This window comes from Trachurus japonicus, chromosome 6, assembly GCF_045865225.1.
Source record: "Trachurus japonicus isolate A0001 chromosome 6, Traja_1.0".
Taxonomy (NCBI): Eukaryota; Metazoa; Chordata; class Actinopteri; order Carangiformes; family Carangidae; genus Trachurus; species Trachurus japonicus.
Genome location: NC_140912.1, coordinates 28268754 through 28340842, shown reverse-complemented (window position 1 = coordinate 28340842; position 72089 = coordinate 28268754). Strand labels below are relative to the sequence as shown.

The 72089-nt window shown below is 41.3% G+C and overlaps 2 protein-coding genes across 2 annotated transcripts; one reads left to right on the top strand and one right to left on the bottom strand.

Moving 5' to 3' along the window:
* Nucleotides 1-14097: 14097 nt before the first annotated feature.
* On the bottom strand, nucleotides 14098-20219 carry nts (neurotensin). Its single transcript, XM_085780620.1, has 4 exons — nucleotides 19874-20219; nucleotides 18911-18972; nucleotides 16088-16288; nucleotides 14098-14498 (listed from the first exon to the last, which is right to left on the bottom strand). The coding sequence occupies exons 1-4, from the start codon at nucleotides 19932-19934 to the stop codon at nucleotides 14355-14357; spliced, it is 468 nt and encodes a 155-aa protein (XP_085636746.1). The 5' UTR covers nucleotides 19935-20219; the 3' UTR covers nucleotides 14098-14354.
* Nucleotides 20220-23048: 2829 nt separating this feature from the next.
* On the top strand, nucleotides 23049-32837 carry rassf9 (Ras association domain family member 9). The gene is made up of 2 exons (XM_085780126.1): nucleotides 23049-23250; nucleotides 31533-32837. The coding sequence occupies exons 1-2, from the start codon at nucleotides 23204-23206 to the stop codon at nucleotides 32809-32811; spliced, it is 1326 nt and encodes a 441-aa protein (XP_085636252.1). The 5' UTR covers nucleotides 23049-23203; the 3' UTR covers nucleotides 32812-32837.
* Nucleotides 32838-72089: the final 39252 nt, after the last annotated feature.

The window sequence follows — 72089 nt, the reverse complement described above, 5'->3', positions numbered from 1 at the left end:
TGATAATGGAGCTCAGGTTCATACTCGGCGTTACACCTCCAGGCTTTCACCGCACCGACACCATTTCAGAGACCTTAAGTGTTTTGTCACAGCTGTGCCCACCACCACTCTCCATATCCTGTCCTTCAAAGTCATCCAGAACCAAATGGAGGGTAAGTGTACACGACGGCGGCCGGGTTATACCTGAGAAACCACGGCTAATGCGCACTATGACGGACGCCACAGCAACAAGTAAAGAAAAAAAAGAAAACCAATATCCCACTTAACAAGGCCTGCAGAGGCTGCACAGCAGGGGGACGCCGGCCAATCAATTACTCTTGTTGCCATGGCGCCTGCCAGCACGTTACCTACACAGGAGGGCAAACCCCCACATGATACCGCAGGCTGATATGGATTGTGTGGATTTCCTCATTTACCTTTTGATCTGTCCTGCATGCTTTCCTGGCTCTGAGGAGGAGATTTTAATTCCACCGCACATTCGACATCCATCCATTAAGAAGCAGTGTGTGTGTGTCAGTGTGTGTAGGTAGCAAATCAAAGGAACAATGGACACTGCTCATTTTATTTTTATTTTTTTTCCCCTGACATATTTTCCTCTCTCAAGGTGCAGGCGCAATATGTTTTCAAGCACACGCTGGAGCAACATCAAAGCTTGTCAATATTGTTTCTGCAGCTCATTTTGTGCTGTGTGTGTTTGCAGCAGCGCGGACCCTCATGAGCCAGGTGCACATCACGTGAAGGTGGAGCTATAGCTAGGCTGGGGGGGTGGGGGGGGGGGGAGTGGAGGGGTTGGGGGATAAAAGACATATTGGTGGAGCTGAAGAGAAGAGCAGTGAGCAGACGAATGGGTGAGTACACGGGGATTTAAAAGTATTGAAGCTAAGCTGAAGGCAGGGAAACACGCAGCAGGCACAGGTGATGAATGACTCGTAATAACCTGGTTAGGAACCTGTAATTGTGTTTTGGAGGTGGAGGGGTAGAGGTAGAGGTAGGGGAGGGGTGGAGGTGGTGGTGGTGGTGGGCCTCAGGGTTCAGGGGCTCTTGGGCTGATGAGCAGCCAGTTATGGTTGATGTAACCATGGCGCCTGAGCCGGGCGGAGCTGCTGGGTATTGAACCGGTTTTCACGATTGGAAAGAAACAGGAAATATTTGTTTGGAGGTGATGAATCAAAGTGAGGAGAGTTTCTCTAAAGCAGTGTTTCTCAAACCTTTTCAGACCAAGGATCACTTAAAGAGGAACTATGCAAGATTTGTACTTTGATTATACATCTTTGGAGTAATTTGTGATTATTAAATTACTTGTTACAGGGAGAATGGAGGCTCTCTGCCTTCCACCTATTTCTTGGCCGAAAACCTTGCAAGATCAGAGCCTCCGACCCGGTGTCACAAGAAACATGGACTGCTCTTGTTAACGTTACCCACCTCAATAGACAAAGCTTCATGAATTGTCTTCTTGCCGGCTTCGTTAAAGGGATAGTTCAACATTTTGGAAAATTGGTCCATTGCCATAATCCCTATAGTCATAGCAGTAGGTTCGTTACCTTTAATTGTCGGTGCAAGCTATTTTTAGAACGGCGGAGCAGAGCTGCGAGGAGCTCAGAGCTACGCTACGAAGGCTCATGGGATTTCTTGGTTTCCCTCATCAAACTCATCAAATACACAATCCAACAACTCCAAAACGCTCTGGTGGACAAGTTGTGACCTGCACATTCACCACCCGAATAACAGAACATTACCAGATGGTGTTGTTTTAGAGGTAAATTCAGTTTTGCATGAATTTACCTGTCAGGGGCAATTTTTCAGCAAGCAGTCTCAGCAGCATTTACCTCGGGAGGAGGGTTAGCTGTGAGTTTGTAGGACACTGAAAATATGCACTCGGAAACTGTAGGGGAGCTACAGAACCTTTTACTCATTAAAAAAACACTCAGAGACCGCCTTACTCTAAATTGCTCCAGAAACAAGGGTTATGTTGACGTAAAACGGTTGCGGTATTGCAAACCTCTCCCCTGCACTGCTAAAGTCCGACAATGCCACAAAACAGCAATTTCAATTTTTCATTTTACATACTAGTTAATTTAATATTGAAAACAAAACTCTCAGTTTGTGAAAGACTGTAAATTTCAACATGTGATATCTTACCATGTCACCTTGCGGACCACTAGGGAGACACTTGCGGCCTCTCTTTGAGAAAGGTTGCTCTAAAAGTGGACAAGGTGTAACTGCACTGGTCACAAGTTTAAATCACACGGGGTGAAGCCGCGGCCTTATTGCGTTGATGATCCGCGGCAGACGACCCCTTAAGAAATTCTCTCCTCATTTGCCGTCTCAGTGTTGAGCATTAGCGGTGGAGCAGCCCAGCAGAACACCGTGTGCTTCACTTTAACTACTCCCATGGCATTTACAGGGTCTTCATGAGAAGTGGAGATAAAAGGGAGCGGCGCTGCAGGCGCTGCTGGAGCCAGCTCCTTCCTCAAAGTGGGTAGTCCCTACGGCGACTGAGGCTTTAATCGCTCCCAATTGCTTTGCCTCACAAAAGGTGTGACCCCCCCCCACTTCCCCCTTCCCCATCACCACCACCACCGTCACCACTACCACCCTCCCATCTGTCTCTCATTGTTGCCAGTGAACAAATCTCGCCGCGGGGACGTATGTGCTGTTACTTCTCCCTCAGTCCCTTCTTCCCCGAGCCTCCAGTTTCAGCTTTTTTTTTTTCTTTTTTTTTGTTTCAACGCCTTCACCCAAGAAGAAGTAGGAGGAGGGGGTTGGCAGGGGGGGGGTAATCAAAACAATTACCCAAGTCGCATTTTGTCTCATAGAAGACTTGTCTTTTTTCATGTGGATCTTCAGCCAGAATGAAACAGGTTGTGTCTTGGGGGCTTTTTGTGGAACATCACACAGGCAGCAGCTGTCACAACACAGGAGGAGCTTCAGCGGCAGACTGGCTGCACCGGCAGGTTCATCACTTGGCTCTTTCAACAAGACAACCACAACAAATTACCAAAAAAAAAAAAGAAAGAAAGAAAAGTGAGGAAAAACGTGAGGAAGTGTGAAAAGCAGTCACCTTGATACGTTCACACAAACAGAAAACATCCTCTCATCAGCGAGAGTGGAACAAATAGCAATCTGGATCATTGTGTAGAAAACAAAGCAGACACACGTTTCACTACCATCCCCTCAGGGGACTGTTATCTATTTTCTCAAAAGACAAAAAAGAAAAAAAAACCTCTTTAAAAATAAACCTCTGAATGCCGAGCTTATACCTCACAGAGCGTCTTGTGATCAGTCAAACAGCTAGAAAGAAAAGCCAGGCACAACGTCGTGGCAGATCAAGGGAGGCTTGACTTTGATGAGACAAAATGAGCTCACCACAAGATACAATATGTTGCCTAGCGCCCCCCTCCTCCTCCCCGCCACCCTGCTCCTTCATATCTATCCTCTACAGTAGCTCTCAGACTCCCGGGCATGTCGTCCGAAAATTGTAAAGGCCTTAATTAAAGATTAATGTCGGGGTTTCTTCATGCAGCTGCTGAGATAACTCATTTCCCAGGGCGAATTGGTAAAAAAATAAATAAATAAAAAAATACTGGACACCAGATTTTCAGGATTTTCACAACAAAAGCCCTCGATCAGCTCTCAGGCCAACAGGCTCCTTTCCTGCTGAAGGACGAGCAATAACACGCTGTCACCGCCTCCTTCGCAATGCATGCTACCACTGCGAGCGGGGATCAGGTGGAGACGGGAGTCATTTTAATTATCACTGGCATGCAAAGAGACATAATCAGCCAGTTGAAGGCCCCCGCTACACCGGATGCTTGCCCCCTTCCACCCTGCACAACAATTACTGAGGCATCATCTTCTGCAGGAAGCCTGTTTATAATGTCAGTGCTCGACATGGAGCGTCTGAGTGAATCCGCCTCCAGCTATAGGCCTCTTACATACAACCAAGGTGTGAATGCACAGCGTATACAGAGGCGTTCAATCATATGCATGCACACGTGTGTGTTTTTTCCTGTAAAAACCTCTTCCGTCAGCAGTTTCAAACAGACGTATACTGTATAGATAAGATCTGACCAACTCCGTCGCATAATACCGGATCCTCTGTGTGTGTTTTTTTTTGCAGCATCTCAAGGTTGTTTCTCATTTCTCCTTTGAAAAGAAAAAAAAAGCAGATAAGATCAACAGCAGGCAGAGATACATCAACCACAGACACATCAGCTTCCATGTTTACAATCAATATAATAAGGCTTGGTGGTGATGGAGGCTCACATGGCTGTGGAAGAGGACATGCAATCCAGCCCCTTCCTGTAAATCTCTGGGTTTTCTCTCAGATGAATATCCAGCAGGTCATCCTGGACACCAGATAACAGATGCTGGGCTTGTTACATGTGCAGTATCTTCACCCCTGATCGAAGCTTTTATTTGCTTAACATTCAGAGAGCCAGAACGGACTGTATCATCATCACAGAGGCTGCTACCATGTAAGCAAATATCTACGCTGATACGGCGAGTGAATGGCAGCTGCAGTCATTGATTCTGTCTGGTATTGCCTTCTTGTTAGCTCTGTTCTGAGGCTTGGGGGGGATTGATTTTGCCTTCTTCAATAGTGATCAACATGTCAGGCAGAAGTGATGGTATTTTTAGTCAATAATGAAGCCGTGGCAGCCGGTGAACCGTTTTCAACTTCTGAGGCCGGATGTTTTTTTTTACTTGTTTAATGGACAATGAGCACATGACAAGTTGTCACGATGTGGAGGAAAATAAGAGATGACGGTGATGCTTTTCAACGATGCCAAGACGGGTTTCCACGCACCAGTTAATTGTTTTTTCTGTATTGGGATGCCTCAGAGGACCTTATCACTGTTTCAACACTGATAATTAGCAAAGAAACAAAGGGAGAGGCTGTGTTTAATTAACTCAAGACAAATAATCAACAGGATTTATTGGAGACAGCACCTGCTTGACCCAGGTAGTGTGTTATCCTTAGAGCCAACGGCCAAAGCTGGACAAATCAACAGCCCACAACACTTAAAGGCCCCATTGTACATTGTGAAAGTTTTTATTTATATTTTACACATATAATTATGAAGCAGCGCTAGATTCTATGTGTAAAAGTCTCCAATCAGAGAATTGCACACAGCCTGTATTCAGAAACTAAACCTTATAGCTGTCAAGAAATCCTGTAACTTAGTGATGTCACAACAAAGCAGCCACCAAGCCACGCCCACCTGCACCCACCATCCAGGATTTCAGGATTTGGCTTGAGTGTTTATCGGTTGTTAATTGAGCTCCAGTGAAAAGATGGATTTATATTTCAGGGAGTGGGACGTAAAAACTCACAAAACAATTTTAACAAAGTGCAAAAGTAGGAACACCAGCGAGTGCTGGATGAGTCATCAAATGTCTGGATTCATTTTACAAAAGATATGATTTTGATGTAAATTTGCTCAGATAATAACTTTCTGACAGATAAATGAACAATTAACAGGATTAAAACTGGGAAAATACATCTTTCATTTCATGGAGCCTTTAAAAACCACAGATATATCTTGTTCTGGATTCAACAGGTAAAATAAAACACGAAAAAGAAAAAAAAAGATAGTAAAATATGGGACCTTAAAACACCCTGAAATCTCATCAGGCGTACAATGTTAAAGATTTGATTTGGATTATGGCCAGTTAAGGACAATATCATTAAACGGGATGAGAGCCATCTCTTTAAAAGGGTCAAGTTCTCAGATGTTCATTATTTCAGATTTGTACTTCTGTGGTGCATTGCAGTGTAGAAAGACGTGATGCTTCTACCATTGTAACAGGTAGAAAAGAAAAGAAAAGATTCTCACCCATTGCCATAATCCCTATAGTTTTAGGAGTAGGTTCGTTACCTTTAATTGTCGGTGCAAGCTATTTTTAGAACGGCGGAGCAGAGTCGTGAGCTGCTCAGAGCTACGCTACGCTACGGAGGATAATGGTATTTGTTGGTTTCCTTCATCAAACTCATCAAATACACAATCCAACAACTCCAAAACGCTCTAGTGGACAAGTTGTGACCTGCACATTCACCACGCTATGAGATTATAACGGAGCGTTACGAGATAACATTAACAAGACATTACAGACTGTGTCGTAGCGCCGTAATGCAGTCTCTTGCAGGACAAGATCTTGCTAGGTGGATGGCAGAGCGTCCATTTTCCCCGTAACAAGTTATTTTACCATTACAATTACTGCAAAGTTGTTTAATTAAAGTGCAAATTTTGCATAGTTCCTCTTTAAGAACAATAAGGATGCTGAATATTGAGACGTTCATGTGGCTGGACTAGACGTACACCTCTAAATATCCAGTGTTGACCTGCGAAATATTTTAAAATCAATCTTCTCAGAAATGTAATTCCACCTTCATACCACTTCACGAACCGTACGGCCGACACTCGAAGGTCTCTCAGTGTCTTTGCTTGTTCCATTGACTGGAAACAGTGAAACCTGAGCTCCTTGAATCGATGGACACACACTCCTGGAGATGTGTGTGGTGACGACTCAGAGGTCTGAAACCGTGCAGGGCATCAGATCTCCTTTTATAAACCCACAACCACCGACGTGTCGCTGGTCCAAATGGTGAGCGCCGAAGCTATTCACACAGCGTTTTGCTCTCTTCTCCGTCTCTATCTTCTGTCTAACTTTGCGACCAGAGGCCATTATTCACTACTGACAATGACAAGCCTCACCTGTGACAATAAACAGCTCCGACATGGCCTGTCCCTTCACTGCCACCGCTGAAGGCTACCATAATGCTGCCCATATGCGAGGCCTAATTACTTTCTTGATCACCCCCCACCCCCCCCATCGCCCCTTGCAACAAGGTCACACTTGTTATGCCACTGTCCCATCCACACAATCAGATTCCTCACAAAAGGGAGCTAATCTCATTCCTTCACAAGCCATTATCTTGATCGGACCGAGCTTTTTACGCAATTTGCAACGCTGTCCAGATGAGAGAATGACTTTCCTTTAGCGGGGAGGGGGTGGTGGGTGAAGAAGAAGACGACGCTCCATCAGAATCCCACTGAGAAGTTTCAAACTGTCAGCCAACATCCACCCAACTCCAAATTGGAGTTAAATTGAAGAGGCGTCCGGCTGGAGAAAGGCCAAGACAAGCCGGGGCCGAAGCATCGCTATAGCGGCAGATGTCGATGAAGATTTTTAATGGAGTTGAATTAATTCACACAGGGTGTAATTTGTCCTGTGGATGTGGGAGGCGTACTAAGCCTGAACTTTTTTCAGGGTCGCAGGAGTCGTTATATTGATAGACATCTGCTGAGGCGGCTCTGCAAATTTACACAAAAAAAAAAACTGACAGATCTGCTCTGATGTTGAGATAATGATAAATTGCATTCGCCTCCAAATGTAGCTAGGAGCCTGCGTTGGTGAAGCCCCAAGTTGTGTCCTCCTCACATCGTATGTTTAGCCAATACTCTGCAAAAAAGGGAGCGTGTAAAAGTCATCAGCAGGTAAATAACTCGGCTCCTCTGGCTCATTTTACGAACGCAAATTGATCCAGTCTATGTTTGCCTTCTTTACAGTACATACATATTGATCAGTGTTGCATACATATGACAGATGCAGGTGTTTTTTCTACCAGCAATGATTTAAAAAAAGATTTAACAGCAACAAATGTTATCAACTGAGATGTTTCTCTTTGTTTGCTGGTGTTGCTGCAGCCATGACAGTCAGTCAGAGTGAAATGCCATTTTCACTCTTCAGTAGTAACCGACACATCTGTCCCGTTAAGGTGATTTCCAACAGCAGCATTTTAAATGAGCTTCTTCTAGAAATCCACTAGAGTCTGTGATATCAATCACTTTATAATAGTTGTTATTTCCAAAAGTCGGCTCACACACACACACACACACACACACACACAGCCGCCTGTTCGCTTGTCAGTTGTTGTTGTTGTTGTTTTATTCTCTAGTTTTCTGGCTTTTGCAGAGGATGATGACATGACATCCACTGTTCCTAATCCTATTTACAAAGCTCTTTATTTTTTTTGTTTTGTTTTGTTCAGAGCAGCAGCAGTAGCAGCAGCACAGGATTGAAGGCTGGTCTGGATGGATCTGTTGGTGAAGACATGTAATCACTATAGAAGCAATAATCCGTCATTTTGATTGACACCAACCCCCTCCTCCTGGTAGAATTATTTCAAAGTTAGTTTTGTCCAGTTTCTCTTAATTATTGACATTATTGACCTCAGATTTAGTATCTATTTGCAAAACTGACATTATTATTATTATGTTATAGGAACGAATAGCTGCTGTGAGAATCATGTTTATGACCTCCTCAGTCAGCGGACGGTGAAGAGTCAGCAGCAGCAGCAGCGATCTGGGTCCAATCCAAATCCAGAGTTATACTGTAGCTCTCATTAACACTGTAACTAATCTGAAATTGACTCAAGCCTCATACTGTCACTTTTTAATAGACTTTCTAAATTTATTATGTTGCTGAAAGTCATTAAAATTAACTAGTTGTTGAAAAAGAAAAAAAGAAAACTTGATTGCGAATTTGAAATTTGGGACAGAGCAGTTTTCTTTTTATTCTGACTGGCTGGATATTATTCAATCAGAAGTTTTCTGATTTATTTTTGGTGGAAAAGCAAAAGGTTATTCTTAGAAGATGTACTGTCAGTGTCTGCTGTCTGTCTGTACTCCACAAGTAAAGCGTGGATTAGTTTTGTACTGCACTGCCCCCTGCTGGTCGTAAACCAACATATGCACACTAGAAAAAAAAGAAGAAGGGTTAAACTTAAGGTCAGGATTTTCAAAGGGAAGACTAAAGGGTTAAGGGTTTCCTTTTCTAATGTTCTTTTGCTGTACTCTATTGAAATAATACCTATAATACACCAAGAGACCTCTGCTGCCACAGGGATCCGTTATCTGAACCCTGACTCAGGGCTTTTATTTTGGAGACGTGGAGCAGTTTTTTAATTTGTGTGCTGACAAAAGACAAAATGACTTTAGAAAAACAAACTCCCTGGTGAGGTTTCTTTTATTTTTATTTTTGAGACTGCTCACCTTTAAGTATTTGGAGAGACCTGAAGCCTTTTAAAAGACAAAATGACTTGCAGTGCCTTTGGGTGGTAAACTGTGAGCTTTAAAACAAAAACACCCTTGGAAATAATCAAGAATATTATTTCTTTTTTACTCTGGCGGTCCACTAGGACATAACCGATTTTCCACATTTCTTTAGAAACACCTTTAAAAAGCAGAGTTATCTCTATAAATATGACAGAAACTATACCACCCTGCAGGAAACAGTTTTGTGGGAAAGTGTATATTGTACAACAGTTAAATTGGTCTAATCAACACAGCAGCTTTGTCCCTATAATTAAAACATGCACAAAGGAAATTATTCTAAAGGTCTCGGTAAATTAATGCATTCTCAGTCAAAGGCCAAATACAAACATCATGCATCTGCAGATTACACTGACCTTTTCACTGGCATCACTCGTGTTAAACATGTATTTGAAATCCATGTTGCAGGGCTGAAACACGCTAAACAAATACTGTAACTCATCTGCAAATGTCAGTGTGGTTAAAGACTTCACCGGTTTAAAGTTGGTGCATGTGTCTGCATTAACTTTTGTGGGAGGATTTTTTGCTTTAACTTAAAGGTTGAATATTGCAGAAAGTGGGAATTTCCTCTAGTCGAGGTTCTTCTACTAAACAAATTTGAAGCAGGAAATTACAGCCGTACAAGATTTTCAGTTGAAATTGATTTTGCACCAAAGAAAATGTCAGAGTTTTCATTTTTTATCTGTTTCCATTGGTTTGCTCTGGAACTAATTTCTGCTGTCATTTTCCTGCCTGTTTTTATTCCCTCAGGATGAGCTCTCGGTCTGCTCTTGCCTGCAGGAATACATGTGCCCCCTCACCCCACCACCCCACCCCTCCCCCTTGTAACACCTTGTAGTCACTCACGGTGTAGTACATCAGGGCCATCAGACTAGTTAAACAACACTGCCATCCGCTGCCTGTGATGAGCACGTACAGTGTCAGGGGGGGTGGGGGTGGAGGGTCACTGACATGAGAAGAATAACAATGAAGGCTGCATATATGATAATTTTTTTTCCCCAACCTTTATTTATGCAAAGTTTGCCCTTTTCTTGTTACACATGAACAATCTGACACATTCAAACTGGAGCTTTTGACTTAGAAACATGAAACTCAAAGAGAGAAAGTTAAAACTGCACATTCATACTTCTTTCCTTCACTTTATTAATACACGACTGGAGTGCATAAAAAAAAGATGATTTTATCCCATCACTCTAAATTAGATATGATTTAAATGTGTTGACATGCTGACCTGAATATCTCTGCATTATTAAGGCCCTTTTTTTTCTTTTTTGGTTCTTGCTTCATTTTCACAAAGAAAATAAAAATGGGGTCATTTGATACAGTACCTAGAAAGATCCCTCTAGTTTTCATATTAAAGGAATTGATTCTCCCGAAATACAAAAGGTGTCTAGAGAGGCAAGTAGATTAAGTTTCACCCGGCTTGGTGCCTCAGAGCTGGAGCTTTCTCTGTCTCTGTCTCTGACTCTGACTCGGAGATTTTCTACCGTCACCCCAAATGCAAGAAGGGGGGTTAGGAGAGGGGGTGAATGTAATTTTCATTCCTGCTGCTCAAAGAATTGAAAATATTACATTTGAAGTTTTCATTGTGTCTTCACTTTTTTCTACCCAAGAAATAGTCCCACTGAAATCTGAGCCTGTAGATCACCCAGCAGCAACTATAGAGAGCACTGTGAAACCTCAGCACCTCGGTATAAAACCCAACACCCAAAATATTATCATGGCGCATGGAAATGTATATATTTCAGAGGAATAGGCAGCAACTATGGAGGGCAATACAGCAGAGGACAAACTGTTGATTCTCAGTGTGAATTTGCAGTATAGTCACTGTAACAGATACCGTATATGGAGAAAACCTGAGGCATTAAAGGAACACACTTTTAGTTACAGTGGCCTGAGTGCAAAGAACAAAAGGTGACAATGGTGTTTACAAACTTTTATATAATGTCTGATATGAGCAATAACATTGAGCATCTTTTCTCATCACCTAGGATATTGTTTAATTTAGAGTTGATGTAATTGAACATAAGGTTAAAGCTATTGTTGGTTCCAACTCTTACTGAATGTAGCCTAATTAAGATTGTTTTAATTACCACAATCAACCAATTGACCTGCAGATTTTGCTTTTCACCTCTTTCCTTTTAAAGTTTTTTTTATCCTTATTACTATTTTTCATTTTTCTGAAACCATAACTGTGCAATATCTAAAGTTATAGAGGGTGGTGCAATAATATGTCCTTGTCTTGTCTATGTTGTGATTGCAGCAACAAGCAACACTGTTTGTCCGAGACAACAAGGTTATTATTGATTGATTTATGTATAGATAAAACAGAATATATTGAAGTTTTCACCACAATCAGAGGAGAAGAAGCAGTTGAGGTGAGTTTTTACTTCTGGCTGGTTCCAGCTGAAGTATCATTTCACACTTTACAGGTAAAACAAAATAAGTTATTGGTAGCTAATCCTGTGGCAGCAATCAGCTCGTCAGATGAGCTATCTTCAGGGAGAGATGAACAACACACACACATCCTTGTAATGCTATCTTTGTGAGGACACTCATTGACCATCCAAAATGAATGCCTAACCTTAAAGCAGAAGTAAGTGATATATTTGTGTTAATATAAGTCTTAAATAGTTATATCTTCAGACAGCAATCACTTACATAGAGTGTTTGGACCGAAACACGGGTCTGTCAGTCACTCTGCTCTACTCTGAGCCGAGGAGAAAACTTTTCTCGTATCCTACAGTTTTTATCCAATGAGGAGAGAGAACGGCATGCAGGGCTGTGTGTGCAGCCAAGGGACGCCGTGAATGTGGTGACGTAGGGATGAGGACTGTTATGGTTCATTCAAGGCAACTCGTAACTCGTGTTTTTCCGACCTGTGAAGTCGTACCAGTTCGATCTGGTACGAGTTCACGGGTCGGAAGTTACGAGTGGCCGTTATAGTGACTTTCACAGGTAAAACAGGTCGGAAAAACACGAGTGGGTTGCCTGGAACGCTACAGAAGTCGTAAGTTGTGACTTGAAGCTGTAATTTACGATTTCAAAAGCCGGCCTGGAACGCAGCATTAGCCAAAACGACCGGATCGCTTACTTCTGCTTTAACCATCACTCTTAACCTAATTTAAACCTAATTATAACCTAAAGTCTTAACCCTCAAACAGCCCTTGGAAAACGTGAGGACCGGCCAAAATGTCCTCACTTCCCAAAAATGTCCTCACTCTGTTGGTTAAAAACTCTTGCCGGTCCTCACAAGGTAGTAAGTACAAGAAAACACACACACACAGAGATACAATCAAAACCAATGCATTGCTGTAATTAAACACACGCATGTGTCTGCTGGGGGAAAACACACAGTGCTCATTCTTCTCCCACCTGCTCAGGTACAAACAGCAGGTGTTGTTTAATTTGTGATGTATAAAGTGACATTGTGAGGAATGGGCCTATTTTTTGTGTATGTGTATGTGTTTTTTGTTTTCTAGAGGGCTTATTTTGCTTTTTGCCTGTAGAACGAGACTGCTGAAAGTGAGTCGGTCTATTTGCTGCACTTTATCCTCCCAACATCTTTTGCTGTCGGGGTTAAAGAGCTCAGTTTTCAAAAGGAGGACACCAAAGCACTTTGATTTCCACATGAAACTGTCGTTTACTAAAGCCAAGACACTCTATCGCTGCAGCCAAAGTCTGTTTTATCTGCTGAGGTTGAAATTCTCTTTAGTGCCGTGTTGAGCGATGTTCAACACAGTGACTGACCCAGACATATTAAAGGTGCCATGTTCTGACTCTTAACATCAAGAAGAAGAAAATATCAGTCATTGTTGCATCAATTTGCAGACAGGACTGAGGATCTAAACAGTGCTGTGACTGACAGCATCCGCAGGCCTTTTCTTTGCTTTCTTTCTTTTATTTTGTCTCATTTTACAGTTTTTGTTGGGAATTCTACTGGATGGATTTTTCTCTTCACAAGTTCGCCAAAAACATTTTGTGAAGAGTCAAGAATTTAATCTGTTCTTTTTTCACACTGACCTTGTTCGGTCCGGACTTTTCCGTTTGATCCGAACTAAATTTACAGATGTGAAATTTCACCTGAAATTTGGTCCGACCCATTAAAGGTGGTCTCGGTCCAGACTACAGACTACAGACAAACAGGAAGTTGTGTTGGTTAGCCTACATACGTTAGCGTACACACAACACCTCACTGGTCTCTTCTTCTTTCCTGGCTGCCGGTGATGATAAAGCCCCCACATGACGAGGACTAGACTCACATATTGGGCATCGTGTCGATGCTGCTGGTAGCAATGTCATGACCATTGACATGATGAGTACTTGTTCATTCATTTTCATCGATCGCCACTTCGCTGACTAGGTACTCTAAGGAGATGCAACCATGTCATACAAACCAATAAATGTCAATGCGTAGGAAGACGCAGCACAGGTAGGATGTCAATGTGTCATGAAAAGTTCTCACATTAATGCAGGGTTAATGCAAAGTAACGTTGTGATGTCACAACGAAGCCATCGGGGGCTCAGAGCCTTCTCTCTTTTGATTGGCTGACACTAACCTGTTGTTTTATTGCACTGCCAGGGAAAGGAGATGTAAAGCTAACACAACATGATAGTTTCTGGTTCCTAAAACCACAAATACCTTACAATTATCAACAATGTAGTGCTGTAGTGCAAATTATAGAACCTTTAAGAGAAAAAGGGGCCTAAAAAAGGAGAAACTAACTTTAATTTATGTGGAAATGTACGATCTAAATGCCTCTTTAGGATGTTAAAAGCAATAAATTCCTCAAATGAGAGCTCCAGCCCTGTGCTAAGGGGGAGATAAGCAGTTGGCAAACTAACACATGAAAGAAAAGATAGTCACATCAGACTGGTTTTATATCATGAATCCTTTAATCATATCCTGAAACAAAATAGATTTAGTGTGCAGTGAAGAAATAGAGTAAATAAATATAGTTTCTCAAAAGATACACAATTTGTTGTTTTGATGCTCAGGATTTTATTTTCAGGACCTCTATTTGAGAAAGGAGCAGAATACAGGCAGGCCTCAATGCTGGAGATACAATCGAAGGGTCGGACTGAATGAAAACAACAGTGGGAAAAGGAAAAACAAAAAAAAGAGAGACACCGCAGCTACGAGAAGAGAGTGAAAAGAAACACAATCACATCTTCACACCAAAAAAGTATATGGTCTGGTCCCTTAAACGTCACCTAGGCCTCTGGGGGTCGTCGTCAGTAAATTGCACTTCGTTTTAAGATGTACGGCCTTCGGGACTTGGTGCTGTGCGTCGCTTGCCTCTTCAGGATGTAGGGTGATTTTCGTTTCAGAGGAGTGTCACTGTTCTCCTCTAAATATTCTAGAGAGTCGTGAAGTAGCTGTTAGGGCCAGAGAGAGAGAGAGAAAGAGAAACGGGGCGGCGGGTGAGTGTCACACAACGAGGAGGAAGTGGCAGGCGAGCACATGTTTTGTTGCTGAGTGGCAGGGTAATGGGAGGCTACGCCAGCGTGGTGGTGGAGGAGGTGGTGGTGATTAAACCAGCCACTGTGCTTCCATGCATGGCAAAGCAGATGCTGATCTGCAGTCACTGTGTTAAGGTTAAGAAAAAAAAAACTGAGAGAGAAGAGCTGTTGTGTAAGGAGCTGAGAGTGAAAGGAAAATGATGGGGAGGAGGAGGAGGAGGAGGAGGGAATGAGAGAGAAGTGATTTGCTGGAGGTGTTTACAGCAAGGGAAGATGGATGGGCTGTGTGTGTGTGTGTGTGTGTGTGTGTGTGTGTGTGTGTGTGTGTGTGTGTGTGTGTGTGTGTGTGTGTGTGTGTGTGTGTGCGCGAGAGGAGTTTATGTTTGTGAGATTTACTTACTATGCTTTTATTTTGAAAGGTCAATGTCCACACTAACACACCTGAAGACTATAACACAACATAACGCACACTGGTCAAATGCAAACCAGGCTAAACTAGTCTGGGGCCGTTGACTCGCTGTTTTGTATAAGCAGCCGGAACCAGGACGAGAGAGACAGGCCTTTCCATCAAAATAAAAGCACCACGCTTATAAAATTAAGTGAAGTGAAACTTTTTAATTTAAGGAATATAATTTACAAGAAAATCCTAGAGCCATTAAGTTAACCTTTGTCTTTTATTGTATTTAATTGTATGACAAGTTAATGTCTATTTTATAAGTTTTATGTTGGTGAACACTTTTTATTTGGATCCGCTAGAAGACCGGAACCAGAATGCAGACAAAATTCGCAGTTAACAGAAACCAGGCTCTTCTCCTCTCTGAAGAGTCTGGTGACTCGAGGCTACAGGCTAAACAGGAAGTAAACTGTCTACTTTACTGCTGATTGGTTGCAAAAAGTAATAAACGACTGCAGCAAAGACAACAAGGTTCGTTATCACCAGCTGGAGGTGGAGGCTGATAAGGACTGAGGGCGTTTGCATCATCGTTTTCAAAAAGTCTCATCCAGACAAACAAGTTTTCAAAATAATTTTCCAAAAAGCTCCAACTAATAGAAACACTGGAGGTGAAAACATAGAGAAAATAATGTGTTTTAAAATGCAAAACATAATCGTGTGTGGACATAGTCTTAAAGTAAAGATTTCATGTATGACTTTGTTTGTGTGTAGCTTCTGTATTTGGGAAGGAGCGACATTTTACCCACATTTTACTGCTGAAACGTTTCATTTTGTTGGAGCAGCCAATGGTGTTAACAGTATCTATGGTGCAGGACGTTCACTGCACCTGTCAGAGCCTCATCACATCAATCATGTCGACCCAACACAGCACTTATTTAATTTAGGTTCAAGGTGGGACAGGGCTAATCACAATTATGCAAAGCAGCTAATCCTGCATTAAAAAAACGAACACACATAAATGCAAATACTATGAGTTAGAGGAGAAGCCAATCACCTAAAGGCTAACACCTTCTCCCACCACTGTGAGTGTGCATGTGTGAGAGATCCTCACCCTCTCCTCCCGGCTCTGCAGTGCTCGGCAGATGTGCTGCAGGTTGTACAGCTCCTCCAGCAGCTGGAGGCTCCCGTCCCTCAGCTCGCCCTCCTCCTGCTCCTCGCCGCTCCACGTCTCCTGCCGCAGGCTGCTCACCATCCTGCACAGGTTGGCCAGCGACACGCGCCAGTAGGGGGCGACCTGCTTATTCTGTTTCATCTGTCAGGAGGGTACCAGAGAGAGAGAGAGAGAGGGAGGGGAAAGGGTTTTAGTTTCCAATTGAGTTCAGGGGTCAGCTGATTTTTTGTTTTGTTTTTTTCCTCCAAATTCAAAACCTGGCAACGAATCCTGGGTGTGAAGAAGTGATTTAATTGAAGTGTCAGCTCAATTCTCACTTCACCTCAGTTCACAGCGTTAGTTGAGTCCAGAGGGAGGAGGATAAAAAACACACAGCTGTTAAACAACAGGATGTTTGAAGAATAAAAGGCGACGTTTCTTTTATTTTTCACATCATATTTGATAAAACAGGCGTGAATAAACTTCCTTGACAGGCACGATTAAGTCAATATAATCTGATATGGGTGCACATGTGAAGCTTATTATTATTCGATCCCATTTCCTCTAGTGATGGAGTGAGTGGTTTTATTCTACTGCACTGCCTTTTATTGTTCACATACAGATTATTCTATTATACAAATATATATCTATATAGATTATATACAAAGGTCATTGATACCATTCAGCATCCTCATGACTCTGTATTTGTCTGATGTTGAATCTCATCTTTTTGTGTAGCTGCTCTTTTGCCTTTTTTTCTGTTTAATTAACAATACTGATGTGAATATGTTTGTCCTGTCATAGTTCTGTGAATAGATGCATTAGATGCAGCCGGCCTTAATGAGCCGCTTTATATCCACTCCAGTGTGTATTGCATTTGTCTCACAGACAAATAGCTGTTATCTAAATGCTATTCTGTTTGTTTTTTCTACACATTCATTCTCTGTGTTTTTCACCGTGGCGAATCCCCTTAAGAGAGGCGGCGTGGATGCTGCGTTTAAGGTTCACACTTAACATGGGAAATGCAGACGCATCCTGTTAAAGCACATTTTAAAAGATATATGAGCTTGGATTCTTCCGCTCCAGACACCTATGATGGTCTCATCCGACTTCATAAAGCTGCAGCCGGCTGGGTTATAATCTAGTTAAAGTGGTCCAAGATAGAGAGGGGCCTCCCAAGGGGGGGGGGGGCACTACATGTGTGGGGACGGCACTGCCACAAAGACCTCTCGGTGTCACTGAGGATGATGGAAAGATCCAGAAGACGTGGTAGAAATTGTTTCCCCTCCATTATCAGAGACGGTCACAAGCCCTTCGAGACTTGGAGTTTGCTCAGATCGTTTATGAGCAGCAGAGGAAACGTGTCTCCTCTGATGTTATGCCACACCGTCGAGGGAGGGGGGGGCATGTAATAAGAGTTGTAGAGGCATCAAACGAACAACACACTGGGGAAACAAACATAAGCAGCTACTGACATTTAGAAATTATTCATGCATGGAGGACTTCTGCGGTTGAAATGAAGTAAGTGAGTGGAGCCAGGTGAGGGTTTAATTATGCAGAAAGGTCACACAAGGAGCTGTTTGGTGCCTTTTTTCAGGTTCTTCCTCATTAAGGCTGGTTAATCAATAGCTGGAATAATCAGTTAATGTAGAGGTCCAATGTCCTTACACTATGTGAATGAGTTAGTGAACGAACCATGTATATTCTGTATTGAACTCAATATCTTTACATTAGGCAACTTAGAATGAGAGGAAATGATGGAGAGCCCAAAGGTCAATACAAAAGTGGCTGGACTGACAGATGAGCACCGGCTGTATAGGATATAATATAATCATATTAAATGTATCCTCTCAGCAGTAGACGGACAGGTCAATCAATTTTAGCTGCTGCCAAAAAGAAAAAAAGATAAATAAATAAATAAAGAGATCATGTATATTGTTGAGATAAAGCAACAAGTATCTTCTACGATGCTGCACTTTACAGCCTGGCGAGCACTCTATCAGTCACCCAGCAAGTTATTATTACAATCATCACCCCTGAGCAACCTCCAAGCATCGGCGGCAATGAATCACACGTCTCGGGCGGGCGCCGTGGTTATTTATCAAAGAAAGAGAGACAGAGCAAGAGTAAGAGGAGGAGGAGGAGGAGGAAGATGTGTCGCTATGATGCTGTCAGGTCCATCTGAATCCTATTAGGCCGGGCCATCCGTCTCTCCTTGTGCCTCTAGTCCCACTTCATCCCTCCTCAGCTTTGCCTCGGCCTTCAGCGCACAGCACCAGATAGATTTGATAAATAAAAAATAAAAAATGAAAAAAAGAAAAAGAAAATCCTAAAGTTACAGCTGGATAACTTTCTCTCTCAGCCTCAGCTCTCATTTCTCCCTTTCATCTCAGAGGACATGCCCCCGGCTGCAGCAACTGGAGTGTGTAGATTATATTTATTTCTCTCTTACACACTTCTAGTAAAATTTAAAAAAAAAGAAAAAGAAACAGAGCCAGTTCCCCAAAACAAGTTATACCCTGGGTGACACACAGAAGAGTCTCTTATAATAAATTATTTATCTCCCACTCAGCAGGAACACGGTTTAAAAAAAGGTGAGGCGGTGACTGAAGCATGGCTGCAGGTTTCATGAAAGAGCGCCTGTGTGGGTAGTATAGCCTTTATCAGGTGGAGGGTCAATAACCGACCGGGTGGGCTGAAGCTTTTTTAGAAACCCCTGTCTCTGATGTCACAGGTGGCAAATAAAAAAACAAAAAATAATAAAAGACAGAGGGGAGCAGTTACCTTAGAAGTGAAGAGACTGCTGAGCAGCTCCTGTTCTAGCGCTCGCTGCTCCTGGTCCACGTCTGTGAGTGAACAACAACAAAAACAGAAAAAAATAACACAACCTTCAGCCAAATCCAATCTGAAGACTCAATCAAATCGATCAGATGGGAAACACAGGCTCATCTATTGATTTGTCTGATGCATCGAGTGGCATTTACACCACCACGTCCGTCATCCTCGATTAAGATGTCAATTCTACAAACTCTTCTTATTAATGGTAATTTCAGAACTCAGCTCTGAGTCTTACAGTATTTGCTGGCAGGCGGCTTCGAAGTGTTCAACAGGTGACACATGATTCATTTACAGATCTCCCACTGGGCCCCTCAGAGTGAAATAAATACACATATTACACCAATAAACCCAACACTCATCACTTTATTTTCTGATCCATTTCTTCCCTCCACAGGTTTTGACAACTCACTGGCTCATCAGAGCAAATGTGACTTTTCTTATTAAATTAGACTCTTAAGTGGTTTTTGAAGTGTATTTGATGAGTTAGATTAATGGGAATTTCTCAATTCTGGAATAAATTAAATGATAATAACAAAATAAAATCATTGTTTTCCTCTCTGTGGTTTGTTCAGGGGCTCAAGACGAGTTGAAATCGGTTGTGAAATGTCAATTGTGGCATCATGACAACAGGTGGTCGGTTAGAAAACAAAGTATTTTTTAGAGCCTGTTGAGGTCCAGTATATTAACAGATAAGCAAAAAGGAAAAGCCCAGGAAATAATTTGAAATTACAGATCGAGGAAGTGCATATTTATATTTTAAAATCAGAGCGAACACCTGTTGCACACAAGTTTTGTGATGGATGCACCTGTTGCACACGCCACCTGCCAGTCATCATCACTGCTTTGCATTGACTTCATGAATACGAGTGAAAATCAGTGCAATGATGCAAACATGTAAAGGCTGCTTACCTGTGCAGAGTCCACCACATGTGAAGCAGAGGAGCAGCATACACGCCAGCTGTGCCTGCATCTTGATGTCGAGCGCACCGGCAAAACAAACAAACAAAAAAGATCCCACAACTGAAGAATTCACCTGAGGAAGAACCTATAAGTCCATAAGGTTAAGGGTCAGACCCAGACAGCTAAAAGAGGATGGGAAGAGGGACTGCGTAGTAGTGATGCTGCTGTTTCCTCTTCTTTGTCTTCGTCCTCCTTTTCTTTTTCTTTTTCTTCTTCCTTTTCTTCTTGTTCTTCTCCTCTCCCAGCTCCAAACAATGCTTCCTCTTCCTTGCAGTTTTCTGGTTGGATGTGAAGTGCAGTGGGCTCCATTCCCTCAGTTTATAAGAGGCAATGTGATGTCAGAGGATCTCTCACCACCATCACTACCCCCACCCCCACCTCACCCACTAACTCAGCCCCCTCCATCCATCTATCCATCCATCCATCTATCCATCCATTCATCCCCCTCATCATCCTTCCCTTCTCTCCTGTCACAGCTTCATCAGACGTCACTTTAGCATCACAAGGCAGAAGGTTTTTGCGTCAAGGGTTTGAGAGATTTGGTTATTTCACCTCATGAATGCACACAGCCTGAGCTTTGCTTTTGTTTTTTTTGCTCTGCTCTCGTCTCCTGGGGACGGGATGCAGGAGTGATGGGGGGAGTGGGAGGATGCACGACAGATTCATCCCAGTTTATTGTAAATTAGGTCTCTGCTCAAATCAACAGGTGGTCGACTGATTTAAAAACAAATAAGTGCTTTAAAGAGACTGGAACAGAATAATATTGATAGGAGGAAGTTAAGACGATCAATGTGCAATTAGTAATGTGCTCATATTGAGTCATACAGGTGATTATATTACTTTTATCATTATGGTTTCTAATTCTTTTTTTATGATCATTTTATTCTTCCAATTTACTCTTCTTCGAAATAAAGGAGATAAAACAAAATAAAATAAAATTGTTCATCCCAAGTGTTTCTTGGATCTTCATCAACTCCTGCTAACATTTCCATGTTTCCCACATTCTGTGACCAACTGTAAACTGTTTTCTTGTCTGTAACAACATCTATTGCACGTCTGTCCGTCCTGGGTGAGGGATCCCTCCTCTGTTGCTCACCCTGAGGTTTCTCCGATTTTTCCCTGTTAAAAGGGTTTCCATGGAGTTTTTCCTCAGTCGATGTGAGGGTCTAAGGACAGAGGATGTTGTTACGATGCCATGTAAAGCCCTTTGAGACAAACTGTTTGTAAAAACGGGCTATACAAATAAAATTGCCTTGCCTTGCCTTGCCTTGCCTTCAATCTCACCACAAGATTTAATTAATATTCATGAACATTTGATCATATTGGTTTTCATCAGCAGGTGTATTTTGAACTGTAAATCAAAGTTTATTCTATATTCATTTTCTTTTTCTGTATCAGCATCATTTCAGTAAAGAGATGTGGTCTGCTTCTCTGCAAGACAGAGAATAAATACAACAAATGTTAATTAAAATAAAATTTGACTTCAAAACAGCATGAAACATGTGCTAAAATAGAACTGCTGTATGTTATGTAGATAAATAAATTAAAACATAAATAAATGTGTTAGTTCTTTTCCGTGGAGTCCCACAAGGATCTAATTTAGATCCTCTACTCTTCTTAAATCATCTCTGCATTTCAGGAAAAAGAGAAAGATGTAACCAAACACATATCTGATGTAAAATAAAGATTCAATAAAGATTATGCACAGTTTGTGTACAGTTACATCACACTGGAGACTTGAGAGTTCATAATAACTCTCCATCTGCTGCCTGCGCTATAGCTTGAACTACATAAACAAGAATAAACTGTTGACCTGTTATGATACTGAATAGAGTATCAGCTAAGTTTCAGATCAGTGAAGTGTGCCAAGATGCATTATCCACTATTTATAGGACCATATGCTATTGGCTAATTGGTCACTGTATTTTAGCTTCTTCTTTTTTTAATGTATTATAAATGCTTCTGGCTATTACCAACCCCCAGCTTTAACCCTATGCAACACAACTATTCTGGCATCCTTAACCCAAGATGCTTTGAACTGTGCTATAAAGAAGAAATACTCGAGTGTGGTGTCAAATAAAATCCACTTTGATTCAAAGCCACAAAGTATAATTGTGTTACTACATCGCAAATCACTCTTATTTGTCAATGTTTATATTAATTGGTCCCAACAGAGAATCATCCTCCTTTATGTATAGACAGTAAACATCCCAGTTGGAGGAGCTCCAAGAAAATATGTGCTCGCTTTGCAAGTAGAAAAGCGCGGGGCTGGAGTTAAAGCAGGCTGCATTCCTCTTTATGTCTGACTCTCATCTTTGTCATCTGAGACCAAACCCCAGGAGGTTAAATCTTCTTCTGCACATCCTGCACTGCAGCTGAGCTCACTGTATAAGCTGATCACATTTTAGCATCATGTGACTTCTTCTGCCTCCTCAACGCACTTTGGTATGCATTTTTTAAATCTGATAAACCTCCAAAACATCAGTGTTATGACAAATATTTTGTGTTATATGTAAATTTAACAATATTTCTGCAGGTCTTATAGCTCATTTTCTTACTCCTTCAACTACTTGAATGGTTTATAATACATATTGTATTATTAGCTATATCATATAATATTATATGATATTATTCTGTATTATGAGAGATATGATATTATTCTCTATTATGAGAGATAGTATAACTGGCCTATCATATTGCTTCATAATGTATTATACAACTATTAGAATTATATGGAGAATGGAGGGGCAATGGACTGGTGTATGGGTGGGTATAGCTATATCTATATGTTATATCTGTTTCTGTTACTGTATTTGTTGCATGTGCTTTTTCTTTTTTTTATGTTGAACCTCCATGAAAACGAGATGACATTTTTTGTAATGGGATTGGATTTTTTTTTTCCTGCCCTCATGATCTCATTCTCCCATGAACTTTCCACCCACACCCAGTTTAGCCAACTTTTTTTTTTCACCCAACTATTTACCTTTGTCACTCTGCTTTTCTTTTCTCTTCTTTTCTTTCCTCTCTGCTTGACTTTGCTGCTGTCGGTGGAAGGGGGCAGAGTTTCACCGATAAATCTCAGTGAAGTCTGGGGAAACACCTCCCTCCGCTTTTGGGATGGGGCGGCGGACACAGAGTTGCAGACGGGACAGTTTCAACTTTTCTCCAGCACACCGCAGCGCTGTCCTGTCCTGTCCTGTCCGACCTGCCATGCGGGGACTTTAACTTATTTCGGATTGTGTGTTTTTTATTTTTTGGGTCTGGTGTCGCTCCTCAGCCATGGCTCCGTTTGGAAAAAACTTCCTGAAAGCTCGACTGAAAAACAGGTAATTTGATGAGAGCGCGATTATGAGTCCCTCTCTCTTCTCTCTCTCTCTGCCTCTGCGTGTGTGTGTGTGTGTGTGTGTGGAGCGTGCGTGCATGCGCGTGCGTGTGTTGTCTTTCAAGTGCGCAGCGCGGAGGAGGGAGGACGAGTGCACTGAAGGCAGCTGCATCAGAGCTGCACAGGAGGAAAAAAAAACAGGCTGAATTGTGACCTGTCCACTGTATCAACATGTTGGACAACCTGCAAACACACACACACACAGGGACACAAAAGAAAAGTGAAGGTAGCCTTAGTGGTGTTGGTAGTCTTACTGGTGTTGGTATGTTTTAGTAAGAAATAAGTTTGGACATTTACCAACTTATTGATCTATATATCTGTGTAGTTTAAAAACTTTAAATGCACAGTTGGACATGTGCACCAGATGGAAGAGTTGGCAATTTTCCAATTAGTCTGGACAGTGTGAGGAAGATGTACAGCTTCATAGCATTTTTTCCTCATTAACATCAATGTACACTGTGCTGTGCATCATCTCAGGAGGGGCTTTGACCTCCCTCCTGCTCTGTAATTACTACAAAGATGTTATATTTAATACCCGTTTCATCTGGGGCTCAGGAGTCAAAAGAACCTGAGGGAGATCCCTGTCATCAACATGCAACAGCAATTTCCTTAAGTGACTAACTTTGGCCTTTTGATGTACAGCTGGGATTCAGCCTCCGCTTTTAGAGGAGGGAAAAAAAAAAACAGGTGGGAAAATGAGATCCACTGAGACTCGGGCTATCCTCTGTTATCGGGGCAGAAGTTGTGTTTTTGTTTTGCACAGTTGGTAAACAGAGTTTGTCTCGTGGAGTATCTAGGTCACGATCCAAACCCTCTGTAGGGCGCAGGCAGGATTCGTGCTGCCAAAGAGCAGGATCAGGGAGGTTTTAGTTGTGGGTAAATAAGCACTTTCATTAGCTTTTACTCATTAAAAGAGCTACTTATTTACCACCAAACTCAGAGGAAATGAGTTTTGGATTAAGTTCAGAAATAAACCAGGCAACAATTCAGACTGTGGCACCAGCAGAATAATGGATATATTTTTCACATTACACACACAGAGCTGAGGTGAATTATCTTTGATGACTTCAAACAGTCTGTCTCCAGTTGGATGTCTTCATGTTGCGGAGTAATTACTATTGCCCGTACCTATAATTACCTCAAGTGTTTAAGATCTGTAGATAGATGTGTCAAACGCTCGATTTCAGAGACTTTTACTGACGCCGAGAGGCAGTGCACTGGGCTGGATGATGTTTGCTGAAGGATGACAGTGACGTGGAGCTGCAGTCAAGTGAAACGTCACAGACACTTTTTTTTGCAGACTTTTAGAATAAAACTGTTAACAAAAAAAGGGAGGGGAGGTGATATTGCATCTGAGTACATTTTTTTTTTTTTAGATTTTTACAAAAAGTGGCGTCCCCTTGTGTAACAGCACATACTGTAGAGGCCTGAAAGGGTTTGGAAATTAAACGGTTGCCAGTCAGTGGCATACGTGACCCAAGCAACGCAGCAGCGTCCACTTCACTTCCACTTAATCTTTCTCCGAGGCCACACTTACAGCACAACAGCATTGTGCACGACAGCCAATTAGCTTCACAAATTGTAAAAAAAAATAATAATAATAATAATAACAGAAATTAGCACGCCATGCAGGTCAGATCTCTAAATAAAGAAAAGAGACGCCAATTGTTACTGGAAGAAAAGCAAGTCATTTATTTTCAACTGAGCAAACACTTATTTGGTGATTCACAGGGCTGCTTCTCATGGGGGATGGGTGGGGGTGGGGTGGGGTGGGGCGGGGGGAAGAAAAATAAGAGGGGTGGGTGGTTTGACAGAGGAAGGGAGGAGAAGGGAAGGGGCGTGTTGTGTCTCTGCTCACAGATGCCTATCAGAGGAGTCATCACCACCCCACAGATCAACATATACAGATAGAAAAGTGATGTTATTTCCTCACCGATCCCTCATCCTCTTTCAGATAAGAGCCAGAGGAAGCATCTCCTGTCCTGGAGGCAGGATAGTCCCCCCACCCCCTCTCAACCCCCCACCCCTTTACAATCTGTGTATCTTACATCCACCAAAGAAACCACACAGAGAAAACACCATGCAGATAAAAAAAAAAACTGCACTTCGTTATAGCCACACGTTGTGTACGTTTACCGCATGGGAAACAATGCAAAATGTGATGCGATCGTGTCCTACAGCTCAGGTTTCTGTCATTCAGAGGGTTTGTCAGTGATATCTAACACATGCACAGTTTCCATGAGGACGCCTTTGTAAAGCAGAAAGCGGATTATCCACAGTAACAAAGAGAGATTTTTAAATATCAGGACAGTGATGTCAGTTTAGCTCAGTGATGTACAGTTTGTTTTCCCCCTAGATTCGCCTATATCACAGCACTTGTTAAATAGATTTTTATTTTGATCGCAATAGGCTACATGGTCCCCTGAAGATGAATCCTAATGACCTGTGATCCTCTGACTTTTCTTTTAGTGGCAAAATGATGTGAACTTCATAATCTCAGGATGAACTGTCACGATTTTAGCAACTCGTTAACATTGTGGTGACATTGAGACTATAGCCTACTGCCCTTTGTGTCATGTTTACTGTACATACAGTACGTCTTTTCTTGTTTTTTTTTAACAAATATTTCTTTTTTTATTGCTTTATATTTATAATCTGTGCTCTTTATTCCATCTACTGCTGCAATGTTGGAAATGTTTCCATTGTGGGAGTAAAGGAATATCTTAGCTTATCTTAGCTTATGTTTAACAATAAGTGCTAATTAGCATGCTCAAACACAAAGGCAACCATCTGCTAAACATGAGCATGGTAGCATAGTCACTGTGAGCATGTTAGCGTGCTGAGGTTCGCACCATTAACCTGGCTGAGTGTTAAAACCAATACAACCTGAACTGAAAGGTTGAATAAAAACATTGAATAAGTTGGTTGCATCTCTGTGAGCCAACCACTTTTTTTTGGGCAGGGACCAGGAACGATTTTCAGTATAAACATGTTTGACTTCACTTATCTGCTGATTTCACATCAGCTGACGCACTGTTTGTGTTTCAGTTGTAAGAGCAGCCCTATAATTTCCTCACCTCCACCAGTCTAATCAGGCTATGATCAAACTTTTCAAGAAAAAAAGAAAGATTTAAGAAAGCGTTGACAGCAGAGGCTGCGAGGAAGTATTTGTTGCATTGTTGCACAGCTTTGTTCCAGTTATCTGCATCACCCTATCATATCACTATTGATCTGAGAAAACACGCTGGAGCGCCATAATGCTGTTGTTTGTTATGACTTGCTCGAACCACCAGCATGTGGTCCTCTGTGGTAACTTGTAGCTTGCAAATTTATGACACAAGAGGGAATTGTTAATGTCTGCAGGCTTGTCATTATCAGTATTAAAATGGAAGAGAGCCACACCACCACGGTGGAGCTGTAACGTAATCGTCCAACGCAGAAACTTGTACTGAAATTCGGATCATTCGAATGTGGTTTCCTCCCCACATGTCTGATGTCTCCTTGGTATTGCAGCTCTTAGGTTCAGGACTAGGTCAAGCAGGTCTGCTCAAGTTTCCTGGGTTCACTCAGGTGTGAAACGATCATGTGTTATCCACTGCACAACATCCATCCGCAGCGTGACAAGAACTTTATATTCTGATGTTTCTATTAGTCGTCCTGGAATTCCTCTGGCGCCTTTCCAATCACAAGGTTCGCCACGATATCGGCGTCAGCCCGAGTCGTTTATCACCCAAAAAGCTATGACCTATGAGGGCACCCTCATTTGTTGCGTCTGGCACCACAGCTTAATCCCAAGCTATGAATATCGAATGGCACCCAAAGTGACAGCCCTTATGAATGTATTAGCTGCGATGTAATCAACCCAATGGTGCGTGCGTTATTTGTGTCTGTCCTGGCAGGGAGGCGAGGCGAACTCGAGGGGGTTTAGCGGTTTTGGCACTCACAAACACAGATACCGTCATTCTCATCAAAGTGTTAGTCTTTGAGAAAACAACATGTCTCCTGACAGTTTTGTGAACTTCTAGTGAAAAGGTTTTGTGGTCTAAAAGGAATTTGGCCTTCGGTCTAGAAAGAGAAATCTTCCTCTCAGTGTCTTTTAATTTGTCTCGTTGGCCATTATGTGAATCATTGATCCACTGCAGAGGTACGAAGGCTTGAAGAAGAAGTGCTGCTGTTTGTTATTTCTTGATAGACCTGTCTTTCAGCCTCTTTTTGTTCTGTTTGTATTCATTTATAACTACAATTTTACAAAAAAAAAAAAAAACGCTTCAAGCCTCTGAAAAGTAAACATGATATAACAGGTAGGTGGTGGCTGTGGCCCGTGATCTTCTGCACCTTTTGTTTTAATAACCCCGCCTCTCCCTTCCCCCAAAAGTGAGATTCAGATGATGGTGCAGTACTGTAGCTATAGCATCAACCCATTTCCTGCAAGTGAGGCATTCAGGGACCATCTGTCTGGAAGTTCAAGAGGTTTCACCACAGTAGCCAAGTACAAAGTCAAGTAGTAAGGCCTCGCATTCAAAACAGGCCAGAAGGTCAATCCACAATGATCTCTTAGGGAGTTGGCATAAGTTAGCCACCCCGCTACTGTAAATTCAAGCTATCCAAAGTAGCCCATAGCAACAATGCCAAGATATTTGGCCTGCTGGCTGTCCAATATCATAATTACCACAACTACGAATGAATGCAGTAAGAATGTTTGAGGCAATGTGAGTTCATTTTTAGTTGAAATATTGACATAATTGTCACAAAAGCCACTGAGAAAACACATTTTGAACCCTGCCAGACATTGTTTAAAGGTCTTACTCCAAACAGTTTGTTAACGCTTCTCACAGTCAGATTTGTCAACACGTTCCTCACATTAGAGTGCAGCTGAAAACAGACCGCAGTGGCCAGTGGTATACGGAGTCCATTTGTTCCCCCCTTCCTCCCTCTGTCCATTGAAGTGGTGGTGGCAGGATGTGGCCTGAGCATTGGTGATTTCAACCCAGGACAAATACAGGTGTTTCCCAGCGGCTTTTTTGCTGTACCCTCTCTTCCTGTCCAGCTGAGGGGCTTGGGTCACCCTCACTGTAAAAACCCCAATTGTCTGGAGGCCTTTTGTTTGTTCACCTGCAAGTTCTGATACGACCATGGACACATGTCCCTCACATGCTTTAGTCAGGCCAGTGTTAGTGCTCAAAGTAAATGTTTGTGTTTCGTGCTATTTTTGTGTTATTTGTATATTTGCAATGTACTGTAGGCCTACAGTATGTATGTGTATGTATCCATTCATTGCAGTGCAGTTTCCTCCACAATTTTTCCACTGGCGAGAGAAGTTTGTCTTGTATCAATCAAGATTGTCCTTAATTGAACAACTTTATATATCATTAGGTAGTTAAATTCATAAACCTCAATCTGTAATGTGTTGTAACTATTTACTACAGCTCTTAGATAAAAAGTAGTGGATATATGGCCCTCTAAATTAGCATAAAATGAAGATACTGATGCATCTGAGTAAATCTGCTTTGCTCATACGTCACTGCATGTTGCATGTGTCCACACTGTAGTTACACCTGAATTTACCCAATAACCTCTTCAGGTTGCTTTTCTGATGATGCAAAACAACCCACACAGAACTAGAGAATATATTATAAGCTGTACAAACACATTTTTGTTTTGCAGGGCTGTTGCATTAGATTGCAGTACATCACAGGTGTGGTCCACCCACCCACTGTCTCACTGTCTTCTGTCCCATACATGGCAGTGCAGCGTTCGTTCATGGGGTTTCCTGAGTAGGTGGTATTGTAGCTAGGTGGAAACTCTTTGAGGTCAAAGTCGTCATGGTTGTCGTCTGTGAATGCCCGGAGGCGTGCTGGATTTGTTTGGTCTGCGCATAGCTCAGGTATTTGCTTTGCCCCGCTCGTCTCCAAGGGTCTCCGTAACCATTAACCAGCCTCTCGCATTGTTGCATACGTATCGCATTCCTGACACCTTATTCACCTGCAGTTAACACAATGATTCAGTTGTATGTGTGTTTTTGTCCCATGTGGGAACCAAAACACAGCAATAGTTGGTAAATAAAAAAAGGGAGACAAGTTATTAGGTAATTTTGGAAAATACTTAGTATCTGAGTTACTTGTTTCAGCACGCGAGATTGTATCTGTATCATCGTCATAGGATGTGTTGTTTTTTTTTGTCCACCCTCCCTCATGATGATCAGTGATTAATATGGGCTGCAATACACCAAGGTTATCTGTACAGATAATGGCACAACAGATACAAGATGCAAGGTTCAGATCTGAAGCCACTGCACAAACAGGGACAACCTCTAATTTCACACACACACATGCACACACACACACAGTGTTTGATTTCATTTCCAGGTAAACATACTGCACAATCAATTCCATCAATGCCAGCCTCGCTGTATGAAATACAAACAAAACAAAACAAAAATCTGTAAACCTCATGGTTCCTGTCCACTTATCTGGAGATAGTGTGTCTCTCGCTGAGCTGCAACTGAACTCCCCCGGTGATGTCATCAGTTTGCTATGTGAAATCAGGTTTGTGGAGGTACTGTTGACGAAACCTGGCATCAACTAGTCAATTATACAGATTTATTGCTGTTAACATTTTAATTAAGTATTGCTTATTTGGTTGCAAAACCACACACTCAAATTCCTTCAACCCACAAAAGAAAAAAAGAAAGAAAGAGTCTCAGAGTTCAGTGTGAGTGTCAGGGGAGGAGCTCCAGTTTGTTTTCTCTCAGCAAAGTTCAATGTGAAATCTTTCTTTTGGTTTCTTTGAGATGAAACTGTAATTACTAAAGGTAATTATGTCATTTCTTCTCAGAGTGGGGCTGTAACTTAAAATTTAAAACTTGGCAGTCAGCTCCAGTACATCAGCGCTAACCTAATTAATTACGAATTGTTGGATAATCCCAATATGTTATCTTTGATATAAATAATAACATGATAGATCATTCTTTATCTCGAAATCAAATTGAAATGTCTGGCTAATGTTATCTGCTTATTTGATTACTTGTTCATGTTGTTGGATGTCTGCATTGCCAGTGCCTATCATCTGATGACTGGATATTAGGTCCTGGATATTACCGGTGGTCCATTAAGCGCGTAAAAAATGGATACCGTCGGCCCATCAGAGGTCAATTTTTGCACAAGTTTTACGGCCCAGATGAAAAGGTAATGAGGGCCTTGGGGTTAAATAGCTCAGAACCGGACCATTAAGTGATCATCTCTGATGAGTAAGACGATGAGCAACAGTCTAATTGAATCAAGCCAGGGAGCACAAAATGAGCGAATGTAGTTTTCTGCCCATTGACCTAATGGAAAACCATCAAAGTAGGATCTATATGAGAAAAAAATACCACCGAGAATAGTGAGGGACTTCAAAAAAGTGTGAGTGGAGAGAGAGTGTGTGTGTGTGTGTGTGTGTGTTGTGCTTCAAACAGTAGCTGTGGAGCTGCTGCTCTCAGAGCATCTGAAGTATCTGAACACAACAAAAAATACATTTGATTTTTCGAGTGATGAAGTAATGTCCGTCGTTTAAGTTTGACTTGGGACCTTAATTGCTAATTTTCCTCATAGATTCCCTCCTTTCCCTTCCCTCTGCTGTCAACCATGAAACCATGACGGGAAATGGCTTAGAGCCTGCAGACACAATGTTAAGAGGATTTATTCTCTCGAGACTCTCAGTATCAAGACCAAATCAAACCAGTAGATGTTGATACTGTATATTTCACTGGTTAAGTGAAACATTTAAGATAAATGATCTGGGTTTTATCATCTGGGGACCATGAAAAGTTGCACAAACAAACTTCATGTAACGCATTCTGTAGTTTTAGGTTATTTCTGTCTGTAGACCGACTCTTTAGCATTCACAGGGAGAAATATGATTATTATGTTTCATTGATTGTCTGCTTTAGAAACCAGGTTGGCTTCAAGGTATGAGCTTGGACTCACTGACACACATCGATTAAACCCCAGAACTTGATTTTACCGGTCTTGTACAGTTTCAGCGGCTGTTGGATTTACTTGGTATCGGAAAATGTTGAGACAGGCCAAGCAGACCGGGGCTAGCTGGCTAACATGCTAACTTAAGGATGTGGTGGTTAGTAAAGGACTCCAGTTTGATGCTGCAGTCAAAGAGAGAATAAACAAGAGTCTGGTCATATCACTTGTGGATTGTTGATGTTGAGTTTTTTTTTTTCTGTCTCTTTCATAGGACAAAAGATGCAGAGCCTGTGGCAGGAAAGGAGATTCAGGTGACTGTCTGCAACGAGGAGAAGGCTGTCTGCGGAGTAACGAAGCACACGACTTGTGCAGATATGATTCAGGCTTTACTGGAGGATCACAAGTCGATCCCGGAGAGCAAGCGGCTCCTGCACGGGGAGCCCAAAGACTTCTGTCTGGTCGAGCGCTGGAAGGGTTTTGAGAGAGCTTTGCCTCCGCTCACCAGGATCCTGAGGCTGTGGTACGCCTGGGGCGACCAGAGACCCTTCATCCAGTTCATTCTCGTCAAAACCAGCGATTTCGTGCCTCAGCCGACCAAGAAGGCCGCAAAGTCCAAGGGGGCCAAGCCGAAGCGGTGGGAGCACGGCCGGGCGCACCACTCCCAGTCTCTGCCCGCGGAGAAGCAGAAGCGCATGGTGAAGAAAGCGTTCAGGAAGCTGGAGAAGCTTCACAACGAGAGCAAGAACTCGCCGGGCGCCGAGGAGATCGAGCGGATGGTGCAGCTTATCCTGAACCAGGACCACACCATCCGGGAGCAGATCCACCGCATGAGGGAGCTGGACGTGGAGATCGAGCAGGTCGAAGTCCAGGGCCAGAAGGAAGCCGAGTGCGAGAGTCCGCTGGCTCAGGCCGGCGCTCAGAGTCTGTCGGCGCACACCGAGCAGCAGCTGCTGGAGTACCTGTACACCGGAGACGGGATCGAACAGCTGGAGCTGCAGGTTCAGAGACACCGGGAGCTCATCCTGCAGCTGTCCAGGGACATCGACACCGAGCTGGGGAGGGCCAACTTCCCACAAGACAGGGACAGCGAGCAGGAAGGAGCAGCAGCAGCAGCAGCGGCGTACTGGATCGCCTCCGACACGGACGAGTCGTTCTACGCCGCCGAGCTCATGAGGCTGCAGGACGAACTGCAGCACAGCCTCTTCACCGGCGTGTCCCTCCACAACCAGGCTGCAGAGATGGACAAGCAGCTCAAGTTCTTCGACTCCACGCTGCTCTCCAAGGACCAGGAGTGCTGGCAGCTGGCTTCTCAGCTCAGCTCGCTGCAGATCGGGGACGCCGCCGCCGCCACGGAGGAAACGTCCAGTCCTCTGCCTCTGAAGAGCGAGACTCAGTGCGGCGTCTCCTCACAGACAGTGAAACTCAAACACAGCCTGTCCCCTCTAGATATTACAGACACAGACTCAGACACTGGGATTAGCTCCACACACAGCCAGGACTCGCTGTCACCGTGTCTGGACTTCCCTCCCCCGCTGGATACGGACGTTTGAACAGCTCAGCTGACCCAGCATTTTAATGTTGTGTGTGCTCTAAACCCCAGTTTGTGCCTCTCAGGTCTTATCATCATCCATTTGTCTGAGAGATTATGAGCCAAGAAGGTAATTTGAAACAAAAAGTTGCAGGCAAACAAAAAATTAAAGTATTTAAGCCAAATGTTTTGCAACTTTTCTTCACCATACAATATGAATCTCCCTATGACTCACTATATGACATTAATGTCCATGGACGACTACAAAGGCTCCAGCTGCTCCAGACAGACCAGATTTATTTATAATAACAAATATTAACTCAGCTCTCCATCTGCGTCATAGCAGAGTGTAATTAAGGCCTGGATCAATAATAATAATAATCATCTGTATTATTATGGACATATTTTATTAATATCTGGCACTTTATTTAAAGAAAACAGCTCAATAGATTGATCACTAATGTCAATTGACATTTAAGAATGTGCTTACGTAAACACAGGTATATTAAACACCATCCATTCATTATAAATTTCCAGGTTGTATTTCATATTTGATATTGTTTCCTGTGTCTGGATTTGTCTCTAAACATTTTTTGGGGAAGTGGTTTGGCTCCGGAAATACTAAATATTGTTAAACAACACTTTTACAGCACAAAGATGTTTATACCTGAGACTCAGACGTAATGATAAAACATGGACGGCACAAACTGGAGGAATGCATCTCCCTCAATTACTGTCTCTCACTGTCAGATCACCCACTTTTTTTTTTTTAAATGTACATTTCTGCACCCATCAACGAAGCACAGATGTGTTAATGTAGACTTTTAGGCAGGTTAAGGGCTTTTTAAAATCCCTGTCACAGTCCTGTTTGTGTTAGAAAGAAAAAAAAAGTGAATGTATGTTTAAGGCCCCCCTTTTGTTCAAGTTCTCACTTTATTTATGAAGCTGCACTTCTTAATACACATATATTAACAATGTTTTATATTAAAACAAATAGCTGACTGGTTTGGATGTAGAATGTGTTAAATGAATCGTAAACATTCCTCTCGACTACACTGTAAATACGCTGCTATATCTACTGTAAATGATCCTTCTTATGGCACAGGCACAAACTTTAAAAAGAAAAAAAGAAAAACATAATTTGATAAAGCAAATGAGAAAATATTTATTTATCATGAAATTGTATATTTTTTTTGCAGATTATTGTTTCTCTTCCTCCGTCTCTCAGGCTAACGTCGATCTCATCAAACACAGTCAGGATCAGAATAACAAGACATCTGGGTTGAAAATGTGTCAAATCCTGCTTAGATATGAAAAATTTAAGTGTATATTTCAACTTTCATAATAAAGACTAATACTGTAAATATCAAAGAGTGATCACTGTTGTTGAGAGTGGTCTAGAGGAGGATGTTGATGGGAATAAAAAGCTCAGATTGGAACTGCACTGCACCAAAACACCAAGAAACAGGAGATATTGCTGGGATTATTGATCATATGATCAGATATGGACATCGTTTTTTTTTTTAATTCACCTGCCCAGGGACTACGGATGGAAAGTAGTTAGTAAGCTAAATCCGGTACAAGGCATCTCTTCTCATTTCGAGACTAATGTTATTTCGTACATTGTCCCTGATACAAATAAACTTATTAAACTAAACTAAATTAATGATCTTCTACAGTATAACGCAGTGATGGGACCACATATGGGAATCATAGTTTGAAATACCTGGACGTGACTACATCTTTGAGGAATCTGTAAAAATTCAACTCCAGACTCCAAAGCTCTGAGTCACCACACACACACAAACACACACACATAGAGAGAGAGATGACACAGCCACCTCCGAGCTGCCGTCCTCTCTCTGCACCATATAATGAGACAAGATGGTCGCCAAGGCAGGCACAAAAACAACCAGAGCGAGCACTCTCCTCTTGTCAAGGTACTGCTGACAGACTAACACTTTGTACTCGGGGCAGAGCGGGGCTGGCTGCTTAGAAAAAAAAGCAAGGGGATATCTATTTCACACACTAATTGCTCAACCCCCCCGCCCCCCTTCCCACCACCTCACTCACTCACTCACTCCCTCCCTCCCTCCCTCCTTCACTGCTTCAAGCCACTAAGTAACTCCACCAAGCATGAAAGGCCGAGAGATCTTACAATGTGAACAATCTTTGCACTGGCGCCTCACACTTGTGGATGGAACAGGGGCTTATTATGGCTCCTGCAGCCATGTTCAGCAGCCAGGCATTAAACTGGAACAACAGGGAGGGGGGCATTTATATACTAATGCATATTTAACCAGTTGGAGGAAATTACTTGGATTTTGCACTTTAAAAAGTTGGATGCTTAATATTTCACGCTCATGTTGCAGGGATGTGTTTAACAGCGTCTTTTAAAAAAGTATCCAGAGGTCACTTCTCTGGAGAAACCACAGGCAAAAAGAAATTTCTTTCTATTCATTATTTACTGCCATTTGAGAGCAGCGGGCGGCTCAGCACGTCCGTCAATAAAATAATGAGGTGAACCGGGTTTTGTTTGTTAAAAGCTTCCCTGTGCTCCTCCTTCCCCCGACCTGCCGAGAATACAAATTAACTTTTTAAAACTACTGTATCTACCTCTAAACAAAAAGGATACGCTCAAGATGGTGGAAAAAAAAACTGGTCACAGGAAAATATATGTACACGTATAGAGAGTTGGAGAGTTGTCTGAAGGCCGCTCAGGCAGTGAAAGAAGTTTTAACAAAGCACAGGGTATAAATTTCCAAAGTCTTGGCAGAATGTAAAAAGGCTTAGAAACCGTTCTTAAGGCAGAACAATGAAACTCTGCACTTCAGAGTTGGAGAGTCTTTGGAGGAGTCTGGAGCAAAGAATGAAAACTTCTTCTTCTTCATCCCCTACAGTAACAAACAGCCTTTTTTTTTTTACGATATCACTCCTATCATTAAAACTAAAAAATGTTTTGTGACTTCACTTCCTGGTTTGGGGGAAGCTGCAGATCCAGCTGATGTTTACGTCTTTCTCTGAGCCACACCAGCTCTCAACAGTGTGTGTGTGAGTGTGTGTCCCAACAACAGTAATTATATGGACCAAAATGACAATTAGGCTGACTGCAAACCTGTGTTTGTTCAGCCCTCCCAGTTATAACCACTGGGCAGCTGGAGGAAAACAGTATTTGTTGTTAATGTTCAGCTCTGAAGCTGCAGCTGATAATATACGAGTAAAAAAAAAGAAGATTTAAAACATGATGCATGTTTGTATCTGTGTCCTTTTCTCTCCCTGGGTTTTTATCTTTGAGCTCAGACATGTTGAAGACTCAGGAGAGGACATGAAGGAGGCTGAACATGAATTTAGGGCTTGTTCATACGATCTAGTTTGATTTTTTTGACAGTCTGAACAGTGAAAAACCACATAAGATCCAGATTTTTAAGTTAAATCTGATTCAAACCACACATAGATGGGGTTTCAAATGTGATTCTGATCGGATTTGTACAGATTCATTTCAATGTGAACGTCTCCATCTCTCAAATTTCGACGCAGCCATCGCTGCACCAACCCTGTGCCACACTGTGATTCCAGTGGATGATGGCAGCGTGAAAAGCAGCACAACTCAGCAGTCGCCTCGTTTGCTGTCGACTTCTTTATTTTTTTATTAGCAGACTATTTGCACTGCAGCTCCACATGATTTGAGACAGAAACAAGCACAGTTCACTTTCATCTGTTACCGTACGCTTGTTTGTGGACAAGATAAAGCAATACGAACACATGTAGATCGGATCTTTTTTTTTTTTTTATTAACACAGATACATACACATACATCCTTATACCCACACAAACATATTCTAAATAATAATAATAGTACTATGAAGAAAAGGATTTGGGCTCCAGTGTGAACAAGGCCTTAGAGCCTGTTGTGTTTGATCTGTGTAGCTTTCACCATCAATAACAACACTGCACTAACATGTCAACATTAGACTGCACACTGCACTGATAAAAACTATGGATGTTATGTCTCAGACCGACTGGTGGCTCTAATTATGGTTAATTGATCGATGTATTTACAGAGATGTTTATCATCAAAGGCTTCCTGTGAGTAGATTACTGTACCAGTTTGCTTCACTTTTTTTCCCCTTCCACTCCACTTCTTCACTCTCAGGTTAAAAAAAAAGCACATTTAACACCTAAGATTGCATTTTCCCAACATGCAACATTTGGCTCCAGCATTTTAATACTGTAAAGGAAAAATCTAGCAAATCTCATTTTAAAGTCCTGAAAGGCAATTTGCGAGCTTTTGATTAGTGAGGAAAGCTCCATTAGCCTGTGTGATGCCTGCTGCGCTATTCTGAGATTCAAACTGAGACCTCGTTTGTTTCATGAGACGCTCTTTTAACCAGCGATGACAGCGCATGAATGAAACACATTTTCGGTGACGCAAAAGCTGAAATCACTGACCCCACTGTTTGTTAAAAGTTTCAAGGCAAAGGGATATATACGTGTACTGTAATGTGTTGAGCCGTCGATGCTCAGCAGCTTGTCGTCGTGCAGTCACATGTTTGTTTTTTTTCCAAGAAGCCTGCAAACAGTTTGTCATTTGCCTTCACACGTTTCACTTTCTCGTGTTGGGCATGTGCCAAAGCTCAGCAGTGCAGTGTGCAGTTCGTCTCTGCTCGGTGGCGTTCCCACAACACACCCCGACACTCAACTGCCGCGAGCAGAATTATTATTAACAAAAAACAATCTTTACACTGTACAATAAAATGCATTCAAATGTATGTGTCACATTTTTTACGATCGGTCACGTCGTCCCATCAATCAATTCTGCAGCAGTCACATCTGGGTTAAGGTTGGACGAGTCAGGACTCATCAGAAACTAGTTCAAGGGCCTTGGGCTTAATTTCCCCCAATCAAAGCACATTTGGAGCGGCACCCCAGCCAAGAGCATGAATCATTTGATAAAAGAGCCCAAGGAGAAATAAACTGTCCCCGCTGCCAGGGAAGACACGAGAGGGAAAATTGACAGTTGGTTATGATGTGTGTGGGTGTGGGCGTGTAGGCGTTTGTGTGTGTGTGGGTTTATGTGCAGCAGACGGTGGGAGACCTGTTGGCTGCAAGTTTTTAAGATGGGAAATTTTCTGGTAATATGATCTTAGGTTGTGTGGTTGCTTATATCGGTGGAGACAGCATAATGTGTTCACCAATTAAAACTAAATTCAGTATCAAAATGAAAGGCTTATGCACACACATATATATACACACACACACGCACACACACTTCAAATGCTGCCTTTCATCCTCTCGCCTCCTCCAGCTCCTGTAAACACATTTTACTTTGGCATGGATGTTAATTTCCCTCTTTATTAGCGCTGCTGTCCTGGATAAGGCTGTTTGCTCTCCTACAGGTGTTCTCTGATGCTCCTCGCTCCTCCGCCACACAGCCTTTCATTACGAGAAGGTGGAGACACTTGTCGCCAGACAGACGACGGAGGCAGAAGATCTACGTCTGCTCTGACAGAAACACAGCGGAGGAGGAAGAAACTGAGGCAGAGACCGGATGTTTGAAGGTCTGTGTTGTTTTATTGACTGATAAATAACTTTATATTAATGTCCAGTGAAAACTGAAAGTGGACTTTTACCTCCTCACTCATCACTGTCTTAACAAAGTTTTGGAAACACGTCACATAATTTATATGGATCTCTCTTGATGGGTCCATCTCCTGCAGTGTTATAGGTTGATCTTTAAAGGTCACTCTGTGTTTTCACAATTTTAGGTGGGACATTTGACCAGCTCACATTAATAATAAATGCTAAGGCCATCACTGCAAAAATAATCATGTATTGTTCCAGGGGCACCAGGGTGAAGCACAGGGGAAAAAACACAAGATACATGAAGATATTAAAAGATCAAGGAACAACAAGAACACGTTTAAAGAATAACTAAACAAGTTTAAACTTTAAAGAAAAAGTTAAGTAATGAATTTCATGCCTAGCCTACTGTATGTATTTGCAATTAAAAAAAAAAGAAAGAGAGCAGATTTCAGGTAACACACTCAAAGAAATTAAATCCTTCAAGTGTTGGATGGTGGGTTCAGGTGGGCGGGGCTTGGTGACTGCTTTGTTGTGACATCACAAAGTGACAGGAAGTCCTGACGGCAGGTTTTAAGGCTCAGTTTCTGAATACAGGTTGTGTGCATTTCTCTGTGGACTGAGGCTTTGACACTTTCACAGTATTAATATAGAACCTAGAGCTGCTTTATAATCACACTACACATGGACATCTACCTTTATACTGTATGGAGCTTTAACACAAACATCTACCTTTATACTGTATAGAGCTTTAACACAAACATCTACCTTTATACTGTATGGAGCTTTAATACAAACATCTACCTATATACTGTATGGAGCTTTAACACAAACATCTACCTTTATACTGTATGGAGCTTTAACACAAACATCTACCTTTATACTGTATGGAGCTTTAACATAAACATCTACCTTTATACGGTATGAGACCTTTAACACAAACATCTACCTTTATACTGTATGGAGCTTTAACACAAACATCTACCTTTATACTGTATGGAGCTTTAATACAAACATCTACCTATATACTGTATGGAGCTTTAACACAAACATCTACCTTTATACTGTATGGAGCTTTAATACAAACATCTACCTTTATACTGTATGGAGCTTTAATACAAACATCTACCTATATACTGTATGGAGCTTTAACACAAACATCTACCTTTATACTGTATGGAGCTTTAATACAAACATCTACCTTTATACTGTATGGAGCTTTAATACAAACATCTACCTTTATACTGTATGGAGCTTTAACACAAACATCTACCTTTATACTGTATGGAGCTTTAACACAAACATCTACCTTTATACTGTATGGAGCTTTAATACAAACATCTACCTATATACTGTATGGAGCTTTAACACAAACATCTGCCTTTATACTGTATGGAGCTTTAACACAAACATCTACCTTTATACTGTATGGAGCTTTAACATAAACATCTACCTTTATACGGTATGAGACCTTTAACACAAACATCTACCTTTATACTGTATGGAGCTTTAACACAAACATCTACCTTTATACTGTATACTGTATGGAGCTTTAACACAAACATCTACCTTTATACTGTATGGAGCTTTAACACAAACATCTACCTTTATACTGTATGGCGCTTTAATACAAACATCTACCTTTATACTGTATGGAGCTTTAATACAAACATCTACCTATATACTGTTTGGAGCTTTAACACAAACATCTACCTTTATACTGTATGGAGCTTTAACACAAACATCTACCTTTATACTGTATGGAGCTTTAATACAAACATCTACCTTTATACTGTATGGAGCTTTAACATAAACATCTACCTTTATACGGTATGAGACCTTTACTGCTGACGGATTTTGGAGGCTGGGGTTCGAAAGACATACTGTAGGGATTCAGCAAGAAGAAAAGGTCTAACTTGAAATATGCATGATGAATGTTAGTGTAGTGTAAGACCTATTGTTTTCAGAGGGATAAAGTTCAGGAGGCCTTGACCTCTCCTGTTTTAAACATTGACCTTTGTATCTGACTAGATAGGCTGGAATGATCACAAAAGACCCATTAAAAAAAATCCATTTCAACTTTAACACTTTTATGTTTCTTCAGCCCAAAACAGAAAGAGTGAGACAATCTTGTTGGATAAAGCAGGGACATGAAATCGAAAACGATGCTGGACATGAAATGATTCATACAGCAGTTTACATATAATCCAACCTCTTTTACATTCTCATGAAACACAATCCATTTCCTCCTCTGCAGGCTGCATGAAGATGACGGATGATGATGGTATTCGAGCGTTGCTTGTCCATGAGGACGGCGAGGGGACTGGGGGGGGGGTTTGTTGCCTCCCACCTCCCTGATTGCCTGACTGTGGTACTCTGATTAGCTGCTTAAGTAAACATGGAATTCATTTACGTGGCTTCACCTCTTCAGAAACCTGCAGCACGACCTTCGTACTCCACAATTCTTCCGCGGTTACTCTTTGTTTCTCATCCCTCCCTCTCTCTAGTGTGCCGTTCCTGATTAGGCCCATTTTCATGTTGTTTTTTTTGTTTTTTTTCCTTTCCACAGTGTGTACTCGTGTGGAGAGTCGTGACCTGGTCGTGTCGAGAGAAGATGTTAAACCCAGCAGGTGGGGGTCACGATCCAACACCTGTATCAGCAGCAGGTGCATACATACAGATACAGATTACACACATAAAACCTGCATGTGCTTTCCCGCTGATGCGTATTTCTGTGACGTGAATTCTTCAACTCTGGCTGAAATTGGATTTTCATCTCCATGGGAGGGGAGATCCAGAAACCACTGCAGATGATGATACAGCTTCTGTTCCTCTGCTACTGTGATGAGTTTCCCTTTGATTTATCTTGGTTAGATATTATAGCCTCATTTGATAATTTTGACCTTACTGACTAGTCTGTGCAGTCAGGTTAATCGAGCTAATGAGATTACAGCCATGAGCAGCACGGTCTGTCTCCTCCTGGATGTACATTTAAAGACCAGACCCTTAAAGAAGGCAAATAATGACCTTCAAGTACAGTAGCTACAACGTAAAGAGCAACTTGGCCATTAAAATGCTGCACAGTGCTGTAATGTTGCTCTATAAATAAAGATCGCTATCATCATTGTCTCAAAGTGTTTCACAGAAGTTGAAAACAAACCGATCGTGGAAACAATTTCCAAATGAGTGGTGCACAGAAAGAAAAGAAGGGGAAGTACATGAAACAAAGTAAAATGAGGGGGGGGAAAAACCTCAGATTAGAAAATCAGGTCAGTGATTCTGTGACCTTCTGTCCTCAGGCAGCTGCAGATGTTCTGTCACCTCTGGTTTTTCAGTGGCGCCTCAGGAACAGATGAAAGAGCTCTGCACCGTGGTCTCTCAGGCTGCACACTGGCTTGTTGTATATGCAAGTTAGAAGTCAGGCAAATATCATGCAGAGCGGTTGTGAAAGTGCTGTTAAAGTAAAAACAGTAAGACGCTATAAATCAATTCTGGACACAGTGGGAGGAGTCGGAGGCTAAAGCAGCCAAGATGTGGCCACTCGACTTGGATCTGAAAAGTCCAGCAGCAGAGTTCAGCACCGACACTGGAGGTGATTAATAGACTCTATAGGCCGAGGCCGTTTGTGATAGTGGAGGTGTGAGGAGGGGATGAAGGCCCGTCAAATGGTCTCTGTGTCTTCGATTGAATAGATTCTCTCTCTCTCTAGCAGTATCTCTCAGGGAGTGAAGGAGACTTTGAAGAGAAATCTGGGCTCAGTGGAGGCTTGAAGTGGCTGACTACTGAAGGCCGACGTTAGATCTGCTGTGCCTTTGATGGCGCGAAGAGGCAAGAAGAGCAAGAGCAAGAGCCTCCCCCCTTGTTTCCTGCGCCACGTCGGGGGCGGGATGATGACGGCGCTATAACCTAAACACACTTCCAGCCCCCTCCAGAGCTGTGGAGCACTTTGAAGACCACCACCCGGCCACTTTATGAGATTAACATGATTTTTGGGGGGGAAATTTGATATGTGTTGGGTTTTTTTTTTTTTCATCATCACAAGGTCGTTTTATTTTTTATTTTAATGTTTATTTAACAGGGACAATACATACAACATTGCCACAAAAAATTGGAAAATGTGATGCATATAAGAAGTCTAGCTTCAGCTAATTTGCAGTCTTTGTCCCCAGTCAGGCTTTGGAATAGAATAAAATATAATGAATACAATAAATGCAACGATACAAATACAGTGGATAATATGGTGAATAGGTAATAGCTACAGTAAATAAACATACCAGTTGCAGTTGTAAATTTCAGATTAAAACAGTTAAAGTTAAACTGAGCATTGCAGTCTCTGTATTTACCTCTAAAACAACTCTGTCTGGTAACGTTCTGTTATTATCTCATAGCGTGGTGAATGTGCAGGTCACAACTTGTCCACCAGAGCGTTTTGGAGTTGTTGGATTGTGTATTTGATGAGTTTGATGAAGGAAACCAAGAAATCCCATGAGCCTCCGTAGCGTAGCTCTGAGCAGCTCGCGGCTCTGCTCCGTTGTTCTAAAAATAGCTTGCACCGACAATAAAAGGTAAAGAACGTACTGCTAAAACTATATATAGGGATTATGGCAATGGGCCAATTTGCCAAAATGTTGAACTATCCTTTAACTTTCACACTAAACCTCTTTAGTCCTGTTTGGGGTTTAATTTCTGATGGTAAATAATTCCATAGGTGTGTATCTACCTTGCACTGAGAGGGATGATTGGCCGAATGTCGTCCCGCATCTTTGAATTTTACAGTTCTGCTCCTTGTCATTGTCCGTTATCTGTCTTATTAAAGATCTGAGACATCACATACATGTAGCCTACTGTACACAACTGCTCAGGGAAACACACAAAAAAAAGAACCCAGAGCCACCGTGTCTTTCACTGCCTGTTGCCGTGGTAACTGAGAGCACACTCAGCTTCTTGGCAGCAACTCTCCATCTGTGTACTTTGTAAAGGTGCAGGAGTCCCAATGGAAAACACTTGGCAACCTCTTTCTGTTTCTTTTTCTTTTTCCTGTTTCACTCACTGTAGCCAAAGTGACTCTGGAGTTTGACATTTGTTTTGTTTGTTTTTTTGTTTTTTTTCCTTCCTCTGTTTCTCATTAAGATGCAACAATCAGAGATCAGACAATGTGTTGTGCAGACTCTACCTTTCTGTTATTTTCTGACAGAGGGAATTTGTTGGATATGCACCGAGATTGACATGTTGATCACTCCAACACAAACAGAGCTGCATTCCTCTGCCTGGATGTATGACAGAGCAGGACTGGCCTGGCTGGGTCTGGCCCTATGGTCTGGCCTGGTCTTTTGGGCTGGGGTCTCTTTTCCAGTCGCTCCTGGGCAGTGGTTTCCTGTGATGTTTCCTGTTAGAGAGAGCTTTCAGGGTGGGCAGATATAACCTTGTGAGAGGAATGTGAAGGATACCAAAATGTGTTGTTGGCTGAAGGCGTGAGCTCGAAATGGTTTGCGCACGCACACACACACACACACACACACACACGCTCATTTTTATGGTTTGTTATTGTCTAGAAGTGCATGACCTGTGGGGAAAATGCAATGAATGTCAGAAAGTAAGAAGTGAAGTTTTTTTTTCTACTCCTTGGAGTTGTCAGGTTAAATAGTTTTCCCCTTATTTTATAGGAATGGTTTGAAAGGTTCAAACACTAACAATATATTTCAATTTTTTCTTTTACACTTAGACTGTCAAAATGATGGGGACTTTTTCTATTTTAGAGCTCTTAAACCACCACATGTACTACTGTAGCATATAGGCTGATAATGACCATCTATAACTGAAATACATCAGTCCTAGTGATCCTATTGTGCCCACAGGAACAGACCAGTGCCTGGCTATATAGTCGCATAGTTTGGGTAATTGATCAGGTTTAGGCAAATATTCTGGCTTACATACAGAAATAATAAACATGTGGTTAAAATTGCAGAAATTAACACATTTCCCTTGTATGGAAATAAAATTCTCCCCAAACTCATCCTAAGGCTGTAACTCACAAACCACATCAGCTGACTTTCTCTTTTGCTCCCATCATGATCATGACCAATTCTGTCATGGGTTCGTCTAACAATGAAACATTTTAACAGGAAGATTCATTTATAGATGTGTAACATTGCAAACCCTAAACGTCATCCTGCTAAATCAAAAACACAGAGCAAACTTCGGCCTTGAGGATAAACATTTATCATTCAGACGTGTCCACAACATCCCATGGTGCGATGGTATTTATCATCGACATGTTTTGTACATATTATAAGAGGATGGTATCAGAAAAAGGTTTCTTAGTGGCAAAGTGCCTTAGACGCTGTTAATGTTCTGTGAATAACTTTTTTACAAAAAGACAAAAAAACAGAAAAGACAATATTAAATCCAGCTCCAGACCTTCACCGAGGCTGGTAGCAGGTGGTACAGGAAGTGAGGAAGTGGCCTGTTTATGCAGAGAAGGAGTTTAACTCTCACAATGGAGTCTGGCTCTATAAGTTATCTGGAGAGGGAGCGGTGGGATGGGGGAGGGGGCATTGTACTGTAAATGGTCCGTTCCATGACACATAGACATACATACACACTCTTAACATGTACCAAATGCACAACATTTTTCTTTGTGTTAAAGCTGCAGAGCTCATTTGTTTCACTTGAACGCATCATGACAGATGTAGCAGGACACTGGTACGACGCTCACCCTCTAGTTTAACAAACTGAAAACAAAGTGAAGTTTTGACGCTTCACATTTAAACTTTTTCTGGTTCACAAACCGCTTCGTGAAGCTGAGCCTAACTCTGCAATTGTTAAACAAAAATATGCTGCATATGAAAAAGTTTGACTTCCTTCCTGTGGATGTCAGGTGACTTTACAGGAAGTGAAGCTCATTCTCCTGCAGCACTGATATGAAAACTGCAAACCCTCGGACAATAACAAGAAGTACCTGAATGATTTATATTTGATAGGAGAGATTATCTCTATATGTTTACGTGACAGTTGTGAGGTTGTGTGCAGAGTAAACGTAAATGCAGGAAGTGTGACCTTAAACCTTAAACCTTTAATTTGGTCCTATATGACATTAAACAGGTCAAGACGTCTCTGTGCAGCGCAGCAGGAATCAGATTAGCGATCACATGCTTCAGCACCATTCAACCATCTGCTAATGTCAGGGACAGTGCTGTCTCTGTCTGCAGTGTACATTATGGTCATTATCTGATTTAGAAATGTCTTGAAGGCAATTAGGTTTGGACCCAGTTCTATAGAAAGTACACTTTAACATCTGTAAAAACTTGTATATTGAACTGTCTGAGGGGTTTTCTAATTAGTTTGTTTTTTGTTATCAAGTTGTTTTTGTAAGTGAAATTTAGGTCAAACAGGATTTCGGGAAATTAGTCCAAGTGATTCATTCCCATGCATAATGCAGGTCAAAAGTATTATAGCCTAATTAACATTTAAATAACAAATATTTAGCTCTCAGCAAAGTCAATAACAACAATACATGGTATTTGATGTGATATCAGAAGATTGTTACAAAACTGCAATCTGCACCATCACTTCCAGTACGTCAATACAACATCCCGCCTGAAAAGCCCTTGCAGTTATCATTTCCTGACGACCTTTGACCTTTGCATCCCTGATCTATACCCTCTCACTCTCTCTCTCATTAGTGGAAATGGAACAGGCTGAAATCCCCTCCACTTTTATGATCATCTGCCTCAGTCAGCCACTTCCTGCAACATCCAGGCCGTTGACTTTTTTTTTTTCTTTCTTTGACACAATGGGCCTTACCTTGGAAACAACAACAGGGAATCAAATTATACCTCGGGAGGAACGTTGCATATGAGAGATAAGCAGCTCAGATTGAAAGTGTTGCAACGCAGGTGCAGGTTCAATGAGCGTCCTGTTAGCTGGTGTCCACGTTACTTGTTTGGGCTACAGTTGTATTTATTTAGAGCCATAATATTGGTCTTAACTATAGAACATTTCATGACAGTGCTGACATTTAAATCTGGACCAAAGTGGTGGGATGATCATGCCACACTATTAGCAGAAGTAAAATAACTTCCTGTGCAGAGATACCGACATTCATTTTACTTATGTGCTTTGAGAAGGTCATATAATGATGTCATGCACTGTTTGAAAGGCAGGTGATGTCAGTGAAAAAATTAAGCTGAAGCACAATAGCATCTAAAGGCAAAAGACATGAGTCACATCCACGGGGGGAAAATAAAGTTAGCATCTAAGCGTTGGATCCAAAAATACTTTATGGCCTATTCTACCAACTGTCATTGTGTTAAATGACGTTCATGACCCTCAGGTCCACGACATCTGGCACAAATCTTTTCGCCTTCCTGGACAACTCTCTGCAGGAATGTGCGTGTGTGTTTTTTTTTTTTTTTTTCCTTCTTCTTTCCTTTTTTTTTCTTTTTTAAATCTGATGATGCTCTCAGTGTTTCCATTAGCTCGGACCATCACATTAACTCTCTCCAGGGAGACGTGGTATGTTGTAAACACCACCCCCTGCAGGAGCGATGACATCACCGGCCGTCTGGTCTGAGCAGCATCACCTCCTCTCCTCCGACTCCAGTCAAACCCTCTCGTCTTAATAACCACTTTGCCGAAGCCATTTCACAGCAGAGACGAGCATCCCCCGCAGACAGTAAACAAACAAGTGGGCTACTTTACACCAAGCATCATCAACATCATCATCACCATCAAAGTAACAAACAAAAAAACAGAAAAAACTTGATTGCTTCATAAAATTGGTCGCTAGTAAACAGCAATTACTGCATGCATGGCTTTTCATGTCTTTCATACGTGTAATTGAAGAACTCCTTCACCTCACACATGAACCTTAACCCTGATTTTGCATTAATGTGCTTGGAAAACACTGAGTGCAGTGACTTTTTCTGAGTGGTTTATTCATATTTTATTATTGATTCGATGTAATTTTATAGAGATGTGATGACAGAAGAAGCGTCAGAGGGTTAAAGACGGATAAACAGGTCCGGAAAAGTGAGAACAACCATTTGACGGCAGACAAAGCCAAACTCTGGAGATATAAACACTTCCTCTGCGGCCTGTACGCAACACAAAGGAGGAATTTAAACAGTCGACTGACAATGTCACATTCCCTTGACAGTAGAACAATATGAGCCGGCTGCCTGCTGGGGGAACAATAGGTTTAAAACATAACCCCCTTCCTGTTGCCAGAAAATCTCCTCGCAGTCCCCCTGAAACCAGTTTGTCACAATGAGAGAGAGAGAGAAGAATTAAAACTGGAATGCAATCGCTCACCCTGATAACGTGACAAGTAAACAGATTAATCTTAAGGGTTTTTCTGGCACAGAGGCCGGCGCTCAGACGTCTGGTTTCACCTTTACCTGCTGCATCTGACAAATCATGTCAAAGTAGAGATACAGTATGGGAACCAACAGATTCAACTCCTGGGGAGCTCACTGAAAAAGAAAAGATTTGACAAAATCTTTAAAAAAGAAGTTTCAGTTGTATTTTGGATTTAATCTCCATATACAAAAGTATAAAAATTTGTATTACAGATGCTTCTTTATGTCTGGAGAATAATAGGTGGCCCCCAGACTCTGGTAGGCTACAGCTTACCTGTGGACCTCAGGGTTAGCTAGATCATTAACATTTTAACATTTTTAAATCTCTTTCATACAATTTTTTAAATAAAGTCAGGCTTTTATTCTGTAATTTTCAGTTTTAAATACCATGGCTGTCACTGTTTTAATGCATCTTCAGTTATTTTCATCTGTATGAGCACCTAGAGGCTATATGAATAAACATATTATTATTTATAATGTATCTATAGGCCAGGGTGTTTTCTTTAGCACCACACTTAACATATGTCATAAGAATGCACAGCGCTGTCACAACTCTGCATCAAAACACTGCAGAATTTGTTGCTGCGGGGATCAAGATCCCCACCAAAGAGTTATTTGCATCAATGTTTTGGGGCCAAAATTGAACATATCTAGTTTCTAATAGTGCCAAGTCGAGAACTTCACTGTCATCTGAGACAGGAATAAAACATTACAGTAAATTTGATAATACACTAGATAATGGGACGTTCCAGTCAGAGGAACATGATCCATTATCAATCAAGTAAAAGCGTTTTTCTGCTTTTCTAAACCGTCTTGAGACTAAAGGCAGATGAACAGTCAGAGTTAAGGAGGGGCCCGTCATGTTGTGTCTAACTCGGCTCAGTCAAAAAAAAAAGTTGGCTCTCTGCCTGCGAAATCAAAGTGCTGGAGGCTGTGAACCACGCGTGAGTTTTCACCTCTAACTCTGACATTGTCTTTGCTCTGCTTTCTTTGGCTTGAATGCAGCCTGATGCCGCTGCGCTGTGGGACATGATGTCAGGACGGACGTAGGGAGCACCTGTCCATTTACGCACAGAGGCGGGGAGTGAGCTGATAGGTTCACGACCTCTTTACCGGCCCTTATGTGGAAGCATCTGGATGCCGAGATGGTCCCCGCTGCCTCTTACCTGCCTCTTATGTACGTACACCCACTGTATGTAATCATTATGACAGTGTGAAGCACCACTGCAGTTGTTGGGCAATATGAAAGAGTGGCAACTTCAGTCCTCCTTCAGTCTGGTTCACAAACACACACACACACACAAACCCAGCAGACACACTCGCTCAGTAATCAGAGGAAGCTGGTAGCAGTGCTGCTTTGACTCCAACAGGAAAACACCCTCCATTGTTCTTCCATGGTAGCCAACCCACACCCACAGGCTGGCCTCGCATTAAAACGTCAGTTTCACCCCATTCTTTATTGCTATGAAAACCTTCTGTGTTTTAATATAGCCCTCAATTTGCCATTTTACATTCCATTTCCATTTTAAGGCATCATCTCACACTAAAAGGGAGAGGTGCTTCGTGTTGTGTGTAGCTAACCGGCAGCGTATTGGTGGCAGAAAATGACAGTTAGTGGTGTCAGGTGTTAATTTACTACATAGGATAATGGATCAGCCAGACTGTGTCTCCAATTAGGCCTGTTGTAATGGTTCGCCGAGTCAAAGCAGTTAAAAAGACAACACACAATGCTAAATTGGCCTAAAATGTTTATAGGCTACGGTTTAATTTATTAAAATGTACTTCTCCTTACATGTATATGTTGCTAGAGTTGGTGGTGTTTACTGTGGTTTTCCAGTCTGCCACTGATCACTGGCTTACACTACAACTTTGAACATTAGAGTTTAGCATGAAAAGGTCATGTGGGGGAGGTTCCAGTGGAGACACGCACCAACGGGGCTGGCCCCATAAAATTACCCCCAAGCTCCTGCAGTGGAAACACACCTATTCACCTTTGTTATCACTGATATTACACATTTCAAAAGTAGCCTGTAGCCTACAATAAGTCACCTACTCTATAGATGCTGCGTCAGCCAGTAAACAATCATGCTAACATGCTAGCAAGCTTCATTCCAGAAAGCCTGCTAATTGCTAGCTTGCTAGCCCACTTAATATTAGTTGTTGTTTTTTGTTTGTTTTTTTTAAATACAAATTAATTTAGTTTCGGTGCAAATCAATATTGCCACCCCATAGGCTACTGTTGGTCTAGAGCTAGAGTCAGAATCTGTGTTTCAAAGTTCAAACAAATGCAACTCAAAAGGCTCAGTATGATTTGGGCTATGCCTATGTGGCCTCTGCAAGGATTTTGGTTTCATTTCATACAAAATGTGACATTTATTACACAGCCATCATGCATTTGACATATGCAATATGAAAATATACTGCATTCAAACCAGACACTTAACTAAAAAAGAGCCGCATCCAACATTTAAAAAAAAGAAAAAAAAGAAGCAGCCATTTTTAGGTCAGACTGGTAGGCTACAATGTCACCGTCATTACGCCTGTCTTCCCGTTTTGTAAATTTCCATAAGTTAGGTGCAATTTTACAGACTAATAGAGGGAACTGAAAATTGAATGCAGCCGTGTCACCGCAGCACATTTCCAATTCCACATCAACATCCTGAACACATCCTCCAGAGGTCTGGCCAATCAGCAGCTTGATTCATGTCATGAAGATTGCGGGAGACAGCGAGTGCCCACGCTAGGCCTCAACACTCACTACAAAAATCACACTGACAATACCTCTGCACATACAGTAAGTGGGTGAGTATGCTTCATGGAAATTTGGCTTGAATAAAATCTTAATCAACTGGAGGCAGCAGCAGCTTTAAAGGAAAAAAAAAAAAAAAACATGACTGACGGATGTGTAGCCAGGTTAAACCCCCGACACGTTTTTCTCTTTCTTAAGTAGCTTTAAGGTTGTCAGGCGTTGGGGGAAAAAAATCATTTTATTTCACTTCAGCAAGATTATGAATTTTGTGCATCTTGTTCCAGCTTTTCATTGAAGTCATGGATTATTCATTGTGCATAAGTCTATACACATTAGCCTACCTCCAAAATGTAATTAGTATGGAGCTGGAAAATGTTGTCCTCTCCCTAACCCAAACTCTTCATTAACACTTTAAACTCTAAATCCATCAACTTGTGCCTTTAACTGGGGTTTCTTTGTTTGCCGTTGAGGTTTTCAGACACAGGATTGCCTCTGGCCTGTGTGACTCTTGTGCGTGCAGCCAAATAAGAGCTGCAGGCATGAATCGCTTTTATTCCTCTCATCACTGATTGGTTAATCAGCAACACCTGCAGCATGGGTGTGCTGCAGTTACAGGTGGAGCAAATTAACAGAAAACGCAGGACGACGCCAAGAGCATGTAGACGGAATAAAAAAAAAACATAGAGGCACAGAAAAAAATGCACTTTTCTATCAGATTGGTACCTGAGTGGTCCTCCACATAGACTATTACACCCCCATTTCACGTTCCACTGCAGCTGAGCTATGATTTGTCTGCGTTGTACGTGGTCTTTCCAGCACAAACAGCGGCATGTGGTTGATGCCTGGATATTGTCACTTGCTGACAGATGCCTATTTAAATGGATGCAGACATCTGTTGATGGAAATGAAAAGAGCTAAATGTTTGTATCTGGTGGCTATGATCATGGCAGCATTGTAAGACGACAACAATAAACATAAAAGAACATGATGAAATGACTCTGGGCCTGGAAGATCTAATCATGACTTTCCCCATTGTCTCTAACATCCACCTGGGTTTTTTTTTTTGTTTGTGATATTTTGCAGAAACAGAAAATTGCAAGATGCTAAATGTTTTAACAGCAGCCAGTAACACAATGGGATTGTATTGATATAGTGTTTGGTTTGTGAAAATGAGTTCAGCCTGAAAACCACACCCAATTTGGGAACAGCATTCCTACAAACCGGTCTCATGCAATTAGCCTACATATAAATCATATTGAGAACCTGCAGAAGACAAATGAGGTTCAGGTTCAGTGGTAATAATGGCAAAGAAAGGAGAAGGAGCAGCACGAGTTCTTTCAAGCTTCTCTGCAACTTTGCTTCAACTTTTTATCTTAATCTGCAATTTGTAATGTCCACGCTTATGATGTTGGCCCATGCCACCAGATCAGATAGTGTTCACCATAAATGTCAATAAATATGCAACCAGACAATCAAGATATGATAATTTACTGGCACCTAAACCAAGAAAACATACTGTAATATACAGAGCCATTATAGGATGGAACACATTACCTAATAATATCAAAAATATTAACGCAAAACACATTTTTAAAAAGGTAGTAAAAGACTATTTAAATAAATTGAAAATTCAGTGAGAAACAAATTATAGGAATTTATTTGTGGGTTGAACTGTTGTGGTACTGTAATGTGATGTACTGTATGATGTATTCTTTGTACCTAATAATTATTTTAGATTAGACTGTTTGCTGTTTGTGTATATGATGACGAGGTGTTACAGTGATATGTAATAGCGATGAGTATGTACTATGTTGCATTGGGGACCCAAGGAAGAATAGCTAATGTCATGACATTGGCTAATGGGGATCCTATAAATAAACAAATAAACCAATGCCACCACTCTCTAGGTCCTCTCATGGGAAAACTGAGGCCATTTCATTTTCTCTAACCTTGTTAAATCAGAGATGCTTCTCAAAATATTAACAAACACCAAGGAAACACATCCTGGTGCCACAGCAGGTCATGTGATAGTTTTGTCTAAAGAAGTCTCTGTTCTTAATCTCACTGAAGCCGAAGAGTGTCTGATATCTGGTTCAAGGCTGCAGCGTCTATAGGGGTGAAATGGGAGGCCTTGTTTTGACACCAATGGGACCAGCTCACTTTGTTCTTACTTATCTTCCCCTTCTGTAGCTTACCCCTATATGCTGTTTCCCTGTGATGTCTGGGTGTAAGATAGCGAACCATAAAAACACACTCTGCTCATCTGAAAGGGTATCAGAGGCTTCCTCTGGGGAGGGAGAGGGTATGGGAAGTGACTTGTAAAAGAAACATGCTGCTCAGTGCTTGAACTGGTGGTCACACCTCAGTTTATTGATAAATGTGCTTTCATCAATAAAGAAAATGAATGGGCTATTTGATATGTTTGATTGTTTTGTATCAGATAATCTAATTAAAAGGGTATGATACCAGTGTTTGCAGAAGTCACGCGCTAGAATGAAGCAGGTGTTGGTTTAGCTAAATGCCTAGTGGCTAGTAGTTTAGCTAAAATTGTTTAGGCAAATAATGACACCAGAATTAAATAATGTATACCTACTGTAAATTAAATACTGGAGTGGAGCTCTTTTAGACCAGTTGAATATTTCATTAAATCCCCATAGCTCGGATCCTTTTATGATATAAAACTTATGCTACCTGCACCAGATGCTATAGCGTTGACGGGGTCAAATTTAACTTATTTAAAGGAAACACTTTGGGCCAGCGAACACTTTTAAAGTCTTTGGAAATGTAAAATCTCCCAGTAACTCAAAGCAGCATTTTGCTAACTTTTGCTAAAATGTTTTGACATAATAATTCAAGATGGCTGCTACTCACGTCAACAGTATAGTGGCTATATTAAAGGCTACTCTTCAACTCTTATCCCTGCACATTTTGCTGTTTTTATGTGTAAAATCCATCAAATGTTGTTATCAAAATATTATTGCTAAGACTGGTAAGCAGCTAATGGCATACCATTTGTTTTGGTGCACATTACATGTTTTTTGTTGTAAATTTGTACAGCCTTTTCAAAATTTTATACTGAAATCTGAAATTTACAAGTAAGAAATTGTTATATTTTCATTTCGTTATATTATTTGTCCCGTTTTCCAACTTCAGTGTTTGTTTTTCAACTGGAAAGCTCTCAACTCGGAGGTGACGTCATTCCGAGCTCCGATTTCCAACGCAATTTGAACGCACTAAAATTCTTGACTGAACTGGCTAATTATTGTAAATCAAAATGATTATACACATTTGTGTTAAGTTATCTTGTCTCTTGCTTTTTGCTTCCTATTTTTCAGGGTTTAACCACCAGCTGCCAGTGAAACACAGGAGATCAGAGTTTGAAGAGTGCGTAGCAGCTGGTCTGATTTTAATCTGCTCTTCCACAGGAAAGAGAAGAAAGGCTTGAAAGCAAGTATGTGTAGTTAAAAACTGTGGGCTTTCAGTTTTCTGACTACAGAATTGTAAAATAAACTATGATTTAATCTTGTTTAAACTTACTCCTGCGAGGTGGGCCCTCCCCTCAGAGCAGCTGCCAAACCCCAGTCAAAACATCTTTGAGCAAACAAACAGCTCTCTGCAAAACTGTCAAAGAAAATCAACGCTCATTAACCACAGACAGATTTACTGTATCCTACTGGACTGAAACTGCAGCGGCTGCAGTAAAAAAAAAAAAAAAAAAGGTTGCTGTCTCAAGGAACTGTTTTCAGGAGCACTTGCAGATAACTCCTTGATTAGAAACAAACTCCACTTGATCCATGAGTATAAGACCCATCCTCTCATTTCAAGTCCAACATGACGCTGCTGATATATTGTTTCAGCCCTGAAATTGTCAAAACCTTGTGCATATATCCATTACAATCCATACCATCCACTTTATTTTATGAGCATTGGCCCCTTCACCCCCCCTCCTCCTTCCCTTCCTCCCTCCCTCCCTTCCTCCGCACTGTGCAGTACCTGGGTGTATTGTTTCCCGGAGATCCCATGTAATTTGCTGTGCAGAGCTCAAGATTATATTTCAGCCCGAGGCTTTGGAGTGGCCATACGTCTTGGGAGAGCGAGAATTGGCTCCACGGGGGGGGTTTTGGAGGGGAGGGGAGGGGTGTCGGCCAAACAAGTAACCACCGACCGGTTCTCCTTCTAATCCTACTGAATGGCAAGAGAGAGGTGAGAAACTCTATCGCACATAAAAAGACAGAGGCCTCATTTTACACACTCTGCACTTGGATCCCAGCTTCCCACAGCACCGTCGACAACAGGAATTAATGGATTTGTAGCTCTCTATGCAACAATGTTTGGCCCCCGAAAACACCCTGAGATTTGCATGAGAGCCTTTAGTCAGGAAAAAAAAAAAAAATGGAGAGCACGACTTTGTACACAATTTCCCTTGGCTGCACTGAGCAAAGGATTAGTTCAACAACAACTTTTATAATGGTGTTTGATACACTTTGCTGGGCTTGAGTCACAACAACCACGATGGTGTTCAGCCTAAAGCGCTGCTCCAGTTCAGAAGCTCTGCATTCACATTCAAATGTTGTTTTATGTGGAGTTTCACACCGAGGAAGCAAATTAAATATAATCACACAGTTTCAATCATTTGTATACACATTAAAAAAAAAAGGGAGATCATGTTCTCACTGATAAAACATTTCAAGTTAAAATTAGCTTTATTGTCGATTGACTGTTAGTGCAGCACACACAGGGGACGGAGGAGCCACTCGCAGCTGCAAGGAATTAAGTCTTATTATGTCTGGAGGTGAGACAGCTTCAGGGACGACTCACAGACCAAAGACAAGTTCACATCTGACTTTGAAAACATTGTTTTAGTTTTTCAGTTTTAGCCATTAGTGGGTCCAGAGCTTGGGTAGTAAATTGTTTTGTTTGTTGATGTCTTGTTGCTAGGGTTCGTTAGAGTTGGTGTTTATTGGTAAATGTGTGTAATCTACTATAAATACCAAAAAAGTTCTCACTTTGTTTAGCCCAGGTTTAACACAGACATCAACTGACCTGCAAACTACCGAATCAATGCTTTCTAAATGTTTGTTTGTTTGTTTGTTCATTAAGACCTCCCTTGTGCCTCCTGAGGTCAATAATGCCAATATGTGTTAGTCTTGTTAAACATGGCCAGCAAGCCCTAAAATTAGTTTGCAAAAAAGAAAATAATGAAATAAATTGCTCCAATTCCACAACAACTCAGCAAACTCTGAATCTGTGAACTTTCTTATTTGATTAAAAGGCATTTGCAGTCAACAATACAGAAGTAATTGGGGGGAACTCCAGCTCCTAATGAAGAGTATGTGATGTGGTCAGCGCAGCTACTGACTCGACGCTGTGGTGAGACTGTTTCTCCCAGGTTATTAAACTTTCACTTTCAGGTTTGAAGCCAAACTTAAACACGTGATGAGGTTGTTTTCTCAACACTTCTCGTATGCAGAGCTACACTGCAAAAACTCAAAATCTTTCCAAGAATATTTGTCTTATTTATTGTCAAAATGTCTCATTTCTAGTCAAAACTAATCTCTTTTCATTTAAAATGGGACTCACCTAAAATCACCTAAAAATTAACTTGTTTTTAAATAATTTTCACTTGTTTCAAACTAATTTTCACTTGAAATAAGTAAAAAAAAATCTGTCAGTGAAAGCAAGTTTTTTGTGCTTGTAATAAGAAAGAAAAACTTGCCCAACTATCAGATTTTTCTACTTATTTCAAGTGAAAATATGCTTAAAAGAAGTAAAACTGTGTCTAAAAACAAGCTACTTTTTATGTGATTAGTCTTATTTTAAGTTTTGTTTTGACTAGAAATGACATTTTGACGAGAAATAAGACAAATATTCTTGGTAAGAGTTTTTGCAGTGTAATACTGAAGTATATTATTGCTGGATATCGACATAAATCATTGTGTTTGAACAGTTGACGACCTATAGACTGAGAGAGTAGCTTATTCATGACATGTCTCTAATCTTTGTTGAACACACAATTAGTAAACCATTTAACCATGTTAAATATGATAAATATAAACTCATAACTTCCTATAGTGCTTCCTGCAGATTTAGTTGTTGGTATAAAACAGTAGTTTATAATCTAGATGGCAGATCTCACCAGAAATGAGCATGTACAACAATGATCTCATCCCACTATGGCTTTAGCAGCATCTCTACACTCCACACTGGGAGCTATCTTTATCCTATATATTTGTTCATGCTCAGAGAACAGTACATCTTTCTTTCTAATTAGTCGACTGTGCAATATAAGTTTTAAAATTGCCTCGACGGCGATGACTCTGTTTGTGCCACTCGGGGGATATGAACGCTCGATGCATGCAGTGTGTCTTCATAACGCACGACTGGCACGCTTAAAACGGCATCCAGGAGCTTATTACTTCCATCTTATTAGCAACCTGAGAAAGCGCATGCAGTTCTTGTACAAGTAAATTGATACTAAGTGTTGGGATTAACTCGGTGTTAAAAGTGACAAATTAGTTTTGGCTTTGGTCTCTCTCTTATTCAGCTCCGCCGCCGTCGTCTCCGGAGCGATAAAGTCTGAAAAACAGAAAATATGTTCGAATTGCATTAAACGTGTGAGTCGGGCATCGAGTGGTATAGGAGGCTCACAGAGCGCAGAGAGTGCTTCACCATATGAACATGCGTTGTGTATCAGATGGGAATCGGCCCAAACAGATCACACAACTGGTGTACGGTGCAGGTCCAGGCCTATTCAGGGATTTTGATTCGCCTTAGGGGGAAGTTTAACGAGTCCTTTGATTACTGATTCCAGCCAAGAGAAGAATTTCTTCACTCTGCTCTTCTTCGCGGTGACGCTCGGGTCTCTGTAGCTTCAGCTCACCTCTGACTGACATTGTGGTTTGTCGACTTTTGCCAGGTACCAAGTGTTCAATCACACCAAATAGATTTTTCCCCCCCTGGGCGCCTGCAGCAGACAGAGTGTCGAAAACTGCCCGAGCCTCAAATCAACGCTGTGTGTGTGTGTGAGTGAGTGTTGAGTCCGATCAATGTACTATACACACATTTGTGGTCAGTGGGCGTTGGTTTCGTTGAAATAAAAGCCTGTAATTTGTTTGCTGTGACAAAATGCAACAGTGTGAGTGCTCAGCAAAAAAAAAAAAAGTACTGTAATGGTATGTTTTCATACACTTTACATTGTCCTGAGCTGTTCCCCAAACCGCCTGCTTTTGTTGTCCGAACAAAGCTTCAAGGTCTGTCTATGAAAAACACACACACACACACACACACAGATGGACAATCATGTTTCTATTGTTTTGGTTCTGAGCTAAATAAATATCAGAGAAACAATCAGAACATCCAACGCTCTGTGCTCATGGACGTTGAAACGTCGTGCGTGTCAAATCCAGTCCTGCTGAAATGTCACCACCAGTTACTTTGACGTTAGATCTCATTTAATGAGTCCGTCGGCTGGAAGCAATAAAAAGCAGACGCATGCAGAGCGAACACTTAATGCAGGTGTGTTTGGTTTTTAAGCTTCACGTTTGCACGGCTGCACATTTCTTTCAGTGGCAACTTGTTGTTGTTTTTTGTCTGAGCATTAAATCACCGCGGTCCTGACCTGCGGAGCGGCAGAAGGGAGCAGGACACATGACAGGTCCGGCAACAGGTTTCTGATGAATTTCGTCCCCGCTGCTATAAAGTCCTCTGAATTTTTATAGAGGTGCTTTGAGATCAGATTCGGCTGTGATGGGTTTATTTCCCTGAAGCGGCTGAGGTTTTTATATGTGACAGAATACTTTCAGCTCATGTCGTCCTCATGTTCCTTATTTATGGAGAGCCAAACTTGAAAAGACATAATAAGATGCTATCTATATCAACTTGGAAATAATGTTTTTAATCTTTATTATCAAATCGCTTGTTTTGCTGTCAAAGCTCTGTGTTTCTTAATGCCCGATATTTCATTGTGCCAGTTTTCATCACAAAAGTCTCTGGCTGCAAATCAAGACAAATAGAGATAAAGAGCCAGATTTGTGTTTGCTGTTGTAACTGTCAACATGAAAACTGTTTAATTTAGAAACAGAGAAAACAGAAGTGACATTTTTTTTTACAGTTTTTACTAAAGAACTCCTTATACTTTACATTTTAACATTAGGAAATACATAATAATAGGGTTCTGGTTTTGTCCATGTTGATTTACTGGGTCATATCATGAATTTAATATAGATAATATGCATGCAAGACAACAACAAAGTTGCAACAGAGCTGCAGAAAAGTTCTGCCGATCACGTTCTTCAAGTGCAGACACTCTTTTTTTTTCTCCCCCAGTGAAGTGAAAACACGGAGTTATCCAAACAGAGATTTGCCTGATGTGTTTGCTTAATGAAGGAAATCAGATGCACAGAATGTAACGTCCTGGTTTATGTGCATCAATGTGCATCTCAGAGGATTTCTTAGAAGTTTCCAATCCTTAAGACTTAGACGATTACAACATCAAAAAGAGAGAAGAAAAGCTTCTTAAACCGGTTGTCACATTAGTAATATGAGCTTGTAAATGCATATTTCTGAGATCAGTGTCATCATTCTCATCCTCGCCCCCGCAACTTTCCCACCACCACAGCAGTAATTGCTGATGACAGTTTGGCTCCGGTGAGATGACCTGGCTTCGGGCAAGGTTCTCGTTCTGCTGGATGCACTTGCAGCTCACTTAGTGGGGAAAAACTCACACAAAACACACACACTTTGACACTTGAAAGCAACTATTAGGAATGCACCTTGGATTCCGGGGTCAATCTGAACTCGTAATGAAACACGCAGGTATTTCATCACTGTTATCAAGATGTCCTCCCTTTCATTTACTATCTGTGTATTACTTCTGTCACTTTTTGAAGGTCAGCCATGAATCCTCAGCACTCACTCTTGTCCCTTTTCTATAAACTACATTCCTGTGTCGACGGAAACATAAAACAGTGAGAGATAAAAGTGTATTTCTTTCTTTCATATAAGTGTTTACATTCACTCAGATTATAATAAGCAAAACAGTTGATTCCATCAAATTTAGTTTTACTTTCACTTTAACAGACTAATGTTTTACTTTGTGTAGTTTTCATTTCTATTTGAAGTGTTGATTTCCACAAGATGAGACATATTTGTGGTTTTAAGTGAAATAATCTCTCTAAATAGGCTTCTCTCTTGAGTTCTAATAGCAACAAGTCAGTGAACCAATCAGAAGAGAGGAGGCTCTGAGCCTCTGTTCTGATTGGCTGACTGTTTATAAGTGATTGAATTAAAAATGGAGCAGCAGACTAAATCCTGCAAGTGTTGAATGGTGGATGCGGGTGGGCGGGGCTTGGAGCATGGCTGAGGGGTGGTGACTGCTTTGTTGTGACATCACAAAGTCACAGCATCCTGACAGCATATTTTACTTTCCTGTGTTTTATTTGAAGTGTTGATATATAAAATATATATATATATAGATTTCTGATAAACACAGAGATAGTTGGATGATAGGTGAGAGTGAGAAAGGCTGTATCTGCAGTAACAGCCTTGCTGTGACATCACAAAGTCACAGGAAGTCCTGATGGCTGGTTTTAAGGCTCAGTTTCTAAATACAGTCTGTGTGCATTTCTCTGTGCAATGAGGCTTTGATACTTTCACAGTATAAAGTAAGCGATCCGGTCGTTTTGGCTAACTTTCTGTCAGCAGATGGAGTTAGCAGTCCCCGCCCTCGTCTCTACGTCACCACATTCACGCGCATCCCTTGGCTGCACACACAGAGAGGACCGCCCCTTTATGCCGTTCTCTCTCCTCATTGGATAAAGGTTGTAGGATACAAGGAAAGTTTTCTCCTCGGCTTACAGCAGAGCAGAGTGACTGACCCATGTTTTGGACCAAACACTCTACAGTATATAAGTGAAGATATAACTATTTAAGACTTATATTAACACAAATATCCCACTTACTTCTGCTTTAATATAGAACCTAGAGATGTTTTAAAATAAAAACTTCACACATTATATAATATGAGACCTTTAAAACTTTACTAAGACAGTGTTTCACTTAAAGTTTCTTTGCTTGTTAAATAACTGTCAAAGAGGCACAGCATGTATTTTGCATAAAGATGGTTAAAGCACTCAAAAACAATCAGCAGGATTGTAAAATAAACAGCAAATGCAGGAAATGTGCTCATTTCACCAAATTATAGAGGATTAGCTGATGAATCACTGTGAGTCAGGCTAAATGCCTCTCAACTGCTGGCTGGAGAAAATAGCAGGTTATGAGAAACAAAAATAGCAAATTTTCTTATGAGGCGGTTTTCATCAGCAGCAATTTACAAACAAAACTGAAGTCTTTTTTTTCTGTTTAATTACATTCTGAGGAAAAACTCATGTGGTTTTTGGCCCGAGATAGTGTCTACTTCCACTGTGTTTACCAAAGAAAATTAAATTGTCTGTTTACAATTATAATCAAAGTCTCGATTAAGTTGTCATTTTTTTCTGGCATTTTTAGAGGGAAAAGCAGATATTGACTTAGTTCCAGAGCTCAGAGGAGGATGTGTCTTTAATCAAAACCTAATTATTCAAATAGATTTAACTGAAGAACTCAAAAAAAAACTCCAAAACCAAGAGCTGCCGATCTCTCTCTCTCTCTGCTTGCAGGTTTTCCGTCCATGCTCGTGGAGGCAGTGAGTAAATCAGAGCAGCAATCAGGCAATGTGTTTTGACAGATATTAGGTTAATTAAAGCGCACAGATGTGTGTTATGCAAAGTGTTTGTGCTAATGCATTTAATTGTTTGCTGAGTAGTAAAGGCAGGGGAGGAAACACTTTATGTGATTACGTCGTAATTTTCAGTGTGTGTCAAGACTGAGAGAGTGTTAATTCACAGTTTGGTTACCGTCATCGTTTTTATCTCCTCTACGGGAGCCTGCATGTCCGGTGTGTTCAGTTTAAACATGTCCATGTAAGGACAAGCCAGTATTGGAAAGCAAGATCAATATTATCTCTATCTCATCTTTTCCTTTCACAGTAATTAGCATGCTAACCAGCTAGCCCCGCCCTGTTTTATCACTTTCCGATAGCGAGTCACTGTGGCCTCCAATCAGTCCTGAAGATGCAGCGAGCTGTCAGAGCAAATTAAAAGTGATCAACATGTCTCGACGTGTGCTTTCTTTAGTTGAGCACTTATTCAAAAAAGCCTCAGCTGTACGTTGTGGAACGTAATTATCCAGTCGGTCCACATTTGATCTGCTCTCATTTCTGCAGACTTCACTGTAATGATGACACAATCTGAGCATGTTTCAGCCTGACTTGTTTTCGACTGCAGTAAATAGGAGTTGAAAATTGTGATACACGTTATTATAAATTAAAGGGATTAAAAATATGTATATTATATTAAACCTAACTCATATCTTCAACAGTATCACAGTGTGCACAGTATAAATGCTCTGCAGGTTTTACAGTCTCCACAGTCAGGTGGTTATAGACGTCTTCTGGCTCCAGTTTCAAGTCTTTAAGATGCAACTGAGATGTTATGAAAACAATGAGGTCAGATGGATGTATAAAGAGATATAAACCACCTCTCTTTCTCTCTCTCTCTCTTTGCCATCAGGTTTCAAAAGCTGCTCCTGAATGATTTCCAAGAGGTTTATAAAGCAGCTCCATAAATCTGTCACAGAGTGAAAGCGCCGCTAAAGCTGCTGTGCTACAACGACCACATTTATATATTTTTTTTCATGCTGCTATACATTTTACTGTGTCTGCTCCAGAGCTGCAGGGGGAAGGCAACCACTGAGTCTGTTTTGTTTTGTTTTTGTTTTTTAAGCTCTATTATCTTTCTGCATAAAAGCGTTGCATGATGAGGGAGAATCCTTTTTAACAGTAAAGGCAGAGCTAATAAACTAAATGTTGAATTTGTACAGATCAAAGTAATTACCATTTAAGGGATGAGGCATAGCATTATTTCAAGCTTCTTCTTTTTTTTCTTTTTCTTTTTTTACCAAAGACTTGTTAGTTTCCTAAAAATAGCTGGGGAATTAGTATTTTTGTGTAAACAACCCATTTGATCTGGACTATTTTCTGCTGCGGATTAATACACCTTTTGTTGTGGTATTGAATATTTATAGCAGCAGGATGATGTATGCTGGGTTGGCTTAGCCCATCTTCACCATAATAACCATAATTCAGTGAAACACTGTGGCTCACTGCTGGGCCAAGACAAAAAGAAAATACAGAACCGAGCTTTGAATGAATTCTTTAATTTTCTCATTTCAGATGCCGACAGTCAGCCTGGATTTGGAGGAGGAATCATAAATCTGCTGTTTGAGATGTAAACATATTCAGATATTCAGCTTCAATGGGAAGGTGAGCTCTATCAGCCTCTCGGGGGCCCCCAAATTGTGTTAAAGTGTGTGTGTGTGTGTGTGTGTGTGTGTGTGTGTGTGTGTGTGTGTGTGTGTGTGTGTGTGTGTGTGTGTGTGTGTGTGTGTGTGTGTGTGTGTGTGTGTGTGTGTGTGTGTGTGTGTGTGTGTGTGTGTGAGGAGATATGGAGGAAATACTGTGAATATGTCCTGTATGTATCATCTCTTGGTGACAGTTCAGCCAGTATTCATTACAGAGATCTCGACAAGAAATTGCACTGCGTCAGTGAGCTCTCAGTGAAGATGATCACCACCAGCTGTCATCAGGAGCCCCCGATGACTCCATCACAGACCGTAAATAAATAGAATAATTGAGTTTTTCGATACAGAATAGTGGGGAAAATGAGCCTCTTCTCATCATGAATAGAAATGCAAATTTCTCGTTTAAAAAAAAACAGCATGGAACAGATGGACGAGACAAAACAGAAATAATTTTAATTTAATAGTTGCCAGAGCTGTCAGGCAGTAAAACCACTCGGTCGTGCTGATGGACATGCAGGATGTGTGTTGTGTGTTATGGTGCACATGATGGACTGTGAAGCTGCAGATGGTGTCACCGCCAGTGTCGCGTTAAAAGGTCATTTTGTTTTGAAACATTTGAAGTTCTCATGCAAATAAAAAAAAATGCTCTGAAACAAAAAGTGAAATCGAAAAGATGAAATTGACTTTTGACAGTAAGATCATATTTTCAAACAATTTCCACACCACTGCTGCAGGTTAAAGTCCATCTCCTCTCTTAGCTTCTCTCGGGAGCTAACAGGTCGGTGTCAGCCAATCAGAAGAGAGGAGGTTCTGGGCCTATCTTCTGATTGGCTGACTGTTTCTGAGTGATTCAGTAAAAGTTCTGTAGATTTCAGGCAAAACACACAGAAACAGTTGGATGAAGTGCCAATATTGAATAAAGTTTCCTTTTTTGGTTATAAATCAGCTCTAGGTTCTTTATTAATACTGTGAAAGTATCAAAACCTCAGTCCACAGAGCATGTATTCAGAATCTGATCCTCAAAAAACAGCTGTCTGGACTTCCTGTGACTTTGTGATGTCACAAAAAGGCTGTTACTTTTAGTAAAGTCCTGCCCACTTGCACCACTGTTACAAAACGGATAAAATGGTGGCTAAATGCTTCACTGTAATACATTTTTCTTATCTGTAGTTTGGTGCTGAGCAGACAATACACAATACATTTATCAGAGCCTTTTCTCTGCAGCGCTGCTGAGAGCACTTACAGTCTACAAAACCAGATAAGTTGTGTACAACATAAGCTAAGACAACAAGATGAAGGCAGGTTTTTGATTACCATTTTCTCCACCAAGAGCCACATTTCATATAGTTATATGAAATATAAAACTTTGCTGAGTGCAATTTCAAGAGAGGAAATAAGTTTACTGTCTCTCCAAAAGTGTGAACTGTGTAAATTTGAAGCATTTGCAACGGATGCAGAACTAACTCTAGATTTCCGGGATTATCCTTCGTACCTTCTGATGACTACGAAGGGAAAGTAATAAGAATTTTGTCAACTACTTCAAGTTGGAACAAAGCAGTGCTATTGCAGCAAAAGAGCCTGTCTGACTCTGCTGCGCTCGTGACAGTGACTGCGGCTGTGAATCATGTCCCTGTGATCTTTATCTGAGTAAAGTGGGTCTATGAATCATCGCAAATAATGACGTCCACCCGTGAGAGAAGGTACAAGGTCTTCTCTCCCCACAAGACTCCCTGACTGTGGCCACAAAATACAAGCTCACCGACACCACAAGACATGCATCAGTGTTTAAAAACACATTGTCATCGCAATTACTGTCATTTGTACAGTTATGCACTGGTGGAAAGTGACAAGTAAAAACTTGTAGGTAACTGTACTTGTAGGTAAACTCTTTTGTATTAATGCGTATAATTTTTAAAGGTAAAAGGGGTAGGGGTATATAAGCTTTGGCTTCAACTTACACCCTTTCGGTTATATAAGCTTGATATATACCGAAATAAATAAATTCATTCATTCATTCAACTGCAAATCTGAGGTAAAAAGATCAGTGGTGTATGACTTTTAGTTTAGACCAAACAGAGAATTGATATGCAGTTATATTTGATGTATGATATGAGCATGCACTGGGCGAACTGGGATGGAGGCAGCTTGTCCAAGTCTCCAAGAAGGTTAGGACAGACTTTCTGCCTTCGAAGGAATGAAGAAGAAGTGTTCACAGACTTGGGTGTGATAGAGAAGGAGACTGATGGTGGATGAGGAAGCTCGGCCGGAAAGCAAACCACGATTTACTAGTTAATCTTTATTCTGACCCTCACCTACGGTTGTGAGCTGTGGATATCTCACACAAGGGATGAGATCTCTGATACAAGCAGCTGGAATGAGTTTTCTCTTCAGGGTGGTTTGGCTCAGTCGTAGAGATGGGGCAAGGAGCACCTGCAAGAGTAAAGCCACTCCTGTGTGAGCTGAAGACCTGAGATGTTTCAGGCATCTGGATATATGAATGTAGCGAGGAAAAGGCCTCCAACCTGTTGGATGTACCAGGAAAAGGTTGGACACCTTTGACTGGAGGTTCTTCCAGGTACATCCAACAGGTTGGAGGCCTCAGGAGGCCTTTGATTTACCTACTACCCCCATAAATGAAAGAAAATGGAAAGACCGATGGACGTTATCCAACATATCTTCATGATACTTCATATTTATTGACTTGGCCTACTATCAACAACAGGTAACATGTAGGCATCTTATTTAGGTCAGTAAAACCATTCAAACAAGATCAGATCAAGGTACTTAGCGACTGGACGACCTTTACAACCGAGTCACATGTTGGGGGGTTAAAAAAAAAAAAACGTCCAAATTGGCCACATCACGTCGTGTGATACGAAGAGACTGTAGCCTTTGTACAATCTCAAATAAAACCGGTTTTCATTCTGCTCACACAAGGGCACAAGCAGCAGCTCATTACCTGAGGGGTCGTCCTCAGACAAGAATGGGGCTTTTCAAGGATCACTGTAAAGCCACTCAGATCAGGCAGAGGCAGCATACCCGTGGTAATTGTTGGATGTTTTGAGCGAACCAGACGCTGTTCCCTGAAGTAGCCTGGGAGCTTTCTTCTAATGGGCTCTTTGAGCTCGGAAACTTTGACCCTGCGTGATGGCTATATACGTAGCACAAAGGCAAAACGTTTAATATTTCACCAACAAGCCGTCAGCGGTAACGCGACAGGTTGAGCTCCTGTTCTCGCAGATGCATTTGTATAAAAGTTTGCAATGAGACAGAATCATTAATATTTAACGCTCTGGTTCCTACAACACATTGATCCACGCCATGTTTTTCCCTGTTTGGTATGCAACATCCCATCTTTCTCTACAGTGATAAATCCATTCTTTCTGGATGTTGTCTTTCCATTGAAGTCTTTTTTTAAATCCCTATTTGAAGATTTATTTAATAACCAACAGAACTTTCCCTCTCTTTCTTGATTTAAATCCTCTTTTGTTTCCGTACATTTCCTGGTCCCGACTTTGAGATAAACTCTTAAGATTGTCCACATTAGTATCTGAACACGGCCATTACACTGTGCCGTATCTCAGTAGCGGTGTTTGAGGAACACATTCTGTGCATGCCATTTAAAAGTCAATTACTGTTCCCTCCCGTTTGACGAATGAACTCCGAAGAAGGACATCTAATCTCTCACCTCTCACTTCAGGTTTCTGGGAGCAGGTTCCTCCTGCATACCTCAGATTCCACAGACCTAAAACGACTCAAACATATTTACCTCTGACCACCTTCCTGGTTAAACATTACCTCATTGTGTTTAGTTATCTTAACTGGGCTCTGAGTGACAACAAATTCAAATAAGCACCTGCAGACACCTTTGTTGGATTTTTACTTCTTTTTTTTGGCTGAATGCATGAAGAAAAAATGTTTTTGTGTCCTTTTTGAGATGACATCAAGAACAGCCCATCCTTGTACTGTATACTGCAGATCCACTCAGTATATGTGTGTATATGTGTGCATTTCTTCTCCTTCTCTGTAGCGTGAGAGCATTTAGTGGGTTTTGAAGAGCTCATTCAGACGTTCCTGTGGCGACTAAGCTCATTCCTTACAAACTGAAAAGAAGCACTAAATGTGGTGGGAGAGTGTTCAAGTGTTTATACCCACACATCCTCCCCTGGGCCTTCTTACAGCTAAATCTATTTCAAAAGCTTTACGTAAGCCAAGCCGTGGCCACAGTGCCAAGTCCCATCAAACCCGGTGGGGGTGCCCGGTGTGTGAATAAAATTTCAGAGAGGAGACGGTGAATATGTTTGACCTTTTGCGAGGCGCGCGGTGCGGGGCCTGCCTCCATGAGCTCTCCGGGGCATTAACCTTATCTCAGAGACGCATAATAGCCTATTGACTGCTGCCCGTATCTATCCTGTGGCTCCAAGTTCAATGACTGCTGATGTCTTTTTCTCTGGGAGGACTTCATGGTTCAGCATGGGCACCGACACCGCCGGGATTAGGGGGTTCGTTTCCAGCTGGGGGCCAACCAAATTATGCATTCAAACTGTATGAGAATGGGGCAAAGTGAGCAGCTTTTTGCATTTTGTGCACGAGTAAATGTGTTCTTGATTTTGAGGAATAACGGCCATTTAAATTTAAAGTGACTTTTCAAAATTCTTCATCTTCCAAAAGAAAAGTCTGTATACTTTCACTATACAAAGAGTAATAATGCAAACTGCTTACAGTAGGACATATGTGTTTTATACCAGTGGCCAATCGACAAATGCATTATGGACAGTAGCTGGTTATAGCTGCAGTACTGCAAACGGCCACTGGGGCAAGATGGCAGCAAAGCTCAGATAAAAAAAACTTTTCACACATAAGTCAAATAAGAATCAAACACACATGTAAATAAACAGGGTCCTGCTGCATAAAACAAACACTAACTTTCAAATTAAACTCATTTCCTGGCATCCACACGCACGCCACACACACCACACAGCTGTGAGTTTGTTAGTGAAATCTAACAGCGCTGACTGTGAACATTTGGTTGCCTTGATGTATTTGTCATGAGCTACTAATGTTATTGTGCATGTGCTGTCAGGCTTTGGTGCAAAATCAAAAGTTGGAAGAAAAAAGAAGACGAGGAGATCACGGAGCAGATGCAGAACAATTCCACCCTTTTGGAAAAATGTGCAAAAAGTTATGTAGCCTATTTGTACAAAGCCGTGTCATTTTCACTTCTACCAGCCTCTACTTATGTTCTTTTATTATAAAACTGAGTTGAACCTCTTAAGCTTAGACAAGGCTTTGAATCAACTTGTCTCTCAGTATTCGCTTGGTCGCTCCTTTTGTTCAGTTATCCTGTGTAGCTTCAGAAAATACCACTTCTATTATCTACCATAATATTATGTTTTTAACTTTAACTGTGTTTTAATAGACCATAAATCCCACAACTAGATGGGGCCAACTTATCTTGCCTCAGGTACTACAGAACCCTTTTACCCCGTAAATACCATAAATACCCCATAATTGCCGCATCTTGGGCCCTCAGGCTCAAATCTGCAACAAGCCGATTCACAGTAAAGCTTTATTTAGGGTTTGATTGTACAGGCCATGTCATTTCACGAGGCAGAGACACGCCCACAGTACAGTGTCCCCATTATACAGAGCTGCTAAGTCAAAGAACAGCCTGTCAACAGTTCACAAAAATAATTATTGCAGCGATAATTTCCATGTTTGTTTGTTTTTTTTCCCTGACTCTGACTCAGGTGGCTCCTCAGCACTTTAATCCTACATCCTTTCAGACCAAAAGGCAAAAGTCAACAAAAGAAAAGCTTTGCTGACACAAACCACAGGATAGAAACTCTTTCATTTTACTCCTCAAACACATTTGATACATTCAATTTCACTCTTTTTTTTAACCTTTTCCTTGTTTTCATGAATAGAAAAACAAAAAAGCCTGCAGGAGAAGAAACCCTGAGGGATGACGGCTTCCTCCACCATAATTATCATAAAGGAAACATGAATGAATCTCCAGCTGACTCCTTCATCCACGTGCTTCATACTAGTGCATTGCTAATGATCAATAATGTGCCGACAATATTGGAGGAGCTGACCAGTCCTTTGTGGGCTTCATGCTGAATCTTAATGTGCTGCTTTGAGCTGCTGTGGGTCCACGCAGAGGAGAGTCCTCTGGAGACCGGCTGCTCCAGCTGAGGCCCAGCAGCCCTGGCACAGACCTGCACAGAGGCTTCGTATATGAGCTTTGAGTAAAAGTCTTTGTCATACTGCTAAAACGATTGTCCAGCACAATCAGATCAATATCTAAATTTTACATTAGCATCACCAAACAACTTTTTTGGAAAGAAGATTTGAATTTTTTTTTAAAGCATCTGACAATAAAGTTCTTTGAACATCTTAAAGAGAAACCGAGGAGTTTGCTTTTGGTTACAAAAGAGTTTCATATTAATGTTGATGTTACCCACGTTACCCACTTGTTAATGGTCCATTTTCGATAAATATATCGTTTTGTCTTTGTAGTTATTTTGATATTATTATTTAGTGGTCGGCTCGTCTCAGCATTTCCTAGTTTTATTTGGTTTCCTGGACGCTGCCCGGCGGGTCATGGGAATAACGCCGCCGGATTGCCGTTTATGGTCGGAACTACGACGATATCTGATCGTCTTCCACCTCCGACTTTCGTTCTTGATTAATGAAAACATTCTTGGCAAATGTTTTTGCTTTCATCCATCTTGCGCCGGTCCAAGAATTTCACTGTGCGCGCAGAGGCTCATGGGAAATGTAGTGTAAAAACACTTTTCTTTCCAAAACTCCTCGTTGTCCCTTTAAATTAAGTATTCGGTCCAAATAAATCAAAATGTGTAAAATGCGAAACAATAACAATTTGACAATGACAATAAGAAATGAAAATAAACACAGACTTTATTTCTTTTTCTTGTACTAAGTGCTATCACTGTGATAAGATAAGATAAGATAAGATCATACAAAACGTAGCTCAAACACACATAAAAAAAAAAAAAGTAGCATGTCATTTTATATTTTATGTCTTCTTAAAACCACATTATACGACAGTTACTGTTACAATGACATTTTGCTGTTTTGCACTAAAAACTTCCACTGTGGAAGTGGGTATCTGCTTGGCATCAGGAAGAAAACAATCAACTAAGAGACAGATGCTGAATCTCTCCCACATCAAACAACCATGAAAAATAAGTGCAGCTTCCCCTGGTTTTGGTTCATTCCTTAATGCGCCATTAAAAATTTTGAAAAAGTGCTTTGAGGAGGCATTATTTGGCCTTTGTGCGTTGTTATGGGGGCAGATGTGGGCCAGTGACATTTCTGAGGCTTTCAAGTGGGTCATGAGTTGGAACAGGTCGGGAACCACTGGCCTCGAATTAAAGAGCATAAAAATGAAATTCGGTGGTCTCTTCATTTTCTCCTCTAAACTCACAGTTTCAACAGTTTCATCGACCAAGTACGTACAAAGCCATTTTAATGAAGCCAATTATATAAAGAAAGTGGAAATTGAATCAGATTCACAAAAAACAAAAGGCTGTCCAAATATAAAACTTAAAAGTTTCCTGGATTAACAACAACTTCCACATCCTTTGGCTGCAACAACTTCTGGACTGGATCAAAATCAAAGCATCCAATTGACTGTGTTGTTTTTGAAGCCAATCGTACTATATGAGTCAAACTAACGAGTGTCCCACCGACTCGACACCTACTGTATCTGACGAGCCACATCGGTAATGAGGCCGGCTCGGAGGTGAGCTCTTTATAGGAATAAGTGGCTCTGTTGTTTTTCTTTGAGCGAGGGTGGACACTAACCTGAACCTCTAACAATGTCTCTGCACTACAACGATGACATAAATCATATTCAACAAGTGAAATACCAGCGACTCCTGTCATCTGTTGGATTGGAGGAAGACATATGAAGGAGCTGCAAGGCAGAACTCCGACCGGGAAGAAAACTGATCCGTCTTTTTATTTACCTCGGCTTGAAACAAAATACGATACCCACGAGAGCTCCAACTTCCTCCTCACCGGACAGACTGCAGCCTTTATTAGCTTTTAGGAAAAATGACACTCGTCATGCGGCGAGTCTCCAGGTAGTGCCTTAAAAATTTAATTTGTGCTCATGAATCATCCAACCGCTCCACTGTCGCTGTTCATAACGTCAGTCTGCTTTGATCAAACCCTTATAAAGTGCGTCCTGCTCGGTTTTGATGGCAGGCAGGTCAAAGTATAAGGCTGCACGTCGCCATCATATGAAGACATGCCCATCAGACCCAACCATCACTTGTGTGAAGCATTTTTGTTGTGCAACAGGATCGGGAACAGATTGTATAGAGGCTACATGTTGAAATACACAACCCAGGTAGATGTAATAATAAGGAATGCAGACTATTGTTGTGTGACATTCGATCCGGCCCTGAGGAGAAATCCTTCACTTCCTGTTGCAACAACGCTACAGTCGTGTTAGCATCCACATGGGACGTATGGGTGAGATGATACAGCACAATACCCAGAGGGTGTGTTTCACAGACAAAGGAAGTGTTGGACCATATAATTTATGGGTTGCTCTAAACACAGGTACTGAGTGTTGTTCCTGTGCTGTTTTGTTCTCCACAATGGCACAAGTCCCTGTACCTTATATGACAAAACAGATCATTTGTCGTGTCTCCCGGTTTTCTCAGATCGAAACGCCTTCGATACAGATTCTGCTCTGTCATTAGATCTGAGCTTCAGGTTGCAGTCTTGCAGATTTCAGATCCTGTCGTTTCAGTCACATGTTTCGTTGTTAATTGGTCGTCAAATGTCAGATCAGATGAGGCTTTATCCAGGATTGAGAAAAGTTACATGGAAACAAAAAACAAAAACCAAAGAAAAGTTTGTGTCGAGACTGTGATGAATAAACCATATCCACACTACAATGGATTAAATCTCATCTGTCCATCCCTGCAGCTCTTCTGGGACATCCAGTTCCTGTCATATTTGAGTCATACTCCCTTAAATTGACAACTACATTTGAAATAAATGTTGCTTATACTTCACTGTGCTGACAAAACAAATTAAAAACAACGCTCTTCCCACAGAAACAGACAGTAAATTACATTTCCAGTATGTTGTAGGCTACCTTAAATCTTTTCATGTTTGGCAGATGAGATGAGACCACGTCTCCACCACCTCACTTCACTCTTCTTGCTATTT

Coding starts and splice junctions, on each gene's coding strand:
- nts (XM_085780620.1), bottom strand. CDS start 19,934: ATGCAGGCACAGCTGGCGTGTATGCTGCTCCTCTGCTTCACATGTGGT. Junction 18,973..19,873: donor ATGTGGTGGACTCTGCACAG/GTAAGCAGCCTT, acceptor GTTCACTCACAG/ACGTGGACCAGGAGCAGCGA. Junction 16,289..18,910: donor GCAGTCTCTTCACTTCTAAG/GTAACTGCTCCC, acceptor CCCTCCTGACAG/ATGAAACAGAATAAGCAGGT.
- rassf9 (XM_085780126.1), top strand. CDS start 23,204: ATGGCTCCGTTTGGAAAAAACTTCCTGAAAGCTCGACTGAAAAACAG. Junction 23,251..31,532: donor AAAGCTCGACTGAAAAACAG/GTAATTTGATGA, acceptor TCTCTTTCATAG/GACAAAAGATGCAGAGCCTG.